The sequence below is a fragment of the Odocoileus virginianus genome, chromosome 20 (assembly GCF_023699985.2).
Source record: "Odocoileus virginianus isolate 20LAN1187 ecotype Illinois chromosome 20, Ovbor_1.2, whole genome shotgun sequence".
Lineage (NCBI taxonomy): Eukaryota > Metazoa > Chordata > Mammalia > Artiodactyla > Cervidae > Odocoileus > Odocoileus virginianus.
In genome coordinates, this window is record NC_069693.1 from 4913180 (window position 1) to 4976023 (window position 62844).

The window sequence follows — 62844 nt, forward strand, 5'->3', positions numbered from 1 at the left end:
TGTTCAAATGCCATCTTCATGTGGAATCTTCCTAATAATACAACCCCAGGGGGTCCTTGAGAGTGGGAGAAACCAGTATCTCCCTGTCCCTCTTCCCTGCTTTTATTTTTCTCTGCAGTACTTACCAACATCTAATAAACAAGGCATGTATTTTATACGCTTATTTTTTATTCCCAGTCTCCACCCACTAGAACAAGAGCTTATATGAAGGAATGCTGACCACAATGTCCCCAGGAGCCAGAATAATTTCTGGCACAGAACAGATGCTCAGTAAATATTTCTTGAATGAACATAATTAGCAAAGAGGAATGTACAAGGAAGCACAACCCAGCATTATTACAATTAAAACTATCCAAACATACTCTAATTTGAAACAGATTGCATAAATCATGATACAGCTATAATATGGAATAGTATTATGCAACCCTTAAGAAGGAAGGGGAACCCATCTAAATATACTAAGAGGAAAAATTCTTCAAGGTAATTTATAAAGAAAGAGGTGATATTAATTAGATAATGTTTAATACAGAAACTTTTGTTATAAATACAGAGTATGTATAGAAATCTGAGTATAATATGAAAACAGATGATACTGATAACAGTAAGCATTTATCCAGTTAGGAAAGAGCATCTTCTTTTTAATTCATACCCTGTATGAGGGTTAAATTAAAAAGAATCTGCCTGTAATTGAGGAGACCGGGGTTCGATCCCGGGGTCGGGAAGATCCCCTGGAGAAAGGAATGGCATGGACGGAGGAGCCTGGCGGGGGCTACAGTCCACGGGGTGGCCAAGAGTCAGACACGACTGAGCAACTAACCCTGTGTGAGGGCTGGGAATGGGTTCAGGTTCAAAGACGACTGGGCTCCAGCCTGAACGAATTCTCCCAAACTGGTGAGAATTAGGGTACCGGGTCTAGGGCATCCCTGAGAGGGGATGCCGGCAAGAAACCGGCCCCGGAGGAGGGCCAGCCAGAGCCCATTTCCTCAGCCCTGCTGCCCCCTGAACTCCGCCCCGCCGCCCCAGGGCCGGAGCGTCTGGGTCCTCCCTCCGCAGCTGCACCCGGGATGCCGGCCCGAAGGCGCGGGGGTGAGAGGGTGGAGAGAGCCGAGTGCAAGCGCCTGGGCTGCCGCAGGGGTTCGAGATAACCGCGAACGCGGGAGGGGGCGTCCCAGAGCCCGCCCCACCTGCATCCCAGGGCGCCGAGGGCGGGGGCGGGAGTGGACTCGGTATAAGACAGCCGCCCCGCGCCGGGCTGGAGACGCCTGGCCCGGTCTGGCGCCCGGGTAGGATCTGACCTCCCCGAGCTGAGAAGGGGCTTCATCTCCGGTAGGGGGAGAGTGGGGAGAGGGGGCGGATGAGGCTGGCTGGACCCCTGACTCCTGTTCCTGAGGGGCGGGGGCAGAGGGAAGCCTGGACGCCTGGTTCTGACGGTCGAGGGGCTGGAGGTCTAGAATTTGAGGTCTCAGGGGGAAAGAAACTAGGAATACAGATTGATGGATTGGGGAGGGATGGGAGCCCAGGGGGGAAGGGCGTCTGGGGGTCTGGACCCCTGGGTCTGAGGGAGGAGGGGCTGCGGGCTAGGACTCCTGCTTCCTGAACTGTGTCCTTTTCAGCCCCATCGGAAGAGGACCTCCCTGCCTGGCAGCCCCTGAGAGGTTCAGAGGGGTCACCATGGCGACACCCTTGCTGATCCTGCTGCTGACCTTCGCCCTGGGATCTGCTGCACAGGAAGGTGCGGACAGCCCGGAGGTGGGGGTGGGGGGCTGCCCTCACCCCTGACCCCCCATCTTCAGCCCCGTTGACCCTCCTCAGGCGCTCCATTCTCCGGGGCGTGCCTGCTCAGGGCCTCCCCCGGCTCAGCTTCTCCTTCGGAAAACAAGACTCCTCTGCCTCCTGCCTCCTTCCTCCCTGCCTCCTTCTACCTCCCGGGGTCTCTGTGCCCCCCAGACCCTGTGTCCGGCAAGTAGGGTCTCTCCCATCAGCTTCGGCGGTGGCCCCCAGACGAGATGCTCCCCTGGGCTTCAGAGTGGGCTGCCTCCGTCTCTCTCCGTCTCCATCTCCTGCTTTTTCTGCACTGTTCTCCTTTTCAGCCTGTCTCCTTGTCTGTCTGTCTCCATCTGTCTCCAAATCCCTCAGCTGCTGACTCAGCCTTCCTCTGAGGCTTGCTGCCCATGTGTTCCTCCATGTCTCTGTCCAGACCAGGGCGACAAGAGTGGGGACAAGATTATTGATGGAGTCCCGTGTCCAAGAGGCTCCCAGCCCTGGCAGGTGGCCCTGCTCAAGGGCAGTCAACTCCACTGCGGAGGTGTGCTGATCAACGAGCAGTGGGTGCTCACCGCTGCCCACTGCATGATGAAGTACGTGGGCAGGGGCGCTGTGAGCACTTCCAGCCCTTCCCCTGGGTCCCCGTGCCCCTCTCTCTGGTCCCTGCCCCCCTCTCCCTGGGTCCCTGCCCCCCCCCCCCCCCCGTCTCACTCACAGCATCTCTCTGAACACTACACCCTCCTCCAGTGAGTACAGCGTGCACGTGGGCAGTGATCGGCTGGTGGGCGGCCAGAAGATCAAGGCCACGCGGTCCTTCCGCCACCCGGGCTACTCCACACAGACCCACGCCAACGACCTCATGCTGGTGAAGCTAAACGGCCGGGCCAAGCTGTCGTCCAGTGTGAAGAAAGTCAACCTGCCTTCCCGCTGCGACCCCCCCGGGACCACGTGCACCGTTTCCGGCTGGGGCACCACCACCAGCCCTGATGGTGAGGCTGCCTGGGAGACTCAGGGGCCCCGGACCCTGACCCTTCCTCCCCCAGACCCAGGAGACCAGGAATCAGCCCCCTTTTCATGATCCTAATGTGGAGTCCCTCCCCCCACCCCTCCTCCCCTCGTCCTTCAGGGTCTAGAATCCTGAACCTCCATCCTCTCCCCATCCGGACCCCAGACCTCTGATGACACCCCTCCCCATCCCACAGTGACCTTTCCAGTGCAGCTTATGTGCACAGACGTCAAGCTCATCTCTCCCCAAGACTGCAAGAAGGTTTACAAGGACTTGCTGGGAGACTCCATGCTCTGTGCTGGGATCCCCAACTCCAGCACCAACGCCTGCAACGTGAGACCCCCTTCCTCCCCTGCCCTGGGTCCCCTACTGCTTCATCTCAGCATAGGGCCCCCATTGTCCCCCTTCACCCACAATCTCTGCACCTGACCTTGGTGCAGAGCCTTCTCCCATCACCCCTGCAGCCCCCTCCCCACGCTCAGCTTTCTGAGCTCTCACTACCCCATTCTCTGCTCAGGTCAGTAGTGGGAGCCCAGTGCGGGCTGATGTGACCCTGAGGATGAGGCAGAGAAATGAACGGGAGGGTCTGGGGGTGGGGAACCTGGGGGCCAACGGGTAGGAACCTGGGGGCCAACGGGTAGGCATGTGTGGCCTTGGCTTCAAACACAAGCTGTATTTATTTTTTAATTGACATCTTTGTTGAGTATCACAATCCATGAACACAGTGGTAGTGGTTTAGTCATTCAGTCGTGCCTGACTCTTTGAAGCTCCATGGACTGTAACCCACCTGGCTCTTCTGTCCATGGGATTCTTCAGGCAAGAACTCTGGAGTGGGTTGCCATTTTCTTGTCAAAGGGATCTTCCTGACCCAGGGATCAAACCCAGGTATCCTGCATTGCATGTGGATTCTTTACCATCTGAGCCACCAATGAAGCCCCCAAACACAAACTTTACAGGGGAAGAGGCACCCAAAAAACTCAGTAATCAAGATAAATCACATTCTAATGCAATATTTTTTTTTTGTCAATTCATGCAAAAGTCCACGATGAACAAAATATCAGAATTTTCAATAAAGAAGCCTCAGTCTTACTGAATTTCTCATCTGCCTCAGGCTTCAATGAGTCTCAGCACAGCCTGGTACCTGACCCTTTATCTAAAACTGGGATACAGTGTTCATCATGGGCTTTTTTATATTAAATTCAATTTTTAAGGTATTGCATTAAAACAATATTTATTGCAATTACTGAGATTGTGTGCTTAAAGCTAAGGTCTCACTCCCCATCCTTGGGACCCAGTCTTAGGCCAAGAATTCTCTCTCCCCTCTTCTTTGTAACTCCCTCTCTGTGATAGCTCAGTTGGTAAAGAATCCACCTACAATGCAGGAGACCCCAGTTCAATCCCTGGGTCAGGAAGATCTGCTGGAGAAGGGATAGGCTACCCACTCCAGTGTTCTTGGGCTTCCCTGGTGTCTCAGCTGGTAAAGAATCTGCCTGCAGTGTGGGAGACCTAGGTTCGATCCCTCAGTTGGGAAGGTTCCCCTGGAGAAGAAAAGGCTACCCACTCCAGTATTCTGGCCTGGAGAATTCCATGGACTGTATAGTCCATGGGGTCACAAAGAGTCTCTGAACATCTTCCCACATCTTTCTTTACACTGAATTTCGTTTCGTTTTTTCCATCTGTGTTGCCCCGTCTACCCCCAGTGGCAGCCTCTTCTCCATCCTTTGCTATAACTTTCTTCCTTTTTCTTTTCCCTTCATTGTCCCACAGCACGTGGGATCTTAGTTCCCTGAGCTCCCGTGTCCCCCCACATTGGAAGGTGGATTCTTAGCCACTGGACCGCCACGGAAGTCCCCTAGGTCCCTTTCCTCTGTGACTCTTTGCCTTTCCTTGTCTCTCGCCCCATACCTCCCCACCCCGACTCCTTTGCCTCTCACCTGCACCCTCAGCTGTCAGGAATGGGGGGAACCATATGTGTGAGGGGTGGGGTGATGGGACAGGAAAGTGTGTCCCAAAGAGGAAGGCGTCCTCTTCCTCCCCTAGTGACGGCCGGCTTCTTGAATGTGTGAGTCGTACAGTGACACAGGGTCCCACACTTGGGAGAGTCCCACGCTTGGTTTAACACATTCCTGTTGCTGTTTTGAAATTTTAAATACTTTTTGAGCTACGGAGCCCACATTTTCTTTCATTCTTTCTTTTTTTTTGCAATACCAGGTCACATGGTAGATCTTAGTTCTCTCAACAGAGCTCAAACCCAGGCTACCGGCAGTGAAAGTGCCAAGTCCTAACCAATGGACCTCCAGGGAATTCTTTGCATTTTCATTTTGCACTGGGCCCTGTCAATTATTTCATCAGTTTGTCCCCTGGGTTCCAGAGCCTCCCGGTCCCCCTTTCGCACATCTATCCATCCCCTGGAGATATTGCTTTTTCCTCCCTTGGCTTGGTGCCATCCCCAAAGACCAGGAGGAAATGGGGCTTTGACCGCCAGAAGCCCCGCCCCTTCCCTGTGATTGGTCCCACGGGCTGGGGCTCAAGCCAATGCCGTTAGAGAACGTGGTTTATCTTCTCCTCAATTGGGTCCGCCAGACAAAGACTGACTACTGAGGCGGGGACAGGAGCTTCGCTCTGAAGCTGAAGCTAATTTGCTTTATCCCTTCCAGGGTGACTCAGGGGGACCACTGATGTGCAAAGGTACCCTGCAAGGCCTGGTGTCCTGGGGAAGTTTCCCTTGTGGCCAACCCAACAACCCAGGTGTCTATACCCAAGTCTGCAAGTATGTCGACTGGATAAAAGAGACCATGAGAAGATATCGTTAATCTCTCCACTCCCATCTCTCCATCCCTACGCGGTGGAACAGGAAAGTCACAGAAATAGGACCTCAGTGACCTACAGTCCTACTTGAGGCATGTCAAAACCTCAACAATATGTGTGTAAGCCAATCAAATCAGACCTAAAAACCAAAACAAATACAAAACCTTGATGTTGGTAAGGATGTAGTGAGACCAGCCCTCTCTCCCACTGAAACTGTAAATTCATACAGTTTTTATGGAAGGTGATTTGGCAGTGTGAGTGGGGACATTTGTTTTGTCCTCCACCTTTGACCTAGTAATTCCTAGTTGTCTACTAAAAAAAAAAAATCCAAAATGTGGGGCAAAGTTTGAATTTATCACAATGTTATATTTCATAACAAAATAGTGGAAACACCAAAGGTGTCTAGAAACAGTGGATTGTTCAAACAGTAGGCTGGTTTGAGGCAAGGATATTCTGAAGCTGTTAAGGATAGTAATTATGCAGAATTCTTAGTATCATGTGAGGATGTTTATGCTATGTGATGTTTAATGAAGGAAGGAATATACAGAAATACATGTGTATGTGGTTCTCACTATGTAAAATGAAAATGTTCACAAAATAAAACCTGAAAAGACGTGTACCAACCTGCATACGGTGATAGTCATGGGGCGCCTGCTTCCTTCCATTTATTTTTCTGTGGGTGTGCACATTAATAGCCTGAAAAACAAAGGTGGAGAAGCTCTGGAGCTCCAAAGTGGAGGAGAAGACACCCTGAAGAGAGGGAGACGGGAAAGAAAAATGTATCTGATTTTTGGTCCCTTGTCCTGCCTCCCTGCCCAGTGGCATATTTTCCTCCATTTTCCAGGTCTCAGTTTTCCTCATCTGTAAAATGGGAGAGAGAAAGAACAATAAGGCAGAGAGAGTAAAGGGGCGGCGGTAGAGAATATGCCGCTTCATCAGGGTGTAGAGGGATGTGAAGGTGTTTCTGGGCATTCCACAGGTGATGCAGTAGCAGAACGAGGTGGAAGCAGAGGGTTGGCAGGAAGGCAGGGCCCCTGGGTCACACAAGGGACTGTGTCACTGAGGGTGAACGCCCAGCCTCCAGGGTGTCAGGGGAAATGGGGGCTGGGAACCCGAGTAGGTGGGCTCCAGTCCTCAAGAAGGGGCCTCACAAAGGGAGGAGGGAGAAGCCCCAGTGACTCAGCCTGGCCACACCCCTGCTCCTGCCATCAGAGGCTCCCCGGGGAGTCACACATCAGAAGCTGCTGACAAAGGGATCCTCTCCTGCCAGTCTTTCCAGTTGCTCCTCCAGAACTCCCTCCCAGTCAACATTCTCCTCTTGTGGAAGCTCCACCAACTTTCCTTCTCGCCTCACCTCCCACTCTCCCACCCCTCCGCGTATTGCAGGAATTCCACTGTCCCTGCAGAATGTCTTAACATTCCTTTGGCATTCCAACGCAAAGCCCCCTCCTCCCTCAGACCAGAGTCCAGAGACCCAATCTCTTCTGGCCTATGAATCTAGGTCAAGGTTCAGTTCAGTTCGGTTCAGTCGCTCAGTCATGTCCTACTCCCAGAGTTTACTCAAACTCATGTCCATTGAGTTGGTGATGCCATCCAACCACCTCATCCTCTGTCGTCCCCTTCTTCTCCTGCCTTCCATCTTTCCCAGCATCAGGGTCTTTTCAAATGAGTCAGCTCTTCAAATCAGGTGGCCAACATATTGGAGCTTCAGCTTCAGTATCAGTCCTTCCAATGAATATTCAGCACTGATTTTCTTTAGTATGGACTGGTTGGATCTCCTTGCAGTCCAAGGGACTCTCAAGACTCTTCTCCAACAGTTGAACCACAGTTCAAAAGCATCAGTTCTTCAGCGCTCAGCTTTCTTTATAGCCCAACTCTCACATCCATACATGACTACTGGGAAAACCATAGCCTTGACTACATAGACCTTTGCTGGCAAAGTAATGTCTTTGCTTGTTAATATGCTGTCTAGGTTAGTCATAGCTTTCCTTCCAAGGAGTAAGCTCTTTTAATTTCATGGCTACAGTCACCATCTGCAGTGATTTTGGAGCCCATAAAATAAAGTCTGCCACTGTTTCCACTATTTCCCCATCTATTTGCCATGAAGTGATGAGCCCAGATGCCATGATCTCAGTTTTCTGAATGTTGAGCTTTAAGCCAACTTTTTCACTCTCCTCTTTCACTTTCATCAAGAGGCTCTTTAGTTCTTCACTTTCTGCCATAAGGGTGGTGTCATCTGCATATCTGAGGTTATTGATATTTCTCCCGGCAATCTTGATTCCAGCATGTGCTTCTTCCAGTCCAGCATTTCTCATGATGTACTCTGCATATAAGTTAAACAAGCAGGGTGACAATATACAGTCTTGACATACTCTTTTTCCTATTAGGAGCCAGTCTGTTGTTCCATATCCAGTTCTAACTGTTGCTTCCTGACCTGCATACAGATTTCTCAAGAGGCAGGTCAGGTGGTCTGGTATTCCCATCTCTTTCAGAATTTTCCACAGTTTATTGTGATCCATACAGTCAAAGGCTTTGGCATAGTCAATAAAGCAGAAGTAGTTGTTTTTCTGGAACTCCCTTGCTTTTCGATGATCCAGCAGATGTTGGCAATTGGATCTCTGGTTCCTCTGCCTTTTCTAAAACCAGCTTGAACATCTGGAATTTCACAGTTCATGTATTGCTGAAGCCTGGCTTGGAGAATTTTGAGCATTACTTTACTAGCGTGTGAGATGAGTGCAATTGTGCAGTAGTTTGAGCATTCATTGGCATTGCCTTTCTTTGGGACTAGAATGGAAAATGACCTTTACCAGTGCTGTGGCCTCTGCTGAGTTTTCCAAATTTGCTCACATTCCAAACTTGCTGGCATATTTAAGTTTAAGTGTCAAATATAAGGAATTTCAAAAGGCTTTGGGGGACTTTCCCTGGTGGTCCAGTGGTTAAGAATCTGCACTTCCACTGCAGGAGGCAAAGGTTCAATCCCTGATCAGGGAACTAAGATTTCCCGTGCTATGCAGTGTGGCCAAAATCAGAGTATTTGGCCACTACCTTTGTGAAGCTCCACCATCGTCCCCTCTCTCTAAATCCATATTTAATCTAAACATTTTTAAACAACAAAGCAAAGCAGTTTCACTAGGTCAGCCTGGGGATAGTTGACTATGCCTCTAGGCAGATCTGTATGCAAATTTGAAGGTGGGTTGGTTTGCAGTGACTTGAGAGTGTTCTTTTGTTGAATTTTTTTAAAAAACAAATTCTTTTTTTCTGGGCAGACGGTACACTGTAGTCGTTAAAGACACTGACTCTAGAAACAGCTTTTTGGTGCCAATCCCGTTCTGGCAGTTGTGAGCTATTTGCCTTTGAGCGCATCACTTCCCCACCTTTTTTCTTTCATCTTTTTTTTTTTTTTTTAAGTAGAAAAAATCAAGTTTATTGCTTGTTGGAGTGGAGGAAACTGCACACAATGGGAATCATGGTATCTCAGTAAAGGGACGTTCAGGAGAATTTATTGTAAGATTCGGTGTTTCTACGGAGGGTTTACAAAAGTAGTTGTTGTTCCTGTTTTTGTTTTTTCTGGTATTGTGTTTTATTTTTTTTTAATTCACTTATTTTTAATTAAATGATAATTGCTTTACAGTACTGTGTTGGTTTCTGCCATGCATAAGCATGAATCAGCCATAGGTATACATATGTCCCCTCTTTCTCAAATTCCTTCATCCTTTTTTTTAAAATTTTTCTTTAAATTTTTGGCCACATCCCCCAGTGTGTGGGACCTTAGCTCTCTAACCAGGAGTTGAACCCGCATTGAGAGGGCAAAGTCTTAACCACTGGACCACCAGGGAAGTCCCCCCCTTCACCCCGGAAATGAGGGAAATAGCATCTGTTTCCCATGGCTGTTATAAAGAACACATTTAATATCCAGAAAGTGCAGGAACCATGTCTGACATAGAGTAAGCCTGCAGTGAGGGTTGGTTTTTATGGTCTGTGACTTCCGGCTCTTCTTCCTGCTTCTACTTTCATAAAGTTTTCTAATAAAGCATTTTCTTTTTTTTTTTTAAGTTTTTCTGTAACGTGGAAGTTACAGTTTAAAGTCTTTTCTTGAATTTGTCACAATATTGCTTCTGTTTTATGTTTTGGGTCTTTGGCCCCAAGGCATGAGGGATTTTAGCTCCCTGACCAGGGACCGAGCCTGAACTCCCTGCACTTGAAGGTGACCTCCTAACTGCTGGGCCACCAGGGAAGTCCCAAACATCTTCTTCATTGAAGACTTCTGCAGGGGATAAGCATGCATGGCATGTGGGGGTGGCAAAACCATGAAAGTCACTGGCAAATGCCTAGAGTTGGGCACTTCATTCTCTCTGTTAGAGCTTCTTCCACTCCCCACTGCTGACCACCTCCCTCCTTTCCCAAGGGGCTCTCTACAACTCCTCAAAACTCTACCCATCCCACATAGTAGTAAGGTGGATCCAGAGGTGGCGCCCAAGAGATGGGCCATGTCCACGGCCGTGTTGGAAGTTGAGTTCCAGTTCAGGCTCCATCGTTCCCTGGGTGTTTGAGGTTGAGCAACTAAATTCCCTTCTCTGAGCCTCAGTTTTATTTTCTGTAAAACAGGAGTGGGCGTAATGAAGTCATTTAGTCACTTGGTAAACATTTCCTAAGGCTTCCTCTGGGCCAAGTACCTGTGCTGGGACTTGGGACACAGGGGTGAGTCAGCCCTAGGGTCTGCCCTCAAGGAGTGCTCGGTCCAAGTGTGGGAGATGGACCCAGATGGTGCTATGAAGGAGCCACCTGCTCTAGGAACTTCGATGAGAGTGACCAACCCACCTGCAAGAGGCTGGAAGTTGGGTGGTGTTCAGGGACGCTTTCCTGAAGGAGGCAATGACAAGTTGTTGCCAGGAGGAGGTGGGAAGAGCACTGTGGGAGAGGGGAATAGCATAAGCGAAAGCTTAGAGGTTAGAAGACACGGAATGAATGGTTCAGGAAAACTTCTAGTCTCCAAGGCTGGAGCCCTAGAAGACAAGAGGGGCAGAGCTGTACTGGGCAATGAGGCAGCCACTTACCTTGGTGGCTCCTAACTCGTGAAATGTGGCAAGTTCCAATTGAGGGGTGCTGTAAGTATAAAAGGGGCTTCCCTCGTGGTTCAAATGGTAAAGAATCCACCTGCCAATACAGGACACCTGGGTTTGATCCCTGAGTCAGGAAAATCCCCTGGAGGAGGGCATGGAAACCCACTCCAGGGTTCTTGCTTGGAGAATCCCATGGACAGAGGAGCCTGGCGGGCTACAATCCATGGGGGTCGCAAAGAGTTGGACATGACTGAAGCGACTCAGCATGCACATATGTGTAAAAGACACGTGGGATTCAAACACTTACTACGTAAAAAATGAGAAAGCGAACCGCCTCCTTAAAATTGTATTTTGATGTCACATTGAAATTTTTTGTTTTGGGTGCATTGAGCTAAATGAGATATTAAAATAAATATTTTACTTAAAAAAAATTGTGTGGCTGCTAGAAAATTTAAAAGCGCACATGTCCCTGGCATTATATTTCTATTGGCCGGAGCTGCCCTGAATGCTGAAGGGCTGGGACTTTGTCCCAGTGATGCTGAGGGACCCATGCCAGGGGTGTGAGCAGGCCAGAGGCAGGGTCAGCTCTGGACACAGGGAGATGCCTCTGAGGTCAAGTGAAGGATACAGAGAAAGGGAAGAATTTGCGATAATGGTCCAGATAGGAGAGGAGCAGGGTTGACCTGGGACCAGGGACATGGGGACGGAGAGGGGGGATCACAGAGAGAGAGGAGGTGGGGGCACAGTGCTTGGGGATCAGTGGCTGTGAGCAGTCCAGCCTGGTATCTGGGAGGATGGGGGGGTCCTGAGAAGAAGATGCTGAGTTCAGTGGCGAGGTGAGTGAAAAGGGCTGGAGGAGGCTGGGGCTGGGGGTGGGGGTGGGGGTGGGAGGAGCCTCCCCGGAGAGCATGCCTGAGTGCTCAGTTGCTTTCCACCCCATCCAACTCTTCATGACCCTATGGACTGTAGCTCTCCAGGCTCCTCTGTCCATGCAGATTCTCCAGGCAAGAGTTCAGTTCAGTTCAGTCGCTCAGTCGTGTCCAACTCTTTGCGACCCCATGAATCGCAGCACGCCAGGGCTCCCTGTCCATCACCAACTCCCAGAGTTTACTCAAACTTGTGTCCATTGAATCGGTGATGCCATGCAACCGTCTCATCCTCTGTTGTCTTCTCCTCCTGCCCCCAGTCCCTCCCAGCATCAGGGTCTTTTCCAATGAGTCACCTCTTTGCATCAGGTGGCTAAAGTATTGGAGTTTCAGCTTCAGCATGAGTCCTTCCAATGAACACCCAGGACTGACAGAGCGTATCAAAGGCCAAATCGGTTTTCATCCCAGGGGTGACGGGGGCCGAGCCAAGGTGCTGACAATTCGATTTAATGCAAGAATTAAATGTTAACCTGTACTGCCAGGCCCACGCTGGTTGCTGAGGTAGACATTATTCATATCAGTTGGACTTATTACCCAATGACTTTCCCAAAAGCTTCCATTTTCCATCCCACCCGTTCCATCTGATCACCACACCCATTTCCTGCCACGCGGCCACACACACCCTCGGGGCTCCAGCTCATCACCAGTCAGTTGCTTCCCCACCTGGGCCAGACCCTTGAACTACCCCCATTCTCCTCCTGATCGCAAGCTCAAGTTCAAAGACACCTCTTCAAATCTTCCCTGAACGCCTCCATGGCTTCCTGAATCCCCATTACTCATCACATTTCCAAGTGACTACCCAGTGGTCCTGCATCCCTGCCTATTTCCAGGTCTCATTCTGATTTCCATATCGATGTGAAATCTTCAAGTCCTGAAGTCCTCCTGGGTTCCACTAGCTCCCCTGGGGCTCCCACTTCCAGGTCACCCCTTCTCCAGGAGTTAACACCCCTCTGTGGATACAAATGCTTCTCCTGGCAACGCAGGGGGAAGCTAGGAGAGGTAAGAAGAGAGATTTAGAGTGTCAGTGGAGACACGGAAAATCAAGGGGGAAAGACGGCGATCAGAGAAAAAGATAAAGAGGCAAAGGATGCTGAGACAGAAGCAGACAGAGAAAAAGAGATGGAGGCCCCGCCACCACCGCCAGGGAGAGAGATGGACAGAGACACGGAAGAGGGGGACCGGGAGGGTCAAGAGCCCCGGTATCCGGCCAGAGGTGGATGGACAATCACAGCACAGTCGGAGAGGGACAAAGGGAAGTTATTGATGAAGCCGCACGTCCGCCTGCCCGGAAGAGAGCTTGAGAAATGGAGGTGACAGGAGCATGGCACGGGGTGCTGGGGGCGGACAAAGCCCGATTGTTCCAAGGCCCTTTCCCCATAGTGCCTGGCTCTGCACCCCAGCCTGGGGCCGGGGTGGGGACCGGCTTGGTGACACACACTCTCTTGCTGGTCGGCTTGCTCTGTCTTGCGGGGACACGGAGGCTCTTGAACACCCACAAAGGCGACTTCAGGGCAGGTGCGTGAATCACCCCAACCACGCTGAACCCTTGCCGCCTGGTGGCCTGTGCCCCGGGGCACTGACGGCCCGCAGGCCCCAGAGCACTCACAGGAGCGGTGGGAGTCCTGGAGGCCTGGGGTACTGCGTGCTTGCCTGGGACGCAGGCCTTCTGGGGTGCTCCCACCCTGTCGTGCTTGAGGACCTGGAAGTCTAGGAACTGAGGACAAGCTCCTGCCCTTCCTGCCTTTAGGTCGAGGTGTGCAGACTTCCAGCCCCTTTCTCCTTGGAGGTCCAGAATTCTCAGCCCCCAGCCCCTCCTTCCTCGACCCGGGAGTCGGGGAGTCGCCCCCCTGGTGCACTCAGGAACCTGCACCCCCTTCCCTTGAAGCTGGGATCAGGGGTCAGCAGAAGCAGAGCTGTGGGGGTGGGAGGAATGTGCGTGGGAGGCCCGGGGAAGGAGGAAAGGGCGGGGCGGCCTCCTGCTCCAGGGGCCCGGGGAGGCAGGGGTTAAAAGGAAGCAAGGGAGCATCTGAGGACAGGACCGGCCTCTTGCAGGCAGGCCGGGGCGCTGGGGTGTCTGTCCGCCAGGCCCCGGGTGCCCACGTTCTCTGCTTTCAGCCCCCTACCTCTGCCTGCCTCTGCTTTCAGCGTGCCTTCTCTCTGCCCAGCTCCCTGCACCTCTGACTCTCTCTGTCTCCTCGTCCATCCATCCACTGGGGACACCTACTCTCCCTGCCCCCAACCCAAGAACCGGCCCATCCCACCCCCCTGCCCCCCGCAGCTGGCCTCCGCAGAAGCCCCAGGTGTGGAGGTGAGTTTCAGGTAAGCTCAGAGCCAAGGGGAGGGGGAGAAACCCCAGGGCAAGTGAAGAACGTCAGGGGCCCTCCGTCCTGTTACTGAGCAGGCAAACTAGAGCCAAGAGGAGAAAAAAGAACAAGTGTAGAAGCATCAGGAGAAGGGCAGGGTGAACAGCAGGTTCTGGGGCCTCGCTGGCACCCCCACCTTCGTGGGACCCTCAGATGGAAGGCGTGGGTTGGGAAGGTAAGAAACCGGGAGGCTAAATGGGAAGGATGGAAGCCAAGGGTCAGGAGAGCATAGCCAGCCGGGGAGGATGGGGAGGATGGGGAGAATGGGGAGGGAGGAGCCTGGGCGAACTCTGAGGCTGGGACTAATGCAGCATTTGGCTTCCCTTTTCAGGAATGGCCGTGAAGATGCTGATCATAGCACTGGTTCTGGGCGCTGCAGGTGGGCAAAAGGGCGGTGACGTGAGGCAGTCAGTTTGGGCAGGGGGTGGGGGGTGGTTGATGGGGAAGAGAATGGAATTGGGGATGGGGACACACATGGGTATGCCAGGGAGGGGTTTAGAATGAGGAAGACATCGGGGACTTTAAATAAGGGATGAGGGATGCAGGTGGGGGAGGGGTGGCAGGTGGGCTTCAAGATGTGGAAGAGGTTGAGGTTGATTTGGGACATGGGGAAATTGGTCGGAGGTGGGTTTAAAAATGGGCTTCCCAGGAGGCCGCTAGTGGCAGAGAACTCGCCTGCCAATGCAGGAGACATAAGAGACACAGGTTCAATCCCTGGGTCAGGAAGACCCCCATGGAAGAGGGCATGGCAACCTACTCCAGTATTCTCGCCTGGAGAATTCCAAGGACAGAGGAGCCTGGTGCACTGTAGTCCATGGGGTTGTAAAGAGTCAGACACGACTGAAGCGAGTTAGCAGGCACGCACAGGTTTAAAGACAGGAAAGTCTAGGGATGGGTTTGACTCTGGCGGTGGGGATAGCGATGAAGCTGATGATCAAGGCAGCAATGGGGTTCAGCTTGGGGTGTGTAGCTGACACCTCCAGACCTCCCCACTCACTCAGACCCTCCCTCAGCCCAAGCGGAGGAGCAGAACAAGGTGCTCCACGGTGGACCCTGTGAGCAGACGTCTCACCCCTATCAAGCTGCCCTCTACACGTCGGGCCACTTGCTCTGCGGAGGCGTCCTTATTCACCCGCTGTGGGTCCTCACCGCTGCCCACTGCAAAAAACCGTGAGTATCCTCGCTGCCGTTAGACCCTGCGGGGTTCTTGCAGAACTGCACGACTCCCACGTCATGACGCTGTCTGATAACCAGGCTCAACTGGCCGGTATTTAATTGAGTACAGTATCCGTGCCAGGCAGTGTTTGGGGCCCTGGGGGGGTTGAGCAGTGAGGAAAACAAGCAAAACTGCTGCTTTAATAAACTGGCCTTCTAAATGGGGAAGGAGGACCTTACAGGGCCCTGTAGGGAGGGGTGGATTTAACTCCAAGTGCAGGGGGAAGCCGCGTAGGGTTTTCATCAGGGAAGCAGCAAGTTCCGGTTCACATTTTTAAGAGCACCCTGGAAAGAACTGCCACCGGGGGTGGCGCTAGTGGTAAAGAACCCCCCTGCCGCAGGAGACAAAGAGACACGGGTTCGATCCCTGGGTCGGAAAGATCCCCTGGAGAAGGAAATGTCAACTCATTCCAGTATTCATTCCTGGAGAATCCCATGGACGGAGGAGCATGGCGAGCTACAGTCCGTGGACTCGCAAGAGTCAGACACGACTTAGCAACTAAACAACCACAGGTCCAGGACCAATCCTCAGAGCGCAAATAACCAGGAGATAGAGGAACAGCATCCTCCATGTTTTTCAGTGCTAACTATGGGCCACGTGTCTAGTTAGGCACATGGAATTCTGCATAGTGAAAAAGAAAGAAAGAAATTGAAGTCGCTCAGTCGTGTCTGACTCTGCAACTCACTGACTGTAGCCTACCAGACTCTTCCGTCCATGGAATTTTCCAGGCAAGAATACTGGTGTGGATTGCCGTTTTCCTTCTTCAGGGGATCTTCCCGACCCAGGGATCGAACCTGGGTCTCCCACATTGCAGGCATCTAAGCCACCAGGGAAGCCCAGTAACAGACTTTTTAGACCCATTTTGCAGATGTAGGGGCTGAAGCTCCGAGAAGTAACAAGTGATAAACCAAGAGGTGTCGTGTCCCAGTGGGGTCAAGGGGAGACCTCAGCAGAGGTCTTGTCTTGCAGGGTCAAGGACTCAAGGACCTCCAGGGTGGTCTCCCCCAAACACAGAGAAACCTGGCATCGCTCTCACCATCCTCATTCATTCATTCAGTGCACACTGACGAAGGGAACTCACAAATGCTAGATTTGAGCTGGGCTGTGCGGACTCAGCAAAGACGGAGACAGCGGCCCAGAGTCTCTGCCTTTTGGGACACAGGAGTAGAAAGGCACCAGAAGACAGTTGTTGAATCCCTGTGGGGGGTGGGGGGAGGGAGAAACATATAATCACAAATTACTCTTAAGTCCAGTGAAAGGAAAAAACAGGGGTGGCTCCATGAGAGAAAAGAACAGAAGTTCCTATTTTAGACTGAAGAGGGTTAGGACTTTCTGATGAGATGAAATTTAAGCTGAGGCACAGAAAATGAATGAGAAAGGGGAACCAAATGAAGAAGCAGGCTGAGCATCCAGGGCAGAGGAAATACACGGCCCAAAAAGCTGAGGTGGGAACAGTCTGAAGAGTTCTAAGGAAAATTACTGGCTCACTGAGGGTCAGAGAATAATGGGATTAGGCACTTGAGCTTTATTCCGAGGGTAATAGGGAACTACAGAAAGTTTCTGAGCAAGGGAGCAACACTTTGATCCATTTCACAGATATTTATTCAATGTCTCTCATAGGCCAGACACTGGTCTAGGTGCTAAGGAGGATGTACCTGACTAAAACAAAAATCTCATCTTTTTAAAAATAATATTTGTTTCTTTTTTTTTTGGCTGTACTGCATCCTCATTGCTGCGGAAGTGAGAGCTACTTTCTAGCTGCGGTGGGAAGGCTTCTCATCGCGATAACTCCTCTTGTTGCAGGGCGCAGTCTGTAGCGCGTGAGGGCTTCAGATGTTAGTCTATGGCTGTGGGCTCAGTAGCTGTACTGCATGGGCTTGGTTGCTCCACAGCATGCAGAATCTTCCCAGACCAGGGATCGAACCTATGTCCCCTGCATTGGCAGATGAATTCTTAACCACTGGACCACCAGGGAAGTCTGAATATTTGCACTGTGATTGAGTCTCCAGGGAAGGCCACACTGAGAAGGTGACATTTGAAGGAGGTGAGGGAGTGAGGCATGCAGGTATCTGGGAGAAAGAGTTTCTGGCAGGTGGAACAACCAGTGCAAAGGTCCTGGGGTGAGAGGATGACTATTGTGTTCAAGGGAAGGCCAGGAAGCCTGTGTGGCTGGAGTGGAAAAGCAGAGTGGGACACAGTGGACAGATAATGGGGACAGATTGTACAAAACTTTATGGACCACAGTGGGATTTTTGGCCTTTACTCTGAGCAAGATGGGAGTCATGGGAGGGTGCTGACAGAGGGAGTACAAGGCTGGCTTATATTGTTAAAATAGTCCTGGCTGCTTTGTGGAAGACAGATTTGAGAGCACCAAAGGGAGAAACCAGGAGTCCAGTGAGGCTGCTGTCCAGGTAAGAGATTACAGTGGCTCAGACCAAGATGGTCGTGGGGGAGAGGAGAGAAGTGGTCAGATTCTGGATATGCTTTGGAGAGACAAAAGGATTTCTGGACAGCTTGGATATGAAGCAACACATAAAAGGTCAAGAATAGCCTCTGGGGTTGTTCTGAAAGGACAGAGTTGTCATTTGCTGAGCTGGGAAGACCGTGAGGCCAGCAGCAGGCCAGATGGTTCGTAGCACCAAGCTACCCCATCTCCCACCGTAAGCCCCTCCAGAGTCTCAGCTGCAGTCCAAAGGGCTCCAGGTGAGACCCCGCCCTTTCCTTTCCCAGGAATCTGCAGGTCTACCTGGGGAAGCACAACCTTCAGCAAAGGGAGTTTTTCCAGGAGGAGAGCTCTGTCGTCCGGACCGTGGTCCACCCAGGCTACAACGCCGCCACCCACGACCAGGACATCATGCTGCTGCGTCTGTCACGGCCGGCCAGGTTCTCCGAACACATCCAGCCTCTGGCCCTGGAAAGAGACTGCTCAGCCAACCACACCAGCTGCCACATCCTAGGCTGGGGCAAGATGGCAGACGGTCAGTAGGGGGAGAATGATGCGGGTGACCCGTCATCGCTGGGTGATGGGTCATGGCGTGGGGAGGTGGTTCATGCTGAGAGTCAGTGAGAGAGTGAATCAGTGGGTAAAAGTTCGGTGGGGAGGGAGGGCAAATACGAGAGCTGGGCCAATAAGTGAACAGCCGGCACAGAGAGCAGACCAACAGCTGGGTGAAACGGAGTCGGGGGACGTGACATGAAGGGTCAGTGAGGAGGGAGGGTCACTGCGGAGATACCAATCAGGGAGGGGGCCAATTGTCAAAAAGGACCAATCAGGATACACAGATGATCAAGACAGGATCAACGGAGGAGGGACTAACGGGAGAAGAGGAATCAGTAAAGCAGGCAAGCCAGCTGAAGGATGTGGATCAAGAAAGCAAACAGTGTAGGGAAAGCTGATGGTGGAGGGACCAATTGAGAAGAGTCAAAGGTCAAGAGGGGTCACTAGATAAAGGACTAGAAGCAGAAATAAACCCAATAGATCAGCAGGAACCATGGAGGGTGGGCCTGTTAGTGAAGAGCCAAAAAAGAAGGGGGAATCAACAGGGAAGCAGGAGGCCATTTAGGAAAGAACCAATGAGGGGGCACAGCTTTGGATGAAGGGCCAGAAGGAAGGGAGAACCGATGAGGAAAGAAAGGACCAGTTAGAAAAGGCACAACAGTCAAGTGGTGCCCAATCATGATGAGCCAATGGGAAAGCAGGGTCCAGTGAAGGAGAAAGAGATATAACAGAGGAGCCAATAATAGAGGAAGAGAATACTGAAGAAGGTGGGGCCAGTGGAAAAGTGACAAGTGGAGGCGGGACCTAAGAGAAAGGAGAAACCAATAGGAAATGAAGGCTGAACTGTGGTGTTGCAGAAGACTCTTGAGAGTCCCTTGGACTGCAAGGAGATCCAACCAGTCCATCCTAAGGGAGGTCAGCCCTGAATATTCATTGGAAGGACTGATGCTGAAGCTGAAGCTCCAATACTTTCGCCATCTGATGTGAAGAACTGAGTCACTGAAAAAGACCCTGATGCTGTGAAAGATTGAAGGCAGGAGAAGAAAGGGATGACAGAGGACGAGATGGTTGGATGGCATCGCTGACTCGATGGACATGGGTTTGAGCAAGCTCTGGGAGTTGGTGATGGACAGGGAGGCCTACTATGCTGCAGTCCATGGGGTTGCTAAGAATCAGACATGACTGAGTGACTAACCTGACTGAGAGAGGGGGTAATTGAGGAAGACAGGCCAATGGGAGGGAAGAGTCATGGAAAGAAGGACCAATCAGGAGTCAGGCAGTGGCAGTGGGTTTTGAGAATGAGTGACAAACAGGAATAAGGGAACCAGTGGGGAAAAGGGATCAATAGGGGAGGGAGGATTTATAGATGGAGGATCAATGAGAAGGGTGGACTGTGACGCGATCATGGCCCATCTCTCTTTGCAGGTGAATACCCTAACACCATCCAGTGTGCGTACATCCACCTGGTGTCCCGCAAGGAGTGTGATCATGCCTACCCTGGCCAGATCACCCAGAACATGGTGTGTGCCGGGGACGAGAAGCATGGGAAGGATTCCTGCCAGGTGAGGACGCCGGGACCCATCAGCTACATGGCCAAGGACATAGACAGGCAGAAAGAGACAGACTCATAGACTGAACGGAAGGGACAGACGCACATAGAGCCAGGTTGGGTGAGAATCAGAGGCAAGAAGAGAGAGAGAGATTCAATTTCATACACAGAAACAGACAGGGACAGGCAGAGACAAAAAGCCAATTAGCAGAGACAGGAAGTGCAAAGACAAGGATGGAGATGAAAAGATCAAGAAGCAGAGACACAGTCAGGAGGCAGATGGTGCCAGAAGACTGTCCCCCCTCCAACAGAGCCCCCACCAGTCCTGCTTGGAAGTAGCCATGCTGTGCAGAAGGGGGACCTTAGCCAGGGAGCAAAGGGGCCCCGTCCTCTCTCCCAAATACCTTTAACTTGGGTTCCTGCCATGTCATCCATTGGATCTCTCCTTCCGATGCCCAAACTGACCCCTCTGCATTGGAGGATCTGCAGAGACCAGCCAAGAGGGAGAAAGAGGCAAAGCTAGAGAAAGGTGATGCCCAGTGAGTTGGATGCAGAGAAAGGGCAGGAAGAGAAGCCGCATTTCTGAGGCCGTCTATCCTCCCTTTAGAGATTTCTGTGTTTCTGAGTCTCCCTGTCTCTAGTCCCCCAACTGTGACTTTGTGTCTGTCTGTCTTTCTCTGTATGTGAGTCGTTCTCTCCATCTCTGAGTATCATCCCCCCATCTCTACATGTCTCTCTGTGTCTCCTGTCTGTTCTTCTTTCTTTTTTTCAGATTAGGTTTTTGAAATTATTTATTTGTTTATGGTTGCGCTGGGTCTTCGTTGGGGCTTTCTCTAGTTGCAGTGAGCGGGGGCTGCTCTCTGGTTGTGGAGCAGGGACTCCGGACGCGCGGGCTCACTCGCTGTGGCAGAGCCTTAGCAGCTCTGTGGCACGTGGACCCTTCCCAGAATAGGGCTCGCACCCATGTCCCCTGCACTGGCAGGCGGACTCCCGGTCCACTGTACCCCCAGGAAGTCTCCGTCTCTTTTTCTTTCTCCTGCGGGTCTGTCTGACTCTCTCCCCCTCTTCACCCACAGGGCGACTCCGGGGGTCCGCTCGTGTGTGGCGACCGCCTCCGAGGCCTTGTGTCATGGGGTAACGTCCCCTGCGGCTCCAAGGAGAAGCCGGGCGTCTACACTGACGTCTGCAGATACGGTCACTGGATCCAAAGAGTCATTCAGGCCAACTGATCCTGACCTGTGACCTCCACCTCTTGACCTCTTCCCTCCCTGCTGCCCAGACCCGATCCTAATACTTAATAAAAAGCCGTGACACCGTAGTGCAAACCCTTCCTGATTCTACCCCAGCCCCGCCCTCTCATCACTAGGTGTGACGGTGGACACGGGCTAAGGTCTTACCCCTGCTGCTAACAGAATACAAACAATTCCATTCCAGCCATCTCTCCCTCCCCTGATGACCCCATGGGCTTAATTTCTTCCTACAGAGAAGTGGTCTCGTGTCTGGTCAAAGTCGAGTTGGGCGTCCCAGCTCCCCCACTTGCTCACCATGTACCTACAGGAACTGTCTTCCTTTGCTGTGTAGGTTTTCTCCTCTGTAAAAATGAGGATAAGAATCGTACATGTCTCATCAGGCAGTGGCTGTGGTGGGGGAGATTGAAGGTTGTAAACATGTGAGACACAAGCAACAGTGCCTGGCACACCCACATGAACAATAAAAGAGTGGATTTTATTATTCGTGGTGCTTTTTGCTTTTATCCCTCATCTGCCTCTCTGAAGCCCAGATAGCCTTAGTCCCCTTTCACAACCCAACTTGACCTTCCTCCCCAGCCCAGGGAGACCTCCTTGATTCCTCCACCTTATGCCAGCCCTGCCCGAGGGTGGCTTTCTCCACTAAACTCCCCTTATAGCAGCAAAAGCAGGGAGACGAGACGGCTGGGAGGCCACTGTGAGTGGGTAAGAGTGGTGGGAGATGAGAGGAGAGGAGACCTCAGGGACCAGGTCCCAAAGGACCTCAGACCCCAGGTTGGGAGTCTGGGGCTTCTTCTGAGGGCAATGGGGAGCCACGGAAGGGGTGTGAGCACGAGCAGCTCTGGGACCAGGTACAGGATGGACTGAAAGGGAAAGACCAGTGAGGGTGCAGGGAGAGATGATGTGGGGCTGAACAGGGGCCGGAGTGGGAGGGCTGGAGAAGGGAGGCTGGATTTGAGTACGCCGTATGGAGATGCTTGGGTGGGGGGGCATTCTCAGGATGCTAATGACCTGTAGAAAAATTGGGGGAGGGAGTGAGAACATATGATGGGTCCTTGACATGGTAAATTATCCAGCATGGTGGGGGCCAGGGTTTGAGGCTGGAGAAGTGGGTGATGGGGCTGGGAATGTAGGTCAGTGGAGCACGGCACTGGGTCCTGAGTGCCAGGCTGAAACTTGACCTTGATCCTGAGGGCCTTGAGAAAAGGACAGACAGGATCGGAGGTGATAGGAGAAAGATCGCACTGTAGTCCAGTTGAGGGGAGAGAAGGGGGTTGGGCAGGGAGGTGGAGAGACCGGAGATGCTCCCCCCAAATGAGGGGAGCAGACAGGCAGAACTCGGTGAAGACCCAGGCTTGCATGTACCTTCTGGGGTTCTTCCACCCACATGCACTGTGCACGATCCCACGCTGACGTACATGCCCTGTCCTCAGAAAAACCTTCCTGGCTTAGTCTCACTGCACCAGCTCTGAGAAAGACAAAAGGCCGTCTAAGCCAGCCATCCTCCCGGGAAGCTGAATGGAACAGTAAGTGACTCTCTAGAGAAAGGGGAACGAGGATCCAACATGGGAGCTGAAGTTTGGAGCAGAAGTCAGGATTAGAGGGAGGGTCAGAGACCACGGTCCATTTGCTTTGCCAACATGAATGGCAACCTTAGTTTTACCCTGCAGAGTAGAAGGATGTCAGAAATTATCACAGAGTGGCCATTTCAGACTGTCTCTCGATCCTAAAGATCTTTAGAGCTGAGAAAAAGTATACTTAGATGTCTCAAGAACCAAAGGCAGGTGAAATTTTATCAAGGCGAAATTTGAAATCAGCACAACATGGTAAATCAACTCTACTTCAATAATAAAATAAATTAAAATGCAAAAAAGAACTCCCCCAAGCCAAACCAAACAAACAAAAACCTTCCTGGAATTTGGAATTAAAAAGGTGAGTTAGCTAAACTTAAAAGAAAGGAGTAGGATGCAGGATTTGTCACTTTAATGCATGAAATATTCATTGCAATAGGCAAAATAAGCCTCAGACTCTTATGTTTTGACCTTTTTCTCCCCCTACACACTGAATCCAGCCTCGGGGCTCTAAATCCTCCCAGTCAACCGGTTCTGAATTATAGAGGTGAACAAGACAGCTCAGGTTTTGCCCTCAAGGAACATGAGCTCTGCAAAAGCAGCATCTCCAGACATCATTGTCTGTTTTTGTTCACAGACAGACCTAAGTTGGCACACAGTAGGTGCTCAGTAAATAGGTGTCGGATGAATCCTTGGCTCTCACATCCTAGCAGAGACAGAGACTTGGAGAGACAGCTAAAGATGGATGCAGAGAGCTGGGGGCAGACCAAAAGAAGAGCCTGGATGGTAAGGGGTCAGGAGAGGCAGGCCCGGATGGCCTGGAACCAGGGAGGGAGGAGGCACCCTTTGGGTTCCCCACCCAGCGCCCCATTTCCTAAGGGGCCAGGAGCCACCCACCCCTTCTCCCAGCCTCTTGGCTTCCTGCCCCATCGGCAGGTGGCCCTGCCCAACTCTCGCCCACACCTGGCTATGCCCGGCAGTGTGTGGAAGGCACCTGCTGGGGCCCCTAGACTGGATCCCTGCCCCTTTCTGCCCCCAAGGCACCAGGTCCTGGATGCGGGTCAGGAGGAGGTGTTGAGGGGGTCCCTCGGCAACGTGGCCAGAGTCTTCCTGGCACCAAATGGACAGCGAGGGAGACAGAGGGACTGAGAGACGCAGAGATACAGGCATTCGGTGACAGAGAGAGAGGGGGAGGGAAGAAGAAGGCGAGGAAGACAGAAATAGAGATAGGAGACAGGGAAGGGTAGACTCAGAAAAGAGACAGGTAACAGAAAAGATACAGAGAGAGACCCAGGGTGTGGAGAAAGGAGGTCAATTAAGAAGCACAGAAACACATGAGAGGGCATGAACAAACTGTGGAGGTGATGGATACATTTGTTATCCTGGTTGGGGTGATGATTGGATGAATGTGGGTCAGAACGCATCACGTTGTACATATTGAACATGAGCATTTTATCGTAGCTCAGTCATACCTCAATAAAGCTGTACAAAATAAAGAAGAAAGAGACATTGGCTGGGCGCCTTAATACGGAAAGAGACTCAAAGATTCCAAGGCAAGCGGAACACAGAGAGAAGCCTTGAGCAGAGGGAGGAGGGCAGAGGGAGGAAGGCAGGGCAGGCCAAAGGAGTGAAGGCACCGGGAAGACGGAAAACCCAAGCCCAGCGCGCCTCCGAGCAGGGGAGGCGCTGGGTTTGAGGCTCGGGGAGGCCCCGGGGCCAGAACTCTGGAGATCCTTCCCCATCCCGGGGCCAGGGAGGTAGGGAGTGGCTTTCGGGACTGGGTGGGGGGTGCTCTGGGGGCGGAGGTGGGGGGAAGGCCGGAGGAGTGGTTGCTAAAGCCCGGTAGGGCGCCTCACTACCCGGGAATGCGCCCCGGGGATCAGTGGGTGGTTATAACCCAGGCCGGTGCCAGGAGCCGAAGAGGAGGAGGTGGCGGCTGCAGGACCACGGCGGCGGCGGCGGCGGCGGCGGCCTGACAGTCTGCGGCTGAGCGGGGAGCCAGGTCCCCACCCCCCACCTGGGGGACGCGGCAGGTGAGCCCTGGGGAGGGACGAAGGGACGCAGAGACTGCTCCGTGTGGGCTCTGGTCTGGGAAGGATGCTTGGGCGTCCTCTCTCCATCTCATCTCCATCCTCGCTCGGAGACCAGAGACCGGAGGATGCTCCGAAGTACTAGAATTTCCCCCGAGCCTCAACTCAGCGCTCTGGGTGGACCACGTGCTCACGGCCCCTCTCTGCTCTGAGCAACAGGGGACGGAAGGAGATAGGGGTGGGATAAGTGGTCCCAGAATCACCTGCCCACCCTCTTCTCCCCCACCTCCATCAGGTGCAAAGACTATGGCCGCGGGAGGAGCCACCTGGTCCTGGATGGTCCACACCCTAATCGCAGCCCTGATTCTGAGGGCGACAGGTAACCAGGACAACATAGGCCAGCCGTGTGGGGTGGGGAGGAGCTGTCAGGGACTCTTGATCCAGGGGGACCCCATGTGACTAGTTATGGCCCCAAGGTTGGGTGAATGCGAATCTGCATTTATGATTGTGTGTGGCAGTGGGAGCGCTATGTATGTGAGCATGTGTGTGTGAGTGTGAGTGTGTGGTGCCTTTTCCCATATCAAGTGACTATCTGTGACAGGTGGGACTACCCTTTGAGACTGTACATGTGATCGTGTGACTGAGTGTGTGTGCATCTAAGATGGTGTGTGTGTCTCAGTGACTGTGTGGGTGGCGGTGTGTGTGCTGTGAGTGCTATTGTGTGTGTGGCTGTGTGTGGCTGTTCGGCTGGGTGTATGGATGCCAGCTGGTTTCTGTCCCTGCGTCACAGGATTGAGTCTGACAAAAGTGCTTGGCACCGTGAAAATGTGTGGCTAGTTGCCTTCAGGTAGCCATTTGTGACTGTGTGATTGTGGCTGGGTGCGACGTTATGGGTGGTTATGGGTGGCTCTCTTTGTGACAGCTACAGATATTGTTCACTAGTTTGACAGCAAGGAGATCAAACCGGTCGATCTTAAGGGAAATCAACCCAGAAACACTCATTGGAAGGACTGATGCTGAAGCTGAAGCTCCAGTATTTTGGTCACCTGATGCGAAGAACCAATTCATTGGAAAAGACACTGATGTTGGGAAAGACTGAGGGCAGGAGAAGGGGATGACAGGGGATGAGATGGCTGGATGGCATCACTGATGCAATGGACATGAACTTGGGCAAACTTCAGGAGAGGGTGAGAGACAGGAAGGCCTGGCGTGCTGCAGCCAGTAGGGTCACAAAGAGTCAGACACAATTGAGCGACTAAACAACAACTCTGTGTGGTTGGTTGAGGCTCTGTGTATGGGTGACTGTGTGTGGCCATGTGTTTGGAGGATCTAGCTCCCTGACTGTGGATCAAACCTGGGCCCCCTGCATCGAGAGCTCGGAGTCTTAGCAGCTGAACCGCCAGGGAAGTCCCATGACTTCGTGTTTGTAGGGGTTGTACATGTGACCACGCAGTGGTGTGTGTGAAGTTCCCATCCCTCCTGTGACAGCGGAGTGTGTGGAAGAGGCTGCCACCACGAGAGAGTGAATGAGGCTGGGTGACTTGCCCTGTGTCATGCTTGATCCACAGAGTCTATCTAACCTTGTCACTATGCTATCGTGCTGTGTGCAGAATTGAGGGGCAGTCTCTCCATGTCCGTGCCCACGTCACTAAGATACTGTGTGGGGGGAAGTGAGATCATGTCAGTTCAGTTCAGTCACTCAGTTGTGTTCAACTCTTTGCAACCCCATGGTCTGCAGCATACCTGGCTTCCCTGTCCATCACCAATTCCTGGAACTTACTCAAACTCATGTCCATCAAGTCAGTGATACCATCCAACCATTTCATCCTCTGCCGTCCCCTTCTCCCCCCACCTTCAATATTTCCCAGCATCAGGGTCTTTTCCAGTAAGTCAGTTCTTCACAGCAGCTGGCCAACATATAGGAGCTTCAGCTTTAGCATCAGTCCTTCCAATGAATATTCAGGACTGATTTCCTTTAGGATGGACTGGTTGGATCTCCTTGCAGTCCAAGGGACTCTCAAGAGTCTTCTCCAACACCACAGTTCAAAAGCATCGATTCTTCAGCACTCAGCTTTCTTTATAGTCCAGCTCTCACATCCATACATGACCACTGGAAAAGTGTCAGCCTTCCCCAAATAAGTGTACCCGGGGAGCGTGTGTGCCACGAGGCAGAGCTGTGTGTGGGGATGATACATGTCACTGGGTGTGTGTGTGTGTCTGTGACAGCCGTCATGCTCTTGGAGAGTGCGTGTAAATGAAGATGGTGCTTGTCTGGGTCTTTAGCAAGAACACAGACAAAGATGGGTTAACAGGCGATGGGAGAACCAGTGATGGAGGAAGGTATCTGGGTCCCTTTGTGCAGGTTTGTGTGATGAAGGGGGGCTCACATTTGTGTTTTTGAATTCACAAAACAACTCTGATTTCCACCGCCCCATCCCAATGAACCCCTCCCCCCACCCCCAGTCTGAGCACTTTTCCTAGTTCTGCCTCTTTTCCTCAACCATACCCCAAGTCCAGACTTTATCTACAGTCAGGGATCCTTGGGCTGTGCCTCTCCACCAAGAAAGGCCCCAGCTTCTTCGGGTTTACCTCTTTGGGCCAGGTTCCACCTACAGTCCTGGCCACAGTTCCTACAACCCAGGCCTGGCCTCTTTTTCCAAAGTCAAGGCTCTTTATAGAATCGACTCCTCCGCGTGACTCTGGCCTTGGCCTTGCCCAGATCGATTTCAAGCCCCACCCACATCTCAGGCTCTGCCCACACAAGCCCAGACCCGGCTCTCTCGAAGGCTTGACTTCCCCACTTTTGGAAACTAGGCCCCATCCCTTAGGGCCCTGGCCCCGCCCCTCATCCGCTGACTGGCCCCGCCCCCGAGCTCCGTCCCGCCCACTTTCTGCCCCCAGACCCGGTTCTTGCGAACGATGTGGCTTCCTGCGACGACCCGTCTGCCATCGGGCCCTCTGAAAGCACCCGGGACCTCAGGCCTGGGGCGACGGAGGACACCCGGGCGGGTGAGAGCAGCAGCCGCATCGTGAATGGGACCAACTGCGAGAAGAACAGCCAGCCGTGGCAGGCTGCGCTGCTGCTGAGATTCAACAAGCTCTACTGCGGGGCCGTGCTGGTGGACCCGCAGTGGCTGCTCACGGCTGCCCACTGCCGCAAGCAGTGAGTGGGGGCTCCAAGAGGAGGGCTGGGGGGCTGGGGGAGAGGCACGGGGGGTTTGGTGAGGGTGGGATGGAGGCTGGGGGCTGGGCGTGGGGCGGTCTGGTGATGATGGGATGGGGACGGGAGAGCAGGAGGTGGTAGAGTTGGGGATATGATTTAGAATGGAGCTGGGGAGGAGAGTGGGGCGGGGATGACGTCAGACTGGGAGGGGGTTGTGGTAGGGGATGGGAGTTAGGGATGAGCTGGATTTGAGGCTAGAAATGCAAGCCCTGGATGATTAGGAATGCAAGGCAGAAGACACAGGAGATGCGGGTTCTGTCCCTGGGTAGGGAAAATCCCCTGGTGGAGAAAATGGCAACCTACTCCTGTATTCTTGCCTGGAGAATCCCATGGACAGAGGAGCCTGGTGGGCTACAGTCCATGGGGTTGCAAATAGTTGGACACAACTGAAGCGACTTCGCATGCATGGTTAGATGTGAGATTGAGGATGGTTGTATTTGGGGTTGAGAATGCATTTGTTCATGGTTTTTGTGGGAGGCTTCCATTGTGGCTCAACTGGTAAAGAATCTGCCTGCAATGTGGGAGACCTGGGTTTGATTCCTGGGTTGGGAAGACCCCCTGGAGAAGGGAAAGGCCACCCATTCTGGTATTCTGTCCTGGAGAATCCCATGGACAGGGGAGCCTGGTGGGCTACAGTCCATGGGGTCGCAAAGAGTCAGACACGACTGAGCGACTTTCACTTTGCTTTGTGTGGGGAAAGGATTAGAGTTGGCGCTGGAGACGGGCTGGAGATGCATTTGCCGTTGTGACTGGGGCAGGGTTAGGCAAAGGGTTGGAGGCAAAGATGGTGTCAGGGATGGGTTTGAGGATGGGGGTGAAAATGGGGTTGGGGGTAGGTTTGGCATGGGAGTTGGCATTCATATGGGGATCAGGCTCAGAATCGGTGGGGTGATCAGCACCGTCTTCCTCAGATTTTTCAGAGTCCGTCTTGGCCACCACTCGCTGTCACCCATGTATGAGTCTGGGCAGCAGCTGTTCCAGGGCATCAAATCCATTGCCCACCCTGGCTACTCCCACCCCGGCCACTCCAACGACCTCATGCTCATCAAACTGAACAAAAGGATCCACGAGACTCCGAACGTCAGGCCCATCAACATCGCCTCCCGTTGTCCTTCTGCTGGGACCAGCTGCCTGGTGTCTGGCTGGGGAACAACCAGCAGTCCCCAGGGTGAGTGTCTGGGTCTCTCTCTTGATGCCCACCTATGTCTGCCTTCTCCCCTTCTCTGTCTCTGAGCACTCTGCCCCTCCCCCATCTTCCTCCATCGCTCACCGCCTGCTCGGCCCTGCGGTCTCTCTGTTCCAGTTACCTTCCCCAAAGCCCTCCAGTGCCTGAACATCACGGTGCTGAGTGACGACCAGTGCAAGAAGGCCTATCCAAATCAAATAGATAACACCATGTTCTGCGCTGGGGACCAGGCGGGCAGAGACTCTTGCCAGGTAAGGCTGGAGACTTCTCCATTCATTCAGCTGATACACATGGAAACCAGCTATGTCCCTGGAACCTTGCTGCGTCCTGGGGACCCCGTGATGATCAAGTCAGTGAGACCCTCTATTCCCACAGAGCTCACATTCTGGAGCAATGCTTTCCAGTAAAAATATCATGCAAGCCTTACATGTAATTTTAAACAGTGAAGAATCTGCGTCCAGTGCAGGAGACCCAGGTTTAATCCCTGGGTTGGGAAGATTCCCTGGAGGAGGGCATGGCAACCCGCTGCAGTATTCTTGCCTGAAGACTCCCATGGACAGAGGAGCCTGACAGGATACAGTCCATGGGGTCACAGAGAGTCAGACACAACTGACCAACTAATACTTTCACACACAGTTACATGTAAAAAAAAAAAGTAAAAACAAACAGGTGAAATTAACTATTTTAATAATATAGATGGCCCAGTGGTTGAGACTCTACCTTTCGTCGCAGGGAACATGGGTTTGATCCCTAGTTCGGGAAATAAGCTCCCACATGCCGTGGGACAACTAAGCCCACGTGCTGCAATGAAGACCCAGCAAATAATAATGATAAGGACAGTAATAATAGTAATGGTGACTCAGTGGTAAAGAATGTGCCTGTCAATGAGGAGACAAAAGTTTGATCCCTGGGTGGGGAAGATCCCCTGGAGAAGGAAGTGGCAACCCACTCCAGTATTCCTGCCTGGAGAATCCCATGGACAGAGGAGCCTGGTGGGCTACCCCCTGGAGTCCATGGGGTCCCAAAGAGTCGTACATGACTGAGCCACTGAACACACACGTGGAATAATAATATACCCTATTTAATCCCATGTATCCTAAGTACCACCATTTCAAAATGTAATTAATATGTAAGAATTAAGAATGAGATGTTTTACATCCTTTGATTCTCATAGTAAGTCTTTGAAAGCTAGTGTGGATGTTTTTCAATGGTTTTTCTTTTTCCTGTTTTTTTTTTGTTTGTTTGTTTGCGCCAATGTGTCCTTGTCCATTGACAGCATATCTCAGTCGGGGCTAGCTGTGTCTCAAGCGCTCAAGCACACCGTGTAGCTAGTGGCCACTGCGTTAGACAGCACTGGCCTCAAGGCAGAGATCAAGCCCGTGTTGTATGGACAGGCAGGGTGTGCCCTGAAAAAAGTACCACATCCGAGGGGCCACCCTTCGTACCACATACGTCGCGTGTGTTCAGCTGCTCAGTCGTGTCTGACTCTTTGCGACCCCATAGACTGTAGCCTGCCAGGCTCCTCTGTCCATGGGATTTCCCAGGCAAGAATCCTAGAGTGGGTTGCCACCCCCTCTTCCAGGGGATCTTCCCCACCCGGATCAAACCCAGGTCACTTGCATGGCAGGCAGATTCTTTACTGTCTGAGCACCAGGGAAGCCCCAATAAACATCACAGATTTGTCTTATTTATTTTGGCACTTTTCAGGCAAGTGCAGTCTTAAGAGTCTTATTCCCTCAAAATCTGTAGTGGGAAAGTTTTTTGACAAATTCTTATGAAACATCTCAAAAAAGGAAAATGGGAACTAGGGGTATTTTTTAAAAGGTAGTATTTAATCGACAGGATTGATCACAAAGTTGTTGGTGTAGTAAAAAGTTTAAAAAAAAAATCCGATGGTCAAAAAACTGCACAAAGAGGGTAATTTCAGAAAGTGGTAAGGACCATGCAGAAAATAAAACATCGTTTAATGATAGCGAGTGATGGGGGAGCAATGTATGGAAGGGTGGTTGGAAGAATCTTGAAGAGGTGACATCTGAGCAGAGATTGAATGACACACATGAGCCAGCCTTGCAGAAGTTTAGAGCAAGAAAAGCATGTGCAAAGGCCCTGTGGTAGGAAGGAATTCTGCTGATTCAAAGAATAAAAAAAAAAAGAGCCAGCATGTTTAGGGGACAGAGGTTGAGAGTGGAAGGATAACTGGAACCCAGTGTTCAGCAAATATTTCTTGATTCCCAGGACACAGCTTCTTTATGTTCTCATGGGAGCTCTGTTTGTTGAGGATGACAGAAATTAAATTGTTACAGCTCAGGACCCTTCCCTACATTTAGGTCCCCAAAGGCTCTGGATGTGTGCTAAGTTGCTTCAGTCTAGTCTGACTCTTTGTGACCCCATGGACTGTAGCCCGCCGGGCTTCTCTGTCCATGGGACTCTCCAGGCCGAGAATAATGGAGTAGATTGCCATTTCCTTCTCCAGAGCACCTTGCCAATCCAGGGATCAAGCCTGGATCTCTTTTGTCTCCTGCATTTGGCAGGTGGGTTCTTTATCACTAGCGCCACCTGGGAAACCCCCCCTCCCTCCAAAGGGTCTGCTACTGCTGCTGCTAAGTCACTTCAGTCGTGTCCAACTCTGTGCGACCCCATCCCTGGAATTCTCCAGGCAAGAACACTGGAGTGGGTTGCCATTTCCTTCTCCAATGCATAAAAGTGAAAAGTGAAAGTGAAGTCATTCAGTTCTGTCTGACTCTTCGCGACCCCATGGACTTCAGCCTACCAGGCTCCTCCATCCATGGGATTTTCCAGGCAAGAGTACTGGAGTGGGGTGCCATTGCCTTCTCCGTCCAAAGGGTCTAGAGGAATGTAAATTAACAAGCTCTCTGCTGGCAGGATGTATGCTCAGTAATATCTGTTAAGCTGTGGGCTCAGACAGCACTCCAGACCCGTTCTGATGCCTGGGAAAAGCTCCCCTACCCCAAAAATCTTACAAATGTAACAATTTCAAAAACTTCCCAGGTCTACCAGCTTAATCTCTGTTCCCAGTTAACACTGGAAGCACACACATCTGGATGGAGGGGTTTTTATGAGAAGAAAGCACATCTGATTCAGATACCAAAATCTTAAAAAAAAAAAAAAAAAAGCTTTTAATTTTGTATTGGAGTGGAGCTGATTAACAATGTTGTGACAGTTCTAGGTGAACAGAGAAGGAACCCAGTCATACATACACATGTATCCATTCTCCCCCCCAAACTCCCCTCCCATCCAGGCTACCACGTGACACTGAATTCCACGTTCTCTACACTAGGTCCTTCTTGGTTATCCATTTGAAATACAGCAGCATGTACATGTCCATCCCAAACTCCCTAACCATCCATTCCCCTTGGCAAGCGTAACTTGTTCTCTAAGCCTGTGAGTCTCTTTCTGTTTTGTAAATAAGATCATGTGTATCATTTCTTTTTAGATTCCACATAAAAGAGATGCTTCTCCTTCTCTCTCTGTCTTACTTCACTCAGTGTCCAGATGTCAACATAGTAAAATACGTAGCTTTTCTGTAGCCAAGGGTAGTACTTTGGTTGTTTTTTTTTTTTTTTTCCCCTAAACCTCAAGTGACTTTTTCATACCCGAATGCAGTCTGGGCGTGGCCACTAAAAGCAAGAAGTAATAACAATCACACTAATACTATAATAATAATAGGAGCTAATTAATTGCCAGACACTCTTTTTAAGTGGTTCAGAAGCATCAGCTCAATTAATCCATTTAACCATTATTATTAACTCTGTTTTACAGACAAGGAGCCAGGGCTCAGAGCAGTTAACTCACTGCCGAGCAAAAGGAACTCTGCAGGGATATTAAACAAGAGCGAACAAAAAAGAAGGAGAGAAATTAAACCACAAGAAAGTTGAAATTTAGCGACTGGGGCAGCAGAGGTTTTTTTGCCTGGAAAACAGCATCTGCATTATAACACGAGAAGAAGCCAGGTTGGAGGGATTTTGCATAAACATAAACAAGAAGTGACAGGAAAAATGCCCAAGTCTTATTACAGGAAGGGTCTTTACAGGGAGCTAAGGGAATTAAGCAGAGGCAACCCAAATTAGTCCTCGAGAGCGATCCTCAATTCTGAACCCCCGGGGGACATGTGACGATGCCTGAAGATGTTTTTGGTGGTCTCAGTGTGTCTGGGGAGGGAGGGAGCTCCTAGTGTGTAGTGGCTGGAGGGCTGCTGCTAAAGGTCTTACAATGCACCGAACAGCCACCCACAGCGAAGAACTGTCTGGTCCCAGTGGGTTCCCCAGGGGGCTCAGTGGTAAAGAATCCACCTGCCAGTGCAAAAGCCTCTGGGGACACAGCTTCCAGCCCTGAGTCAGGAAGGCCCCTTGGAGGAGGAGATAACAACCCACTCCAGTATTCTTGCCGGGAGACTCACGGACAGGGGAGCCTGGCGGGCTACAGTCCATGGGGCCGCAAAGAGTCAGACATGACTACGTGACTGAGCGAGCGTGCAGAATGTTAGCACTGCCAGGCTGAAAAAGCATCACCCAGGGTTGACAACAGCTCCTCTGCAAAAGTGAGGTATAGGTACAAGGCGGATTGGTGTCAAGGATGGGTGAAGAGTGAGGAAGGGAAAGGAAGGCGTGTCCAGTAGGAGAAACTCAGTATTCCAAGGTTGGAGGGAAGAGGGAGAAAGAAATAGAAGGAAACACAGAGACAGGCATGAGGAAGACAGACAGAAAAGAGGGTGGGGTTTGGCTAGAGAGGGACAGTGTCAGTGCGTGTCAGCGGCTCAGTGGTGTCCGACTCTGCGACCCCATGGACTGTAGCCCGCCAGGCTCCTCTGTCCATGGGATTCTCCAGGCAAGTATACTGGAGTGGGTGGCCATTCTCTTCTCCAGGGGATCTTCCTGATCCAGGTAATCAAACCCAGGTCTCCTGCATTGCAGGCAGATTCTAGACCATCTGAGCCACCTGGAAAGCCTAGAGACAGATAAAGGGGGTTCCTAAAGGGTGGGCTTGGGGTGAAAGAGTAATATGCTCCCCGTGTGTCTCTTTTTACCTGTGTCTCGCTCTCTGGTGTCTTCCTCATCTGGGTGACCCCCTCCCTCCACCTCCCCACATCGCTGCCTCTTTGTGCCTCCCTGTCTCCTCCACAGGGTGATTCCGGGGGTCCCGTGGTCTGCAATGGTTCCCTGCAGGGCCTCGTGTCCTGGGGAGACTTCCCCTGTGCCCAGCCCAACAGACCCGGCGTCTACACCAACCTCTGTCAGTTCACCAAGTGGATCCAGGACACTATCAAGTCCAATTCGTGATTCATTCCTGGACCCGGCATTCTGGACTCCCCTCATCCCCCCGATCCCCCCACAAGTCCCCACCCCTGCAGGGACCCTGACACTCCTTCCAGACCCCAGTTCCTTCCCTAAAATGTTGAGGTTGCTCATCTCTCCAGCACCCCCCTCCACCTGTCTCCTGGAGTCAAGATCCCCCCTCCCTGGACAGTGGAGAGACCAGTCCTTCTGGTCGGATCCTGAAGATAGTTCCCGTAACACCCAGGGCGAAGGCTGCACCTCAGTCTCCCCAGTGCTTCCTTCCTCGGGTCCGGAGTCCACCTTCTCTGCAGCTGTGAGCCAGATTTGATCCCAGAAATAAAGCATCTGAGAAGGGGGCTTCTTCTGTGTACAGCCTCTTGCTTGAACGGCCGGGTGGCCAGGAACAAGTCACTGGCCCCTCTGCACTGCTGTTTGCTCTGTTGGGTCATCATTGCAGTTGCAGGAAACAGATTCCTTCGATCAGCTTTTCAATTTATTCACAAATGCTGATCAACTGACGATTTCCTGCCAGGAATGGGTCCGCATGCTGGGGATTCGACAGCGGGCAGAACAGAAGAGATAGACAAACACATTTTATGCTCTAATAAGTATGTAAGTGATATGAATAAAAGGAGAACAGGGCATGGGGAAGAGAAGGAACATAGGGGGAGGGGTGTATTTATACCAGATGGTTGGAGGGGTGTGGGAGAGCAGTAGCCACCCCCACGCTCACCCCAAGGTGTCCATATCCTAATCCTTGGAATCTGTGAATACGTGACTTCATGTGTGTGTTAGTTGCTCAGTCGTGTCCGACTCTTTGCGACCCCATGGACTACAGCATACCAGGCTCCTCTGGCCATGAGATTCTCCAGGCAAGGATACTGGAGTGGGTTGCCATTTCCTTCTTCAGGGGTTCTTCCCGACCCAGGGATCAAACCCCGGCCTCCCACACTGCGGGCAGTCTCTTTACTGTATCAGCCACCAGGGGAGCCCCATGACTTTACATGGCAAAGGATGTTGCCGCTGTGACCAAATTAAGGATTTTGAGAGGGAGAGGCCAATATAATCCAAAGGGCCCTTATACGAAGGAAGCAGGGTAGGGAGTCAAAATGAGAGAGGGACTGGACGATGCTATGCTGATGGGTTTGAAGATGAAGGAAGGGGCTGTGAGCCTAGGAATGCAGATAATGAAAAAGGCTCAGAAATGGATTCCCTCCGAGAGCTCCCAAAAGGAATTCAGTGCTGTCTGCCAGTGCCTTGATTTTAGCCCAGTGAGACAACAGTGTGAACATCTGAGCTCCAGAACCGTTAAGACAGTAATTTCTGTTATACACTACTAAGCTTGTGATCATTTGTTACATCAGCAACAAGAAACTAATGTAAAGGCCCTCTCAGAGGAGGAGGCATCTGAGCTGAGACCTGCGAGATGAAGGGTTTCTCTGCTGGCTCAATGGTAAAGAAGCTTCTTTACCGTCTCTGCTAATGCAGGAGACACGGGTTCTATCCCCGTGTTTGGAAGATCCCCTGGAGAAGGAAATGGCAGCCCACTCCAGTACTTACCTGGACGATCCCATGGACAGAAGAGGCTGATGGGCTACAGTCCATGAGGTCCCAAAGAGTCAGACACGACTTAGCGACTTAACGACAGCGTGTGAGATGAAAAGTGACCAGCCCCGTGAATGTCTGGGACCTGGAATACTAGATAAAAGGATAAGTGCAACGGCTGCAAGATGGTGATGGGATGGGCATTTCTCAGAAGGCAAAGAAGACCAGTATACCTGGAAGCTGGTTTGTTTGTTTCCCTAAAAGTTCGGGAAGCCACCAGGGGTTTTAAAGCCGGCTGGTGACAGTGCTAAGCAGATCATTCCGATATTGGTGGAAAACAAAACGGAGCTGCTTATTGGCCAAAGTTAAAAAGGGAGGTGCGTTATCAACAGACTGTCCATGACTTGCAGTTGGAAAACGATGGGACAGATAGTTGCCTCCGGGATGGCTCACTCTCTCCTCATGCAATCTTGCTTTCAAGGTATCTTCTCATTTTCTGCAAGGGGCCTCCTCTGTTTTCTCATCACTTCCGGGACAACTGGCTCTAGCGATTGGGCTGTCTTAGTTTACAGTCAACAGAGAGGAAAAAATCTGATTGGCTGCTCTTGGGTCAGGTGCTGACTCTGGATCTAATCAGCTACGGCTAAGGAGGTGGGGCCACCTAGTATGGGTGGCAACTTTCCCAACTTCAGCGGCAACCCGCGGGGCAGTGCCCCTGAGAAGGCTGCAGGATGTGGCCGTCGAGGAAACAGACACATCTGGGGACAGGAGTTTTGGTCTTCAGAATCCAGATTTCAATATTGTATTTGCCTCTCAGTTCACCCAGATTTTTGTCTATAGATGTGAACGTTTCCTTCTCACCGTTGCCCTGTATGTTATTGTGTAAGCGTACTTCAACTTACTTACCCATTTTTACTTTGGATAAGTATTGGAGTAGTTTCTAGGTTCTTCAACAGCTTACCTTTTTCCTGATGTAACATTTGTTGGACTTGCCTGGTGGTCCAGTGGCTAAGACTCGGCGCTCCTCAGGCAGAGGGCCTCGGTTCCATCCCTGGTCAGGGAAATAAATCCACATGCTGCAACTAAGACCCGGTGCAGCCAATAAATAAATATTGCCCCCCCCCCCCACAATTGCAAAAAAAAAAAAAAAAACCTATGGTGAAGGGTTTAGGAGAAGCCGTGTGCTTTGATTCTCCACCCACCCCATCCACATTCTTCTTTCTGCTGATGGCGGAACCCAGAGACGTCCTGGATGGATTTAGACTCCAGGGTCAGCAGGAGATCAGAGGGGAAGTGTGGGGGCCAGGAGACAGAAGTCAAAGAGGTGGTCGTCATTTTCTGCACCGCATCACCACCTGAGACCCTCTATTGCCGTTCTAAGCAGTAAGACAGCAACTGAAAACTAGCAGCTGGGTTTTCCCGGGGAGTTTTTGTTTTGCTGATAAAAGGGAGAGCATCCTGTTTGGACTTTCCCCCTCTTCCCACCTGGCATGTAGGTGCCCGGAGGCAGACCCGCCACTCTGAGGATAAAAATCACAGGATAAAGACTGGGTGGCAAGAAGCAAGAGGAATCTTGCATTCTTGGGGACTCGCTTAAGTATCTGCTCCAGGCATGGACTTCCAACATCTGGGCTTGAAACAGAGAATAAAACCTCAAGTGTCGGGGCTTCCCTGGGGGTCCAGTGGTTAAAAATACACCTTGGAATGCAAGGGACACTGGTTCGATTGCTGGCCTGGGAAGATTCCACGTGCCATGCAGCAACTGAGCCTGCCCACCTAGAGCCCCGCACTGTGTAACGAGAGAAGGCACCGCCGTGAAAAGCCTGTGCACCACAGCTACAGAGTAGTCACCGCTTGCTGTACCTAGAGAAACCCCAGGAGCAGCAACCAAGACCGAGCGCAGCCAAAAATGAAACAAACAAGTAAACGTATTTTTTAAAAAACCTCAAGTGTCTGAGCTACTGGAGTTGGTTTTTAGTATGCTGATACAGAGGAGATGGTTTGGGAAATAGTTTCCAGGAACTAAAAGCTGAACAAAGACATTGTGCAGATGTTCCTTGGCAGGTTCAATTTTCTCTTCCTGAATGAGATGTGTCTTTTCCGACAAGGCCAGGATGGGGCAGGTGTCGGTAAACAGTTCCCATGAAGGGTGGAGAGGATCAATGTGTTTCCTGCACGGTGATGTAAGCGGTGAGAATAGGGTGATGGTGGTGCAAGAAATAAGCTTCTTGCCCTACTAGACATACAACAAAACAAAAGGAATGCATTTTTTAAGTGAGGCATTAGTGAAAACACAGATAAATGGGTCAGTGACAAAGAGAAGGAGCTCAGAAAGAACTCATGGGAACTCAATGTAATATTATATACTATATATAAAATATGGTAAAGCAGTAACTCAAATTAATAAGGGAAAGCTTAATAGAGAATTTAATAGTTTTCTTAACCCTATTTATTAATAGGGGAAATATGGTACACTTAGTTAATGGTATTAAGAAAACTGGCTCACTATGAGGAGCAAAATAAACCCAGATTTCTATCTGACACCACACAAGAAAGTGAATTCTAGAAGTATTAGAGACCAATATGGAAGAGATATAGTTGTAAAGTCAGTAGAAAAAAGTCAAGGAGAATATATTTGAATCTCTGGGACAAGGAATGACTCCTTAAGACTTTAAAAGCAAAGATATTAGAACAAAACATTGGTTAGGTTGATTATGACAAAATTAAGAATTTGGGTTTAAAGGAAGGTAGAACAGACTTTTAATAGACATTTGTCAGAATGGGAGAAATTATTTGTAAAATCAAACATGAACCAGGGGAAAAGATGGAAAAAGAGACCAATGCCTATAATAGGCTGAGCACTGAAGAAACGATGCTTTCAAATTGTGGTGCCCGGAAGACTCTTGAGCATCCCTTGGATTGTCAGGAGATCCAACCAGTCCATCCTAAAGGAAATCAGTCCTGAATATTCATTGGAAGGACTGATGCTGAAGGGGAAGCTCCAATACTTTGGCCACCTGATGTGAAGAGCCAGACTCATTGGAAAAGACCCTGATGCTGGGAAAGATTGAAGACGGGAGGAGAAGGGGGTGACAGAGGATGAGATGGTTGGATGGTGTCATTGAATCAGTGAATGTGAGTTTGAGGAAAGTCGGGGAGACAGTGAGGGACAGGGAAGACTGGCGTGCTGCAGTCCTTGGGGTCACAAAGAGTTGGACATGACTGGACTTATTGACTGAACAACAACCAGAACAATCTGTGAATTGATAAGCAAGAAGATGGACACCCTTAGGGGAAAATAGGTAAAGGATTTGAATAGGCAATTTGCAAAAAAGCTACGCAAATGAGGGGGTGTTCAAACTCATTAGTTATCATAGAAATGTAAACTGAAACAACAAGATACTACTTTACACCCATTAGGGTGGAGAAAATTAGAAGGATGCGTAGTGTGAAGTATTGTTAGGGTTGTATAGGCATTAGAATATTCAGGCGCCGCTTGGGTACGTGTGGTGGTTTCAGTTCTCTGAGGAAGGATTCTGGCACTATTTCATCAAATTAAGTATACCCACACCCCATGATTCAGCCATTTCTCTCCTGACTATCCATCCCAAAGAAATTCTTACACACCCACAAGAGGACACGTACGAGGACATGACCTGCAGTGTTCTGTGTGGTGTCTCGGAGTTGGTAGCCATGGATTGTCCATTTCAAGGGAGACTGTTGGGGGAACGTGGGGACAAGCCTCCGTGGAGTTCCTGCAATGAGGCAGATGCAGGAACATGAAGAACGAGGAAGGGTCTTAGAAACACAGTGCTTGTTTGAAAAGCGACTTGGAAGACAGGGAGATGTGTAATCCAACGCCGATGACATAAGTTAAAAATACACACATATAAGAGCTACATGACATAGTTTGTGAGGCCGAAGGAGGAGGGCAGGAAGGAGGAAGGAAGGAAGAGAGGGAAGGAGAGAAGACAGAGAGAGAAGGATGGAGGGAGGGAGAGGAGACAGATAAAAGAGGGATCCCTTGCAAACCAGCGATGATAATGTTAATAATGATGTGTGCATGATATTCAACCTCTGAACTAAGGTCTAAAGGCAGTAAAAGAAAGAAAGAAATGAACTCGTCAAGTGATCAAGCCACATCTTGCACAGTGAGGCACTGAACCTCTTCTGCAAGACTGTGGAAGCTGTCTGTGCTGTTTCTACTCACCGTGGCCACCTCCTGACACCACTGTGTATCCCTCACTCATTACATGAAACTCTGAACCTAACCTGGCCATGGCGGCTCCTTGCTTGATCCCTCCCAGCACACACACACCAAAGGCACGGGGTCGGCTCGGGACTTCGGAGAAGCCGAGACGAAGGGCGAAAAGTGTCATCGGGTGTGTCCCTAGGAGGCTGGTGTGTCCTCCACCCGATGCACTCGCTCTTGGGGGTGCCTGATCCAGGCTAGAAACCGAGGTCGGGGAGTGGCCCCAATTTTGGTGGTGGGAGGATCTCCTTCATGCTTATCTCCACACACCAGATAAGCACCTAATTGTTGGCCCCAGAGAGGCTGGCAGTGGATGACCTTGTATTAGTAATAATAATAATGACGCTGATGATGACAGCTCCCACTTACTAAGTGCCAGACACCTCGCTGCATGCGTGGCGCGCCTCGTCTCTCCAGTTCTGATGGCAGCCTCTTTGGAGGGAGGCTCTCAATAAATCAGGAGGCTGAGGGGCAACGAGGTTGGGAAAATCTGGCTCCATTTCTGCAGCTGGTATGTGGCAGAGCTAGGAGGTGACCCAAGGAGTGGGAGCCCTGAGCTTGTGCCCGAAACCACAACACACTTGGGCCAACAAAAGCAAATAGAGGGACACAGAGCCAAACAAGGGATGATGGTGAGCAACGATGGGAGGGGTGAGGAGGGATGAGGGGAGAGAGAGAGGAAGTGGGAGAGACTGAGATCTTTAAAGAAAGAGAGGCTGGGACTTCCCTGGTGGTCCAGTGGCTAAGATTTCACCTTCCAATGCAAGGGTTTTGGGTTCGGCCCCTGGTCAGGGAACTTAAGACCCCGCATGCCTGGGGGCCAAAAAAATCTAAAACATAAAACAGAAGCAATAGTGTAAAGAATTCAATAAAGACTTTCAAAGAGGATGAGATGGTTGGATGGCATCACAGACTCAATGGACATGAGTTTGAGCAAACACCTGGAGATGGTGAAGGACAGGGAAGCCTGGCCTGCTGCCATCCATGGGGTCGCAAAGAGTCGGATGTGACTGAGTGACTGAATAACAAAATGGTCCACATCAAAAAAGAGACAGAGAAATCTTTTTTTTAAAAAAAGGAAGAAAGATAAAAGAGGTTAGAAGTGATTTAAAATCACACGCAGATTTAGAGTGGGGAAAAAAGGAGCCAGCCCTTTGGGAAACCTCAGAGAAAGACTAAAACAGAACTACAGAAAAAGACTGAGGGGGATGGAGAGACTCGGTAAGATAGCTACTAGATCGATAGGCAGAGGATGATTAGATAGAGGCAGGAGAGGCACACGAAGAGACAATAATGTAGGAAGGATTCCTGCAGTGAGCTTTAGATGAAAGAGGGGCAATCCTGGACCCCAGATTTCCTTGGCTGACCCTGATCTAGTTCTCCCTGCACTTCTGGATGCTTAAGTCTCTCCCCCACGCCCACCCCCACCCCCAAACGCTGTGGCCTTGCCACCAGCCTCCAGAGCTTCCATCTCGTTTCCCTCGGCCCCTGCGCTGAGTTTCCCCGTGGGTCGGGTCTGTCTGGTAGTAAAAAGGGGACGGATGCGCAGACTGGCATCCGCTTCCTGTTTCGTTCCGGTGGGACGATCTCACAGAGTTACCATGAGCATTGAAGAAGAGACCGTACCCTGATGGCAAGCGCAGAGAGCTGGGCACAGAAGGAGCGTGTGAAAATAGGAGTTTCTGTAACGATTATGAGCATTACTACTGTCGTGCTGGAGTTCCCTAAGCTGCCCTGCACAATTGCGAAGACAGGCATCGATCCTTCAGCCCTCGCCTATCAGCATCCTCTGGGTGCCTGTTAAAAGAGTCAATTCCTGTCCCCCTCCTCGGGCCAACTGAATCAAGAGTTGCAAGATCCCCCGGTGATTCATATTCAGGTCTGAGGTGCGCCCAGGAAGAAGGCGTTTTTAAAAGCCGGGGTGTTAGAATCCACCGTTTGCTCTACGGCGCCACCTCGAGGCTTCTTGAGGAAACGCCTAGAGGAAGCAGTGAACGTGGCCGGACTTTTTTGGAGTCCTAGGACGCTGAGCACCAATTCCTCCGCTAACTTTGAGCAAGTTCTGACCCGTCTGGGCCAGGGATGGAATCAAATTCCTTACGGGTAACACCGAGATGACAATGCCACCTCTTGCCCAGCGTCTGCCCCAGAGTTGGTGCAGAGAAAAATATGCCACCACATTGAGAATGCAGCCCAATTTCGAAGACAGCGAGGGCCTAGACATAATTGGGGTGGGGGGGGGGGGGGACGGACAGACCACCGGATTGATAATATTATGGGTTAAGTGGTGTTCCCCTGAAAGATATATCGAGGTCCTAATCCCCAGTACTTCAGAATGTGACCATATTTGGAAATAGGGTCACTGCAGATATAATTAGTTGAGTTCATACCGAAGTAGGGTGGACCTGAATCCAATAAAACCGGTGTCTTTATGAGAAGAGGGAAGACGATGTGAAGACGGACTCCCGGGGGAGAAAGCCATGTGAAGACAGAGGCAGAGATGGAGGGGTGCAGCTGCAAGCCAAACACTGCCGGCCACCAGCAGAAGCTGGAAGAGGCAAGGAAAGATTCCAACCCGAGTTTTCGAGGGAGCTCAGCCCTGCAGACACCTTGACTTTGGACTTCTGGCCTTCAAAACTGTAAGAGAATGAATTTCTGTTGTTTTCAGACACCCAGCTTGTGATACCTTATTACAGCAGCCCCTGAAAATGAATATACATGGGAAGGTTGATCATCTGTGTTAAGTTAGATTAAGTGTTAGTCGTTCAGTCGTGTCTGATTCTTTGTGACCCCAAGGGCTGTAGCCCACCAGGCTCCTCTGTCCGTGGGATTCTCCAGGCAAGAATACTGGAGCGGGTTGCCATTTCCTTCTCCAGGGGATGTTCCTGCCCCCAGGATCGAACCCAGGCGTTGCAGGTGAATTCTCTACCGTCTGAGCCACCAGGGAAGTTAATAAGGGCACTAGAAAATGTATCAAGACGCCTTTCTTTTTAAATTTTATTTATTTATTTATTTAGGCCGCGCACAGGCTTTCTCTTTGCCTTTCTCTTGCCAGGTGCGCCGGCTTCTCATTGCTGTGACTTCTCTTGTTTGCAGGGCAGGGGCTCTAGGCACACAGGCTTCAGTATTTGCAGCACACAGGCTCGGTCGTTGCGTCATGCAAGCTAAGTTGCCCTGCAGCATGTGGGATCTTCCAGGATCAGTGATCTAACCAGTGCCCCCTGCGCTGGCAGGCGGATTCTTAACCACTGGACCACCGGGGAGATCCAAGATTCTTCTCTTTGAGAGAAAAAAATCAAAGATAAGTCTACTTTAGTTTGAGCAAGTTTGGGGAGTTGGTGCTGGACTGGGAAGCCTGGCATGCTGCAGTCCATGGGGTCACAAATAGTCAGACACGACTAAGCGACTGAACCAACTTACAGGAGAAGAAAGGCAAATAGGCAAAAGGCAAGTGAAAAGATCTCAACATCTTTAATCATGAGAGAAATGCAACCGAAAACCATCAGACAGATGTTCATAGCGGCTTTATTTGGAGAAGACTGGAAGCAGCCCAGACGTCCACCAATGGGAGAACATATGAACACAACTGGTGGAGTCCAGCAATGGGATATGCCTCAGTCATTGAAAGAAACAAATTACCACTAAGTGAATCTCAAGATGAAAGAGCCTTACATGAAAAGGACGTATTTATATTTCCATTTATATGAAGAGCAAGCAAAACTAGCCTGTAGTGGAAAGAAATCAGAATACTGCTTGACTCTTGGGTGGGGGTGGGGATTGATGGGGCACTGGCAGGAAGTGGCAATAAATGCGCTACTTGCTGATAAAGGTTTTATTGTTGCTGTTCGGTCACTAAGTCATGTCCCACTCTTTGCAACTCCATGGACTGCAGCACACCAGGCTTTCCCGTCCTTCACTATCTCCCGGAGTTTGCTCAGACTCATGTCCATCAAGTCAGTGATGCCATCCAGCCATCTCAACTTCTGTCATCGCCTTCTCCTCCTGCCTTCAATCTTTCCCTAGCATCAGGGTCTTCCTCAATGAATCAGCTTTTCACATCAGGTGGCCAAAGGATTGGAGCTTCAGCATCAGTCCTTCCAATGAATATTCAAAGTTGATTTTCCTTCAGATTAACTGGTTTGATCTCCTTGCAGTTCAAGGGACTCTTAAGAGTCTTCTCCAGCACCACAATTTAAAAGCATCAATTCTCCGTCGCTCAGTCTTCTTTAGGGTCCAACTCTCACATCCGTACATGACTACTGGAAAAAACATAGCTTTGACTATACGCACCTTTGTCAGTAAAGTGATATGTCTGCTATTTAATATGCTGTCTAGGTTTGTCATAGTTTTTCTTCCAAGGAGTAAGCTTTTTTTAGTTTCACGGCTGCATTCTCCATCCGCAGTGATTCTGGAGCTCAAGAAAATAAAATCTGTCACTGTTTCCACTTTTCTCTTAGTTTTTGGAATGATCTTAGTTTTTGGAATGTTGAGTTTTAAGCCAGCTTTTTCACTGTCCTCTTTCATCCCCATTAAGAGGCTCTTTAGTTCTTCTTTGCTTTCTGCCATTAGAGTGGTATCACCTGCATATCTGAGGTTGTTGATATTTCTCCCAGCAATCTTGATTCCAGCGTGTGATTCATCCAGTCAGGCATTTCACATGATGTCCTCTGCATAGAAGTTAAATAAATAGGGTGACAGTATACAGCCTTGACATACTCCTTTCCCAATCCTGAACAATGTGTTTATTGTTGATGAAAACAGATTGTTCATCCTGGAAGTTTGCACATCACAGATTCTCCTGATTGGCTCCCTGTGGGCCTATTTAACATGTTTCTCCATCCTCTGGTAGTTGGAGCAAAAACCATGATCTCCTTCAGGTCCAAGCTGGAAGCAAAATATTTCAAAGCTGCCACTGTGTCTTTACCATGACAACAAATCAAGAGATACTTGCTGTCGAGTTGTCTCTCTGTGATGTTAGGATTCCAGTGTCGTCAGCCTGACCCATTTATTATAAAGTTCCCATCTGCTTTCCACCCACTGGCTTTAGCAGCCAACCGTGATCATAGCCCAGATGCACTGTTTCGTTACGGGTTGCAAAATGGTGATTTTATAATTTTATCACTCTCCTATATTTATGACCTGGAACTCTTCTATTTAAAAATTCTCTCATCAACTATTTAGTTACACGAAGGAACACATGGAACATGGAGGAACATGGTACACAGAGGTACGTGAATGAAGAAAATAAAACCACATAGTGATTCAACCATCCAGAAAAAGCCGATGTGGACATTTTCCTGTGTGTGCTGTTGAGGCATTGAGTGGCGCTAGTGGCAACGCCAATGGTAACTGGCACTCCTGCCAATGCAGGAGATTTAAGAGATGCAGGTTCCATCCCTGGGTCCAGAAGATTCCCTGGAGAAGGGAATGGCTGCCCACTCCAGTATTCTTGCCTGGAGAATTCCATGGACAGAGGAGCCTGCAGGGCTACAGTCCATGGGGTCGTGAAAAGTCAGACACGACTGAGCGACTAACACACACATACACACTCAAGAAAAACTGTCAAGAACTGACTCTACCAAAACACCCCTGCAGGGCATTAGACAAAGAGTGAAACTGTTCATCTTCACAATGAGGAGCTTGTCCAGAGCTTTTATAGCTTTTAAGAACAATGTACCTTAAGAAATATGCCAGGGAAGCTTCGGGGCTGTGTCATTTACCTGCACTGATAACAAGAGAGTCATCTCTAATTTTCACTCTTGGTCATTGTTTTATAACTCATGTTAACTAACTAAATGATGTGTCACAAACTTGGTAACCAACTCCAGCATCAGGAGGTCTTTTTTAATATTTTGTGGTAGAAATACATAATGTAAAATTATGTACCATCTTGTGCACTTTTAAGCGTGCCATTCAATAGTGCTAAGTACATTCACATTGTCGTATGACTGATCTCCAGAACTTTTTCATTTTGCAAAACTGAAACTTGGGGGACTTCCCAGGTGGTCCAGTGGCTAAGACTCCATGCTCACAATGCAGGGGGTGCAAGTTCGAACCCTGATCAGGGAACTAGATCCCACTTACTGCAACTCATGAGTTCATATGACTTTAGAGCTTTAGACCCAACTAAAGCTCCCGCATACTGCAACCAACAATGTAGATATTTCTACATTGAGCGTGTATCATGATCACTGTTCTAGATCTCTCTATGTGCACTTTTCACTGTCTTATTTTTTCTATTTTCAATGTTCTTTTTCCACCCACAGGACGGTAACTGTAGCCATGAAATCAAAAGATGCTTTCTCCATGGAAGCAAAGCTATGACGAGCTAGACAGCGTATTAAAAAGCAGAGACATCACTTCGTCCGCAAAAGTCTATACAGTCAAAGCTATGGTTTTTCTAGTAGTCATGTACAGATGGGAGAGTTGGGCCATAAAGAAGGCTGAGTGCTGAAGAATTGATGCTTTTGAGCTGTGGTGCTAGAGAAGACTCTTGAGAGTCCCTTGGACAGCAAGGAGATCCAACCAGTCCATCTGAAAGGAAATCAACCCTGAATATTCATTGGAAGGACTGATGCTGATGCTGAAGCTTCAATACGTTGGCCACCTGATCCAAAGAGCCAACTGATTGGAAAAGACCCTGATGCTGGGAAAGATTGAAGGCAGGAGGAAAAGGGGACGACAGAGGATGAGATGGTTAGATAGCCTCACCAACTTAATGGACATGAAATTGAGCAAACTCTGGGAGACAGCGGAGGACTGGGGAGCCTGGCGTGCTACAGTTCATGGGGTCACAAAGAGTCGGACACGTCCGAGCGACTGAACAACAGTCACCGCAGAATGAGTAGCAAGTTCCCTTGGGCGTGGGTGGAGGAATGCCTCCCACTGAGTTCTCCAGACTGGAAGCCTTCCCAGTAGAGAGCTTTATGTTCATAGATATAATTATGAATCATCTGTAATTTTCACACCAGCCATTGTTTTACAACTTACGTAATTATCTAAACAGTGTTGCACAAACCTTGAAACTAACTCAGCATTACAAGTTTTTCTTTGATGCTTATATCACGAAAAAGAATTCACCAAATGTTGTGTTTTTATTTTTATTTTTTTCATGTACCGTTTTTGTTAGCTGCCTGTGACTCTTAGACCAGCCTTAAAGATACAGTAGAAGCAAATGCAGATCTATTATAATTCTCATAACTGTGTATTGCCATTTCCAAAAACTTTACTGTTTATAATGCACTTTGATAGCAGTCACATGACAGAAGGAGCTATTCTTTCTTTACAGTCTCCCCTGGAGATGTAGCAAAGACCCAGTTCATTTCTGTAGGCCCAAGAGTTAGACTTCCTCAAATTCAATTTGTTTTCTCAGCGTCTGAATGGTTCATTTCACCAGATGTTTTGATCACTAGGAGACACCTTACTTTTCAAGAAGCCCAGCCTAGTGGCTAAAACCAAGGCAAAATGAGAAGACATCTCTGCATTTAATGGTTCATGTGCAGTGAAACCCTTGAAGATGACCCAAGAAAGACATTCTGGTCGTTATGCTTGGAAGAAGGGGCGAGGACCAGCTCAAAGGTGGGCAAGGTCACGATGGAGGTTTATCACTCTGTATGTTTTTAATAAACATACTTTGCTTCTGTGCCATGTGGAAGCAATACCTATTCAAAAATGAAGTCAGAGAGACTTCCCTAGTGGTCCACTGGTTAAGAACCTACCTGGGAGATTTTGCTGGTGACAAGTGGATAGGAATCCAGCTACCAGAAGGGGAGACACAGGCTCGGTTCCTGGCCCGGGAAGATCCCACGTGCCCCGGAGCAGCTAAGCCCGTGCATCACACGCAAGCCGCAACTACTGAAGCCCGCACACCTAGACCCCGTGCGCAGCAACAAGAGAAGACGCCGCAAAGAGAAATCCACGCCTCTCAACCTAACAGTCGCCTCCTCTGGCCGCAACTAGAGAAAGCCTGCAGAAAGCAACGAAGACCCAGCGCAGCCAAAAATAAATATAAATTAATTAATTAAACGATTTTTAAAATAAAAACAAAAAGCCCAACATTTAAAAAAAAAAGAATCCACCTTGCAATGCAGAGGACTCCAGTTTGATCCCTGGTCAGGGAAATAAGGTCCCACGTGCTGTGGGGCAGCTAAGCCCGGGTGCTGGAGAGTCCCTGCTCCCCAAGGAGAGATCCCGAAGGACACATTGCAGACCCCATGTGCGGCAGCGAAGACTCGACCCAGCCACAGAGATAAATAAATCTATTTTTATTTAAATAAATCTACTTCTACCTTTGAAAAGCGAAGTGGGAATGACGTTACACACACACACAGATTCTCATGCAACTTTCCCTGGGTTCATACCCAGCTATTTCTTACTGTGATAGCCTCGCAAGGTGACTCTAATCTCTCTTCGCCTGGGTTTCTCCCTTGTAGAGTGGAGACAGACAATAGTAGCGACTTCTTAAAGTTAATGGGCATATTAGCAAGTTAATGCAAGTGAAGCTGTTGAAACAGTTTCACAGAGCATGCACTCAGCGTATGTTAACCATTAGTGTTAACATGTTCTCCCAAGTATGTAAAAACAAAGAAGGACTTTGTTTTCAACTCCCCTGCCACCCTAACAAATATAGCCAGCGAGGAGTTTTCTGAGAAAAACTGATTTCCTTTTATAGTGGGGGAAGTCACATTTCTGAACCTATCTCTGCTTTTGTAAAAAGACAGGCTCATAACTTTATCGCCTGAGATTAAGAACAATAACACAAGCTAAACAATGACTAGAACCACCCAGTGCATGGTGGTTTAATCACTGAGTCGCGTCCAACTCTTGTGACCCCCATGGACTGCAGCCCGCCAGGCTCCTCTGTCCATAGGATTTTCCAGGCAAGAATACTGGAGTGGGTTGCCATTTCCTTCTCCAGGAGATCTTCCCAACCCAGGAATCAAACCCGGGTCTCCTGCATTGCAGGCAGATTCCTTACCGACTGAGCTATGAGGGAAACCCACTCAATGCATGGAAGGGATTTCTTATCCACATTATTTTAGCATGATCATTTCTGGGTAGCTGGGTGCACAGAGGACATGGTTCTGGAAGACACCCAGGGTCACCATGATTCAAAAATAAACAGAGATGGGAATTCCCTGGAGGTCCAGTGGTTAGGACTCAGCACTTTGACTGCTGAGGGCCTGGGTTTGATCCCTGGTCTGGGAACTAAGCTCCCACAAGCTACACCGTGTGGCCAAAAAAATAAATAAATAGAGATAGAGTAAATAAACAAACAGAGTCCTCTTGGACTTACTGCATTAGTAGCAATAATTGGAGATAACAGTGGCTGACCTCTAAGAACAGAAACACTCCGCGGCTCACCCAAGCTCTTGCTGGAGCAAATCTGACTCCAAAGGTCAGATTTCTGAGCTCTTCTATTTAGTTCCTGATACACCCAAGGTCAGGATCAAGACCCAAGCTCACAGAGCGCAAGGCTCGGAGCTCACCAGGGACAAAGCTCACGTGGCGGTCCCTGCTCCCGTCAGAAGCCGGGGTTGCACCTGCCTCCTCTGTTCCCACGTCTGGGTCCAGAGCTGGGTGCCAGGGCCCAGGGCGACAGACCCAAGAGACCCTGGGGTACCGCCTTTGTCCCTAACCCCCTCCCAACCTCGGAACTCTCTCCATGTGTCTCCGGATCCACAAGGGGGCAGTGTTGCACAGTCGTTGGGCACAGAGAGGCGCGATGTCAAAAATTCCAGCTCTGAAGGTTACCAGCTTGCCTGCAGACCTGTGCTCCGTCGCCGCAAATGTGTCCGATTCTTTGTGACCCCACGGACTGTAGCACCGCCCTCCCCCCGCCCCAAGCTCCTCTGTCTGTGGGATTGTCCGGGGAAGAATGCCGGAGTGCGTTGCCATGCCTTCCTTCAGGGGATCTTCGCGACCCAGGGATAGAACCGACCCAGGGATCGAACCTGCGTCTTTTACGTCTCCTGCATTGGCAGGCGGGTTCTTTACCTGGGAAGCCCATCTTCAAACCCACGTCCAACAGATGTCCTACTCCAGGGGATCTTCCCTGTTTGGTCAACTGCATGTGACTCTGCTTCTCTGTGCCTAATTTTTTTGTCATCTGTAAAGTGGGGGTGATAACACTTACTAGTTCATAGGATAGTGAGGACATTGAGTTAACGTTTGTGGAAAACCTAGAACAAAGGCGCATAGAGTGTGGTTGGGGCTTTGCGTCCTGGTAAGGTTTCTAATTTCTATTCTGAGTGTGATCAGAAGTCTTTTGGATCAGGTATATGCCTTAGAGAGATCTCTCCTACAGTTGAAGGCTATTTGTGGATCAGCCCAGACAAAAGATCTGCCATTTCCAGAGGTTTTTTTTTTAGATCACTGAAACTCGTAGGCGCCAAGAACGGCCGGGGAAAAAAAAGAAACTCACTTTGTCGTTCAGCCGCTCAGTCGTGTCCGCCTCTGCAAACCCATGGACTGTAGCATGCCAGGATTCCCTGTCCTTCACTATCTCCCAGAGTTTGCTCAAACTCATGTCCATTGAGTCGGTGATGCCATCCAACCATATCACCTTCTGTTGCCCCCTTCTCCTCCTGACTTCAATCTTTCCCAGCATCAGGGTCTTTTCCAGTGAGTTCTTTCTTTGAATCAGGTGGCCAAAGTATTGAAGCTTCAGCTTCAGCATCAGTCCTTCCAATGAATACTCAAGGGTTGATTTCCTTTCGGATTGACTGGTTTGATCTCCTTGCAGTCCAACGGACCCTCAAGAGTCTTCTCCAGCACCACAAATTGAAAGCATCAATTCTTCAGCACTCAGCTTTCTTTATGATTCAACTCTCACATCCATCTCACATCCCGTCACACCAGTTTACATAGTGCTTAAGCTTTTTTGTGTTGTTAATCTTTGGTTCCTATTCCCTCCATACCAGCAGTGTCCAATCAAAATATAGCAGCAACTGCCTAAGTACTTTAAAATTTTCTAGTAGCTACTGTTGCTATGCAACAAGAGAAGCCACCCCCAGTGAGAGGCCCAGGCACCGCTAATACCCTTGTAGAACAATCTCTCATGCAGCAACGAAGACCCAGCACAAACAAAAATAAATGCAGTAAATTTCAGAAAATTGAAAATCGGGTGACTATTTCACACCTACAGCAGCATCTCCATTAGAATGCTAAATTTTCATTTGGAATTCTAGGTCTTTACTTTAGAGCCTGTAAAATGTGAAGAGTTGAAAAGATGGGTTCAGGTACCTGGCTGGTTCCATAGGAACTTAGAATTTTCCCAATAATTGAACCAAGAGTTGGCATTTATGCTGAAACTCGCTGAAATTAACTAAACAGTGAAAGCCAGTTCTTTAACCACACACTGGCCACATTTTAAGCACCCAATAGATGCTGATGATTGCTGCTGTTTGGACAGCGAAGGTCTAAATGGATTTTAATCTGCTTCAAGCCCACTGGTCCTCCCCCAACCCCATATCCCACCAGTCTGGCAGAAAATGTTTGCCACTTGCAGGGCCCTGTTTTCTTCTGCAGGGGGATGATATAACTTAGCTTGAAAATAATGGGGAAAAGGGTAATGTCCAGGCCGCTGGTCCATGGGGGCTACTTACTGTCTTTTGGGGGGGGGGGGGGGGGCGTGCTGTGCTGGGTCTGAGTCACCACACTCAGGATCTATGGTTGTGGCATTTGAACTCTTAGTTCCAGCATGTGGTATCCAGTTCCCTGACCAGGGGCTGAACCCAGGTGCCCTGCATTGGACGCATGGAGTCTTAGCTGCTGGACCACCAGGGGAGTCCCACGAGGGCTACTGTCTTAACTTCTGCTCCTTTGACATTCACTGAGACCCCCCCGATCCCATACCCTGTCACTGCGAAGTGTCCAGGAGACGCCCCAATACTGGTCCCACAGCCCACAGCCATCTCCCCAGCTCATAAGTGGGCAGGCTGTGTTCTCCGTAGTTCTCCAGGCTCCAACTCTCTCACCCCAGTAAATGCCCTCCCCAAATCCCTGTCTCCATTGTCCCTGCTTTGGGGTGGACCCCCACCTCAGGAGTTGGCCTCTCTCCCCCCTGGGAGAGGAGCAGGAAGGGGAGATGCCTTCAGCAGGCAGTTTTCCTACCGAACCCACCATTGCCCTTAATAAGGGGGGAACAAGCACTTCTCCTCAGGTAATAAAATCTATGCCAACGTGGTTTTAGTTATTGAATGAAATAGGGGCAACCCCTCCGCCTGCCACCCTCAAGTTGGTTCAGACCCAGTCTGAAGGTGTTTCCTGAGTTTACCGGGTAGAACTTGGGGGTGAGTTCCCTAGGGCAGGAGTCCCCAACCTCCGGGGTCTAATGCTTGATGATCTCAGGTGGAGCTGATGTGATAATAATAGAAATAAAATGCACAGTAAATGTAACGTGCTTGAGTCATCCTGAAACCACCCTCCCTGCACCCCACGCCTGGTCTGTGGAAAAATTATCTTCTGTTAAATTGGTCCCTGGTCCCCCAAAGAATGGGGACTGGTACCCTAAGGGCTGGGACAGACGCCCTGAAAACGTGGTCAAGGCTGCTTTGGGCCTTAGAGCAGATGACATCTGTAAGCGGCGGCCACCCTCCACTGTGTTCAGGAGATTTAAGAGCGTCTTCTTAGCTCCGTCTATGGGGGAGTGGGGGCTTGCTCTCCCAGTTACGCAGTGAGAGGGGTACTTGGGGCTGGTGTGGCCGCATCTCACCGCCTCCCCAGCGACGGTCTACATCTTCTCTGGCCAGGCTGCCCCTCACCTGCAGGTGGGGATGAGGGCAGATGGCTCTGGTGAGGGGCCGTGGACCCAGGTGTATCCTGAACCCCCATGACCTGTGTCCTGAGACAGCACACCCATCCCTCAGCTTCTGTTTCTGTTTCCTAATGTGCATGAAGGAGGCTGCATGGCAGAGAGCTCAAGAGGCGGGCTCTGGAGCCAAAGGCCTGGATTCACTGCCACTTTGCTGTGTGACTTTGGGTAAGCCGATTGGCCTCTCTGTGCCTCCCTTTCCACGTTCATAAAATTAAGCATAATAACGGCTACCTCGTGGGATTATCGTGACGATTAAAACTAGTTGGCGTGCGTAAAACTGTTATGAAGGCACCTAGTAAAAAGTGATATATAACTGTTAGGTCTTTTTGTTTTTAATCATTATTATCCTGAGATGCGTGTCTTTCAGCATCTACCTTTCACTATGTTTCCAACTCTCTCCTGCTCTGTATCCATCCATCTCTGCCCACTTGTCCATCTCCATCTTTCCCAGACTCTGCGACCTTGCTGCTGCAGCTAAGTCGCTTCTGTCATATCTGACTGTTGGCGACCTTATGGACTGTAGCCCACCAGGCTCCTCTGTCCATGGGATTCTCCAGGCAAGAATACCAGAGTGGGTTGCCATTTCCTTCTCCAGGGGATCTTCCCCACCCAGGGATCGAACCTGCGCCTCTTAGGTCTCCTGCATTGGCAGGCAGGTTCTTTACCACCAGTGCCACCTGGGAAGCCCTCTGCGACCTTGGGTAAACTATTTAACCTCTTTGTGCTTCATTTTCCTCATTTGTATAAAGTTAATAAGAGCATATGGTGTGATGGTGAATAAAGTTATTACACATAAGCCACTTAAAATAGGCCCATAGTAGGCTCTTGCCATAATTATAATTAATTCAATGTTAATTAATTAATTAAGTTCCCTACTCCTGTCCCAATGCAAAGAGCTATCATTAAATGTAAGCTGTTATTACTGTTTGTTATTGTTTGTTCTTTCCATCTGTCTTTTTGTCCTGCTCTTTTTTCTGTCTGTCTGTCCCTGAACGTCTCTCTTAGGATCTGTGTTTCTCTCTCCCTACCCATGTGTTCAGCACACACATAGTGAATGCCTGCCTGCTCCATGGGAAGCACTGAAATTTCCACGGTGAACAGAACAGACAAGAACCCTGTCCCCACGAAACTCCCAGACTGATGAGAGCGGCAGATGTTAGAAAAATAAACACACAAACAGTAACACGTGTGTAAATTGTGCCAAGGGCTCTGGAGACATGTGTGGGATGCTTGGAGAAGAAAACAAACAAGCAAAACCCAGAAGAGAGGGGGCCTTGGATTAGACTGGGAAGGGGGTCAGGCAAGGCCACTGGGAAGAAGCGACATTTGAGAGAAGACAAAAGGAGCAGTGGGAGTGGTCAAGGGAGCGAGTGAAGGGAAGTGTGTTGAAGCCACATGGAACAGACCACAGGGGGGCCTAGAGGATAAGGGAGGCTGGGGAGGCTCCTGGAGCTGTTTACAGGAGGCACATCCCTCTGGGAAATAGACTGGGGTGGACAAGAGTGGAAGCAGCGAGTCCAGGGAGAGAGGATTGGGCCAGGAGAGGGGGAGTCAAGGTGGGGAGACCTGGTTCAGTCTGAGTGACATTTTAGAGGTGCTGCTCAAAGGACTAGAGCAACCAAGAAAAGAATCAGCGGGGACTTGTGAATGGGGTGACACTTATTGGGGTGGCTAGGGTTGGGTCATGTTGGATAAAATTACAACTTATCTTCATTCTCGATTTTTGAAATGACTTGGGAGACTTCTCTGGCGGACCAGTGGTGAAGAATCCGCCTTGCAATGCAGGGGAAGTGGCTTCAGTTCCTGGGCAGGAAACTAAGATCTTCACATGCCGCAGGGCAATTAAGCCCACTCACCACAGCTACTGAGTCCTCACTCCAAACTAGAGAGTCTGTGCGCCGCCCATAACGACAGAGCCTGCCTGACGCAGTGAAGATTCCGCAGGCCCCAACGAAGACCTGGAGCACCCGAATAAATAAACACTTTTAAAAGTGAAAAAGAAATTAGAATGACTTCCAGGGTGCTTAGACAGTCTCCGTCTGTGTCATTTGCTGTTGGCCTGTGTTCTCTGCCCACCTCTTCGCCTTCTCTTTTGTGTCTCTCTCTCCTTGTCTCCCTCTGTGTCCCAACCCATCTCTGCCTCCGTTCAGGTCTCTCCCCCTGTTGTCTCCTGGTCTCTGCCTTTCTCTCTCTCTCTGCCCTCATCTGTTCCCCCTGTTCTCTCTCTGTGTTTCTGTTCCTCTCCATCTCCCCAGCTCTGTCTCTGCCTCCATCTCTATGAGTGAAAGTTGCTCAGTCATGTCCCACTCTTTGCAATCCCCTGGACTATACAGTCCATGGAATTCTACAGGCCAGAATACTGGAGTGGACATTCCTTTCCCCAGGGGATCTTCCCAAGCCAGGGATCGAACCTAGATCTCCCACGTTGCAGGCGCATTCTTTACCCACTGAGCCACCAGGGAAGCCCATCTTTCTCTCTTGTCTCTCCCTATGTCCTTCTGGGGTTTTATTTCTCTGCCTCTGGTCCCAGTCTCTTTGCCCATCTCTGCATCTCGTGGTCTCTGCCCCTCTCCACCCCCTACCCCAGCCTGGGTTCTCACCCATGGAGCCCCTGTTCCAAACCCTTCCCACTTGCCAGGCTGGAGGCATCTCCATGACATGACCTAACCACCCCCGCCCCCAACACAGAAACACTCACTCTTGGATTCATCCCCAAATAACTGGGTCACCTCTGCCTAACCTCAAGCAGGACAGGACAGAGGTGAGGCTGCATAGCAGGGCAGAGGATGCCGCATCCACCGCCTTCTCCCTGATTCCAGCCGCCCCAGCCCTGTCCCTCCCTCTGGCTGCAACCCCCCTCCTCCCACTGCCCAGACCTAAGTCAAGTCTGGGCAGCTGTGAGGTCTGAGCCCACCTTGCACCACCCACCACCCACCACACCCCTCCTGCTGACCTCCTCTATGTTCATGATCAAAGTTGCAGGTCCCCGGAGCAGAGCGGGATCCGGGGTCTCTGTGCCCCCAGGTGACCGATCGCTGCAGGCAGGTAGATGGAGACAGGGTCCAAGAACCAGACACTAGGGAAGGGCCAGAGACAGAGAAAGCAGAGGGAAACGGGGCCAAGAGAGACAGAGGGATGCACAGTCATCCCTCAGCATCACCTCAAGTGTCCCTGCAACCCCTCATCAGGGCAGTCCACGCCTGCTTCTTGAGTGATCTCATCCAACCCCGTGGCTCTAAACACATATCTCCTCGGGTGACTCCTCACCCACCCCGACCTCTGTCCGCCCCCTGGGGCCCACACATCCAACCGCTTGGCTCCAGATGGGCGCCCTCAGCTCAGCCCTTCTCCCCCAACACCCCCTCGCACCTCCATACAAACGGCGCCACAAATGTGACCGCCAGCAGACTGAGGCGGAGACACGCCCCACGCCTCCTTTCTCCTCCCTCCCCACCGTCCACCCATCGGGTACTTGACACCCCGCCCCTCCCCTTTCTCTTTGCCCAGGGGCCACAGCCTCTCCCATCCGGGGGGCTGTTGCCACCACCCCACCCCCCCCCACCCCCCACCCCCCCCCCCCCGCCTCCTCACTGGTTTCATCGCTTCCATCTCACCCCACTCCCATCATTCTCCATGCGGAATGCTTTTTAAAAAGAAATCAGATCACACCACTCTTATCTCAGGCTTAAAAATCCACTGCACCAAGGGATTTCCCTGGTGGTCCAGGGGTTAAGACATCATTTTTTAATACCGAGGGTGCTAGTTCGATCCCTGGTTGGGGAGCTAAGACCCTATATGCTTTGCAGCCAAAAAAAAAATGAAATAAAAGCCGAAACATAAAACTGAAGCAGTATTGTACTAAATCTAGTTAAGACTTTAAAAATGGTCCACAGCAAAAAAAAAAAAAAAAAAAAAACTTAAAAAAACTCCATTGCATTGAAAATAAACCCAAACTCTTTCCCCTGGCATGCAAATCCCCCAGGGATTGAACCCAGGCCATTGCAGTGTAAAGGCTGAGTCCTAACCGCTGGACAACGAGGGAATTCCCCCAACTTCTCTCTTTCCTGCCAAGTTCATTGCCTCTCAGCGTAAAAGTCCCCTCCTCTGAGACACCCCGACAGCCCCTCATTTGCAGTCACCCGACCTGGTCCCAGTCCCTCTCTAATACCAGCCGTGTTCTCTGCACACACATGACTACCAGATATTTGCTTGTCCCTGCATTTGTTTCTGTTGGTCGGTCTCCCCTGCTGGGACGTGTGCCCCTGAAGCACTGGAGTGTGCATGTCCCTTCCCGCAGCTCAGAGCCTCGGAGGGGCGCAATTGCTCTTTGACTAGCAAAAGCTTCATCCTACCCCCCACCGTCTGGGCGCCCACGGTGCGCCTGGCTCGGTGTCCAGGCATTTTCCCCCACAAAGGTTTTTGGAAGATTTTGAGATGGAGGAACAATGATCACCCTGATTTTATGGATGGGAAAACAGAGGCTCACAGGGGTGCAAGGTTCCAAAGGTAGAATGTGCTGTTGGGGGTTTGAATCGGGGAGGTTCCGCTGGGAAAACACAGCAGGGAGAAGGAGAGAGGATGAGAGAGATTTAACGAGAGGGAGAACAAGAGAAAAAGAAACAGAGAGTGTGTGTACGTGTGTGAGAGAGCGGGGGGCAGGGGGAGAACTGGAGAGAGAGACGGGAAAGCTGACAGGCAACCAAGCAAGAAGGGGTCAGTGAGGCCGAAATCTCCCGACCCCTCTAGCTCACTGATCTCAGCCTGGCACCAGGCAGCCAGAGAGCTCTGAGCTGCAAGCTGGCAGCACCTCGCCCCAGGAATGTGTCCCTAGGGGGCAGGCCAGCCCAGCTGGGGATGCTTATAAGCTCCCCAAGGGGCCCCTGCTGGAGGCAGCAGGCGGAAGCCCAGCCAAGTGTAGGATCCCGGAGCCCAGAGGCAACTAGGTGAGCGTCCCACCCACCGCTCCCTTAAGAGCAGTCTTCATGATCTACTCTCCCTACAGCCCCGTGTCCCTGTGGTTCTCAGCCTCCGGACCTTGGGTCTTCAGGTCTGTTTCCTCCAAATCGGTCTCTACTTAGGAGGGTCTCTCCAGTCCTCCTGTGTCTCCCCTGGTCTATTTCCCTGAATCTCTCTTTCCTGGACTCTGACTCTCAGCCCGCCTCTGATATCCTCTCTTCTCTGCATCCTTGAGGGCCCTGTCTCCATCCTCCTACGTCTCCCAGTCTATAGATGGAGAGACACTTTCTCCATCTCTTCCTCTCCACCCACTTCTCTCTCTCTCTTTCCACTTCTCTCTCAGGCTCTCAGGCTATCCAGGCTGTGGGTCTCTGGGCCATGAGCTCAGACACTGCGATGTGTGTGTGTGTCGGAGAGGGGGTGGTATAGATCCTTGTCTGTCTGATAATATCCTGGGGGAGGGGGCAGGAGTGGAGAGAGAGACTGATGGAAAGACTTGGTTCCCTAGAGACTGACCCTCATACAGGTGCTGAAGGATGACCACAGCAGGAAAGCCCTGGGGCTGGTTCCTGGGGCATCTCCTCCTCGGTGTCACAGGTATCTGAGTGAGGTGTGTGTGTGTGTGAGATTGTGTCTGGGGCTTGTTACTGGGCAGGCACGACTCAGGGTCCTCCAGGACCTGACTGAAGCTGCGTGGATGACAGTACGGTGTGACGGTTGCTTTCCGGATGCACACGTGTGATTCCTTGTATCACAGGGTGTCAGCATGGGTGCCACCTGTGTGCTAGCGTGTGTGTGTGTGGCTTTGCACGCCTCTGTGTACAGTCGTTCCCGCGAGAGTTGGTGCATGATTGGGGGGACGGCTCTGACAGTCGTGCGTCTGGATACCCTGCACGGTGGCAATGCTGAGAGGACCCAAGTGATGAAGCTGCGAGGACCTGTGGAGCCGGAAAGTATTAGTCGCTTCAGTCATGTCCTGTTCTTTGCTCTGTCCATGGGATTCTCCAGTCAAGGATACTAGAGTGGGTATCCATTGCCTTCTCCAGGGGGTCTTCTGGAACCAGGGATGGAACCCGGATCTGCTGCACTGCAGGCAGATTCTTTACCGTCTGAGCCAACAGTCCTTGCCTGGGGTACCCCTGAAAGGGAGATTATGCTTCTAGGAGAGGCACCCATTGAGGGCAATCTGCGCCTGCTGCGTGGGTCTCCAGTCCTCAGAGGCCCAGGGACCTACATCAGGACGGTGTGATGGGGTTGCTGCGTGAGCCAGCTTTCTGTTGCCCTGGGGGGACGGGACTGAGCCGAGCTGGGCGAGACGCCAGGGCCACAGATACTGGCACTGCCTCCCTGAGCGTCTTCTTCTGTCGCCCTTGCCTCTGCCACCTTGTGTGGAGGGGTCTGCTTGTGCTGGGAGACTGAGGCCCCAGCAGTGCACAAGCCTACCGTGGTGCTTGTGTGTGTGTGTGAGAGAGAGATGGAGTGTGGGTCTGGAAGTAGGCTGTGACGAACTCGAAGCTGAAACTCTCCCCGGACAAGTGACCCTTGAACCCGAACCCACCCCAAGGAACCTGGTCCGTGGCATTAAGGCCCCCCGCACTGTGGCCCCGCCCCCGCCTCCTCACTCCTCCTTGACTCCGCCCCTAGCACTCTCCCTGCCCGCAGGATCCCTGACTCCATCCCTGAGGTTCTGACCACAGCCGCCCACCGAGAGGTCTAGTGCCAGCTGACCTCCACACAACGCAGGGCACTGTGACTCCGCCCCGAAGAGGCCTAGTCCCGCCTCCTGTCTGTCTCCCACCTCTGGCCACGGCCCCATGCACCGAGAGCCCCGCCCCCAACCCCACTCCTGCTGTCCGGCTTCCACCCTGAGCCACGGCCCCTCACCGCCACAGAAGCCCCGACCACGCCCATCAAATGCAGTCACGCCCCCGAGAGCCATGGCCACGCCCCCCAGGAGTAAGTGTCCTACATTCTGGGCCTTTTGCTCAGTCCTGACCACGCCCCCACGCCGAGCCCCGCCCCCAGAAGCCCCGAATCGGCTCAGAGCCGGGTTCCCCCAGCCCTGCCTCCGCCCTCAGGATCCCTCGCCTGGGGCGGCAGCAGCCGCATCATAAACGGCGAGGACTGCCGCCCGCACTCGCAGCCCTGGCAGGCGGCCCTGTTCTTGGAAAATGAATTCTTCTGCGGGGGCGTCCTGGTGCATCCGCAGTGGGTGCTGTCAGCCGCACATTGTTTCCAGAAGTGAGTGCAGGGCGGGGGCCCGGGGGTGGGGCGGGGAGGAGGGACGAGGACGGCGTTTGGGTTCCAGAGAGGGTCTGGATGCACTGTTAGCTGAGGAGAGGGGCTTCATAGGTTCAGTTTCCGGGTACTAAAAGTGAAAGCCGCTCTCAAGGAAGGCTCTGCGAGGGAGGCGGGAGCTCTTGCTTTGGAAAGACTCAGTCCTGGGTTGAAATCTCAGTTCCACTGCAGAGTATCTAGTCAATTAAGGCAAGTTCTTGTCCCTGGATTATAACTTGTTCATTAGAATTTGAAATCATGACTGGGTAGTGCAGAGCTTAGCAAGGAAGATGGGGGTGGGGCAGGGGACTGGAGATGGGGTTATGGTTGAAGACAAGACTGGAGATAATAGCGTGGCTGCCACAGAACTAACCGGTCCCCACGCTATCCCCGCACCCTCGACCCCGTGGCCCTCAGGTCCTATACCATCGGGCTGGGCCTGCACAGTCTTGAGGCCGACCAAGAACCAGGCAGTCAGATGATAGAAGCCCACCTCTCCATCCAGCACCCAGAGTACAACAAACCATCTTTCGCCAACGACCTCATGCTCATCAAGTTAGAAGAATCGGTGCCCCCGTCTGATACCATCCAGGATATCAGCATAGCCTCCCAGTGCCCGGCCGCCGGGGATTCCTGCCTGGTTTCCGGCTGGGGTCGGCTGGTGAATGGTGAGCTCGGGAGGGTGGGTGTGTGTGGTCTCTCCAAGGGGTTCTCCGCCCAGCCAATAGAGGCTGATCCGATGCTCTGCGTCCCAGGCAGACTGCCCAAAGTGCTTCAATGCGTGAATATCTCAGTGGTGTCGGAGGAGATCTGCAGTGAACTCTATGCCCACGTGTACCACCCCAGCATGTTCTGCGCTGGTGGAGGCCAGGACCAGAAGGACTCCTGCCATGTGAGAGACGGGGGAAGGGAAGAGGGGAGAAGATCCAAGGAGAGATGGAGAAGGGAGGGGGCAAGGACCCCGTGGTGAGAAATGAGATATGGAAGAGAGACTGAAAGAGAAATAGATGCGGGAATAAAGAGAAGCAAGAAAGTGAGAAACAGAAATAAAGACAGATGCAGTAAGGCAGAAACACATACACACATGCACACCCAGACAGAAACAGATACAGTGACACATAGAGATGAAATGTAAAGTGAAATAGGATAAAAAATCAACATACAGGAGGTACAGAAATGCATAGACTCTCAGAGTCACTGAGACAGAGAAGTAAGCTACAGTGGGAGAAAAAGAAGGAGAGACACAGAGATGTAACAGCAGCAAACCCAAGAGAATCAGCCAGCTGTTAGGACGTAGGGAGCCGAATTAGGTGTGATTGGGGCTCTGGAGTGGAACCTTTAAGGAATATGTTGCTATCTTTTGTCCTCTCTCGTGTGTCTTTGCCTCTCTCCGTTTGGTTCCTTTCTGATCTCACGTCTATCTCCACCTCTCTGTGTTTTGTTTGTTTTTAATATTCATTTATTTGTCCATCTGTCTATTGGCCTGACTCGGGTCTTAGTCGCATCACGCGGGATCTTCGTTGCAACACGCTGGCTTCTCCGCTTGTGGCGCTCAAGCGTCTCGCTAGCTGTGGCACGTTAGTCGGTTGCCCCACTCTAGTTAGTTGCCCCACCGCACGTGGGATCTCAGTTCCCCGACTAGGAGTCGAATTTGTGATGCATGCCTTGGAAAAGGGATTCTGAGCCACTGGACCGTCAGGGGCGTCCCCACCTCTCTGTGTTTTGGACTCTTTTTTCTCTGTCTCTCCATAACAGGGTGACTCCGGGGGCCCCCTGGTCTGCAACGGGTCCCTGCAGGGCCTTGTATCCTTTGGACAAGCCCAGTGTGGCCAACCTTACGTGCCAAGCGTCTACACCAACCTCTGCAAGTTCGCGGACTGGATACAGAAAACCATCCAGGCCAGTTAACTCCTGCGACTGGGACTCATGAAATTGAACCCCAAAATATAAGCTGCTGAAGGAATTCAGGAATCTGGGTTCCCAGTGCCTTCCACCCTCAGATCCAGGAGTCTAGACCCCCACCCCCACCCCCCCTCCCTCAACCCCAGGAGTCCTGTCCCACCGAGGATCTTTTCTTGCACACGGTGCCCCCTAGCGGCACGATGTTGAGACCGCCTTACCATTGGTAGAGAAAGTTGATTTTTCACTGTTTTTGTCCCTTCCCTTAAGCCCTGAAATAAAGTCTAAGAGAGCACCAGCTCTGTTCGAACTGTCCTCCTTGCTTCCTTTCCCATCCAAGGGATTCCAGCAAATAGTCTGCCTTCCTTTTGCCTCAGTTTTTTCATCTGGGAAATGGGACCCTTGACCAGGAGAGTCACAGGATCCTCACGGAAGAAGACATACCTGGGAAGAGGTTAAGAGAAACTGATTCTGTGGATGTTTTCCAGTTTCTGAAAAGTCGAATCAGCAAATGGCAAATTAATGGGGTTTCCTTATTTTGTTTAATCAACTTTAGTTGGCTTATTTTGGTTTGGTCTTCTTCAATGCATTTTAAGAATTTTTCACCTGTGGTTGCCTCAGGACTCACCTGCTATAGCTGGAGACTGGTGTCAAGAATCCAGGGGGCAGGGGTAGGGAAGTCTGAGGATGGAGAGAGGGGCAAGTTAGGACTGAGAAAGAGAAGACTGAAGGCCCAAGAATGTAAGGAATTGTTATTATACTAAATACAATGGGGCTCCCCTGGTGGCTCAGTGGTAAAGAAGCTGCCTGACAATGGAAGAGATGCAGGTTCAGTCCCTGCGTCTGGAAGATCCGGA

The 62844-nt window shown here is 50.9% G+C and overlaps 4 protein-coding genes across 11 annotated transcripts; all 4 read left to right on the forward strand.

Moving 5' to 3' along the window:
* Positions 1-1024: 1024 nt before the first annotated feature.
* On the forward strand, positions 1025-6197 carry KLK7 (kallikrein related peptidase 7). Of its 3 annotated transcripts, none has more exons than XM_070450409.1 (6): positions 1025-1086; positions 1614-1732; positions 2198-2357; positions 2512-2753; positions 2967-3103; positions 5428-6197. In XM_070450409.1, the coding sequence occupies exons 2-6, from the start codon at positions 1672-1674 to the stop codon at positions 5581-5583; spliced, it is 756 nt and encodes a 251-aa protein (XP_070306510.1). In that variant the 5' UTR covers positions 1025-1086; positions 1614-1671; the 3' UTR covers positions 5584-6197. The 3 variants fall into 3 exon arrangements, with proteins under 3 accessions (XP_070306510.1, XP_070306511.1, XP_070306509.1); XM_070450410.1 differs by lacking the exon at positions 1025-1086 and adding an exon at positions 1098-1283; XM_070450408.1 differs by lacking the exon at positions 1025-1086 and adding an exon at positions 1197-1326.
* Positions 6198-12950: 6753 nt separating this feature from the next.
* On the forward strand, positions 12951-21423 carry KLK6 (kallikrein related peptidase 6). 3 transcript variants are annotated; one of them, XM_020890523.2, is made up of 7 exons: positions 12951-13079; positions 13710-13883; positions 14259-14306; positions 14941-15097; positions 17874-18121; positions 19567-19703; positions 20767-21423. In XM_020890523.2, the coding sequence occupies exons 3-7, from the start codon at positions 14261-14263 to the stop codon at positions 20917-20919; spliced, it is 741 nt and encodes a 246-aa protein (XP_020746182.2). In that variant the 5' UTR covers positions 12951-13079; positions 13710-13883; positions 14259-14260; the 3' UTR covers positions 20920-21423. The 3 variants fall into 3 exon arrangements, with proteins under 3 accessions (XP_020746182.2, XP_020746184.2, XP_020746181.2); XM_020890525.2 differs by having other exon boundaries at positions 13710-13872; XM_020890522.2 differs by lacking the exons at positions 12951-13079; positions 13710-13883 and adding an exon at positions 13966-14102.
* Positions 21424-23732: 2309 nt separating this feature from the next.
* On the forward strand, positions 23733-48273 carry KLK5 (kallikrein related peptidase 5). Of its 4 annotated transcripts, none has more exons than XM_070450413.1 (7): positions 23733-24265; positions 24410-24541; positions 24834-24917; positions 27440-27701; positions 28673-28929; positions 29065-29198; positions 46305-48273. In XM_070450413.1, the coding sequence occupies exons 3-7, from the start codon at positions 24845-24847 to the stop codon at positions 46368-46370; spliced, it is 792 nt and encodes a 263-aa protein (XP_070306514.1). In that variant the 5' UTR covers positions 23733-24265; positions 24410-24541; positions 24834-24844; the 3' UTR covers positions 46371-48273. The 4 variants fall into 4 exon arrangements, with proteins under 4 accessions (XP_070306514.1, XP_020746175.2, XP_070306513.1 ...); XM_020890516.2 differs by lacking the exon at positions 46305-48273 and adding an exon at positions 34089-34592 and having other exon boundaries at positions 23739-24265; XM_070450412.1 differs by lacking the exon at positions 46305-48273 and adding an exon at positions 34089-34592 and having other exon boundaries at positions 23739-24265; positions 24421-24541.
* A 10009-nt stretch (positions 48274-58282) lies between these two features.
* Positions 58283-62285, forward strand: KLK4 (kallikrein related peptidase 4). The gene is made up of 5 exons (XM_020890528.2): positions 58283-58408; positions 59890-60052; positions 60506-60756; positions 60844-60980; positions 61844-62285. The coding sequence occupies exons 1-5, from the start codon at positions 58348-58350 to the stop codon at positions 61994-61996; spliced, it is 765 nt and encodes a 254-aa protein (XP_020746187.2). The 5' UTR covers positions 58283-58347; the 3' UTR covers positions 61997-62285.
* Positions 62286-62844: the final 559 nt, after the last annotated feature.

What these genes read in the sequence shown, in the direction of transcription:
- KLK4 (XM_020890528.2), top strand. Translation starts at nt 58,348, where the DNA reads ATGACCACAGCAGGAAAGCCCTGGGGCTGGTTCCTGGGGCATCTCCTC. An exon ending in GCCGCACATTGTTTCCAGAA is followed by an intron (nt 60,053 to 60,505) that starts GTGAGTGCAGGG and finishes CGTGGCCCTCAG; the next exon opens with GTCCTATACCATCGGGCTGG. An exon ending in ACCAGAAGGACTCCTGCCAT is followed by an intron (nt 60,981 to 61,843) that starts GTGAGAGACGGG and finishes TCTCCATAACAG; the next exon opens with GGTGACTCCGGGGGCCCCCT.
- KLK5 (XM_020890516.2), top strand. Translation starts at nt 24,845, where the DNA reads ATGGCCGCGGGAGGAGCCACCTGGTCCTGGATGGTCCACACCCTAATC. An exon ending in AACAACCAGCAGTCCCCAGG is followed by an intron (nt 28,930 to 29,064) that starts GTGAGTGTCTGG and finishes TCTCTGTTCCAG; the next exon opens with TTACCTTCCCCAAAGCCCTC. An exon ending in CGGGCAGAGACTCTTGCCAG is followed by an intron (nt 29,199 to 34,088) that starts GTAAGGCTGGAG and finishes TCTCCTCCACAG; the next exon opens with GGTGATTCCGGGGGTCCCGT.
- KLK7 (XM_070450409.1), top strand. Translation starts at nt 1,672, where the DNA reads ATGGCGACACCCTTGCTGATCCTGCTGCTGACCTTCGCCCTGGGATCT. An exon ending in CACCACCACCAGCCCTGATG is followed by an intron (nt 2,754 to 2,966) that starts GTGAGGCTGCCT and finishes CCCATCCCACAG; the next exon opens with TGACCTTTCCAGTGCAGCTT. An exon ending in CCAGCACCAACGCCTGCAAC is followed by an intron (nt 3,104 to 5,427) that starts GTGAGACCCCCT and finishes TATCCCTTCCAG; the next exon opens with GGTGACTCAGGGGGACCACT.
- KLK6 (XM_020890522.2), top strand. Translation starts at nt 14,081, where the DNA reads ATGGAAGGCGTGGGTTGGGAAG. An exon ending in GGAAGGCGTGGGTTGGGAAG is followed by an intron (nt 14,103 to 14,258) that starts GTAAGAAACCGG and finishes TTCCCTTTTCAG; the next exon opens with GAATGGCCGTGAAGATGCTG. An exon ending in CTGGGGCAAGATGGCAGACG is followed by an intron (nt 18,122 to 19,566) that starts GTCAGTAGGGGG and finishes CTCTCTTTGCAG; the next exon opens with GTGAATACCCTAACACCATC.